Consider the following 69810-nt stretch of genomic DNA (forward strand, 5'->3'; position numbering starts at 1 on the left):
AGAGAGAGAGAGAGAGAGAGAGAGAAAAGAGAGAGAGAGAGAGAGAACCTGTACACCGGAGGCGGGGGTGGTCATGGGAAGGGAGTGGGAAGTAGATGAAGGAGAGAGAATCCTAAGCAGGCTGCACATTCAGTCATAGCCTTAAGTGGGGCTGGGGCTCAATCTCACCACCCTGAGGTCATGACCTGAGTGGAAACCAAGAGTGGGAGCCTAACCCACAGAGCCAGAAGGTGCCCCTGGAGGCCTGTGTTCTTCACAGTGTGAGGATACACCAAGGGGAGGGGAGACACACCTGTGATGCCTAAGAATGGGAACCATGGGCCTGCCAGGGCCTGGGACCTCAGTGGCTTGAACCATGTCTAAGAGTTCTGGGCCACGAGCATGAGGCCACCATAGTGAGGGAAGGTGTCCCATCGTCCCCTTACTGCCTGCTTGTCTTCCTTCCACGAATGATTGGTCTCTCTCTTTCTGCCTTTATCATCCCCCCCCCCCCGGCCCTTCTACCCCCAGCGCTCCTGCCTCCTCTCCAAGAAGGCTTGCCCTGACCCGAGTCTCTGACACTGCACCTCTCCTGCGGCCCCTCCTGTCCCGTCATCTCAGCACCGCCTCTCCCAGCTTCCACGTCCAGTCCCTGAGGGTGTGGTTGACTCAGTGCCGCACCAGCTCAGACTTCCGATAGGCTGCCTTGGGTCAGGGGCTGTCAGGAGCCCCTGAGGGACGGCTCACACTTGGCCCCAGAGTAAGTTTCCCTGGGAGGGATGTGAGGGTGAGCCAGGCCAGGCTGGCACCCCTGATTACAGGGCAGCTCGGGGTGGGGGGGCGAGCGGGTGGAGCCGGCGCCAATCTGGGCCCCTCAAGACCTGCTGGAAGCCTGGGTCTGGACCCAGGGGACCTTCCTTGACTGGAATCAGAGGCTGGAGCTCCCAGATCATTCATAAGATGTGATTTCCCAACCTATTGCTGCTCTTTGGAAAATGTAATATTTGATTCTAACTCTTTTTTTGTCATGTCTCAAATGCCCATTAGAAGGCAGCAGGAACAGCGAGGGAGAAGCAAGAGGGCTCTGTCCCTCCACCCCCACCCCTTACCTGGCCAGACCCCGAGTCTTTGGGGAGGGCCTACCCTGTGAAGAAAGGGAAGGGACCCTGGCACCTGTGAGGGGCCTGCTGTGGCCACACCACCAGTCCTGGGAGCGGTACCCTGGCTCCCACTGTGGCACATCAGCTGAGCTGTCACCTGCCTGCACAGCTCTTACGTTTCAATTAGCACCCCCTGGTGACCATGGAAATGTCTGAATGCCTTCCTGTTAGCTAGCTGCTTCCCCAGACCTCATCCTCAGCTTATAATGAAAGCAAATCTCAGACCAAATTCCATGGCACCCCTAGGCATTTATGAAACGAGTGTTCACCAAAGAGCCACAGAGCCAGTCACAGCCTGCCCTGAGAGCAGAATGGGGACTAGGACTGCTAGGACTCCCCTCTGTCCTAGCAGTTTGGGGATCAAGGTTCAGGGGCCATTCCTAAAGTGTCAGGCTCCGGGCTTCTCTCCCGCACTGTGCTCCTGCAAGGGTGGGGAGGGTCATGAGACGCAGTCCTTTCACCAATGAGAGATCATCTCTATCCTATTAGGCTCATGATCACGTCTTTAATTTTTCCAAGGATAAACCATTTCCAATACTCAGTGTGCAAGTTAGACCATACCTGGAGATCAGAAATGAAGATAGTTACGTAGCCGATGTCTTTCAGGCAGAGCGCCAGCCTACTGCCCCCGGGCTGTAGTTTTCCTATTGGAAAGTCAGTTGTCCCTGGGGGGTTCTTGGCGAGGAATCTAGCCTCTCTTGTCTTTCAGGCAACAGGAGAATGTGCATAGGGACTGAGGATGACCCTTTTCTGGAAAAGCCTCAAGGAAGGAGGTCCACTAGAGCTGCCCAGAGAGCAAAGCAAACAGAGAGGGTATAGAGAGAGCAGGCTGGAGGTGCCAACATTTGCGGTGAGGGTCTGGCCGAGGGGAAGGGCTGAGGAGATCCTCACAATCCTGGCCTCCTGCCTCCTTTCCCGACCAGCCTCTCCCCAAGGGTGGACACAGAGCCCTCTGACTCCCTTGCCTTCCTGAAGCCCCCAGAACAAGACTGACTGACATTCCTGCCATGTAGGATGCAAGGGGTTCTCAGGGGAAACTGGGGAGCTCATCTTCAAGTCCTCTGCCTCTCTCTTTAGCATCCCTCTTTCCTGACTCCCTACTGCCTCCCCACCCTGACCATGCATTTCAAAGAACACCTTCCCTCCCCCACAACAGCCCTGGTCTCAGGCTACACAACCCTCACACTTATCTTTACACAAAGACTTAGCCCGTGCTAAGTCCCATTTCTTCCAGGTCCTACCAGAGAGCTGAAAGTCCCCATAGGACTATTTTGTACTAAGATACCAACAGCTTCAAAGGAGATTGAAAGCACATGTTGTCTGAGAGACAAAGGCTAACAACTGAATTCACTGTGGCAAATTCCAGGTACCAGGATAGGAGGATAGAAACAGGTGGGGAATAAGGGGACGTTACCCCCAAACCCTACAGAGAGATGATGGGAGTGTCTGGTGATAACCTGGGCAGCTGTCTAGGTGACCGGCTATGTGAAGTGGCACAATGGCCCTTCCCCACAGCAGAGGGACTGCCTAAGGGCTGCTGGGTGCTCTCAGCACTGCCATCACCCTGCAAGGGGCTCTCCTGAGCATGTCCCCTCACCCTGGGCGGCACAGGGCCATTCCCCTGGAGGATCGCTTTGTGGTACATCCAGCTGGCTGGCAGCCCGGAGAGTTCCCTTGTCCTCCTATGTCTCAGCCATTCCAGATCCCAGCCACCTTTAGAAAATTCTCGTGGATGCACACAGAGGAAAACATCAGCCATCCACGAGGCAGGAGGGGCAGCATGGGGGACTTCCCTATGTCCTGCCAGCTGTTCCACAACTGAGAGTGAGGACAGAGATGTTGTCTTACAAAAGTGACAGAATGCTGTTAAGGGACAATCAGAGTCATGCCACGTGGACTCCAGGGTTCTCGTTTCTCCAGCACTCATCAGTCTTATTGAACTTTCCTTGAACTGAAACACAGTCTGTGGATATGCATATTCTCTGAAGCAAGTTATAGCCCTAAAAATGTGCTGAGACCAAGGGTTGTCAGGAGGTAGTGCCACAATTTTGTCAGCTTTTCACATGCAAGTAAACTATGCTTTTATTAATTATATATATCTTCACGTTTTAGTGGAATTTGATTCATGGAAGTCAGTCTAGAAGGTAGGAGCCTACAACTCGTCCAGCATATGTTAAAACTTTCCAGCAACTCAACACACTTCTAGTGGGCGTTAAACTTTATATTGAGGGCTGCAACTTTATTTCATTTCAAAGTTTTTCTCACAATCGCAGAGAATAATTGTTGCATTTTCCTATGTATTAGTGAATGTATGAAGCAAACAAGTTTTTATGGAGCACCCACAGTAAGCCAGGCATTGCGATGAATGCTGGGGTCCCAGTGTGACAAGCTCTGACAGGACTACCTCTTGGGGTCCCTGCAGTTCTAACGGAGAGAGGGGTATTAGTAAAAGAACCTCACCGATCAGTGTTCCAAGTCTCACCGTGAGAATTGCCATCAAGGGTAGATACGGGGATATCTGAGACTGCAAACAGGGGTGGGACATGGTGGTGCCGGCTACGCGTACCTTGGACTGACCATTATGCTGGGACAACTTTTTTTTTTTTGGGACAATTGATCTTGACATGAAATGAGTTCCAGGAAGGGGAGTCACAGATAACAAGAAGTAAGAAAGCCTTTGCGTCTCTTGGCCTTCCATTTGTGCCCACCTTTGTGGAGGGTAGCGTGGCCCTCTGACCACTGTGAGGCAGGCATGGACTCTTCTGGAACCCCCAAATGGAGGCTGATAGTTCAACCTGGGGATCAGAGCAGGGCCCCCTTTGGTTGTAGCAAGTGTAAGACACTCTTTTAACCTTCAACCTTCTGATAGCCTTGACTTTTCAGGAAAGTCTTATGACTGGTTGTAGCCTGTTTTCTGTCATGCTGGGGGGGGATTCAGGGACCCACCAGCTTTCACATGCCTGGGAAGGTACAGCCCAGAGGAGGGCAACATCCCTCATCCTCAAGCCAGAGAGGTAGTGACTGTAGTGACCACCGTGGAGGATGGTCACATGGAGCGGCCATTCAGTAGGGTTGCTGCTGGCAGGGGCAGGCTGAGCAGGCACAAGAACATGGGGACTTGGCACTTCTGAGACCTCCTGGAGAGCTTGTTGGAAGGTAACAGAGGGATATTCAGAGGTGGTTAATTTGTTTTAAAAACTTTATTTTTTTGAGCCATTGTAGCTTCACAGCAGAGTTGAAGGTACAGAGAGTTCCTGGACACCCTGTTCTCACTCCATGCACAGCCTCCCCCACTACCTACATCCCTCAGCGGAACATCCACTGTTGTTACAACTGATGACCCCACGTGGACGTGTCATTATCCCCCAAAGTTCACAGTTTCGTTTGGGTCCACTCTCAGCATTGTACATTCTGTGGGTCTGGACAAATGTGTTATGGGGCCTATGCATCATTATAGTCTCATACAGAGTAGTTTCACTGCCCAAAAATTGAGGTGGTTAATTTTCAGCATTCAAACTAGGGGGAACTTCAAGCCATGCAATTTAGGCATGGAAAGTCAATATATTTCTATCTGGTACTCACAGAGGATGAGGACCAGACTTGGAGTTGACAAAGAAAGCTAAAAGGAGGTCTGAGTGAGGGAGGTCCTTGGGAAGATGTTGGGAAATGTACATGTGGGGTCAGGGGTTCAAGCACCAGGTGTTGTGGCTACAGAGGGACAAAATTCAGTTGTTGAGTTTGGTTTTTAGGCACCCCAATAGTAAAAGGAATCATGTGTCCTGACAGCAATGGCTAGTCTAGGTGGACAGATGTAGACAACCCATCAGATACCAGCTAGGCACCAGACATCACGGAGTGTCCTCTCCACATGACCGTACTGAATCCTGATGACATCACTGAGAAATGGATCATTACCCCAATCCCACAGAAGGTGGGACCCAAGCTCTGAGAGTCAAGAGCTCTTCCCAAGGTCACTTAGCTAGAAATTGCTGAGAGAACCCAACAGGTGCCAAATTAATGTTCCTTTCTTCCTTTTTTGCTCATAATCTAAAAAATATAATGGAATTCCTTTCTTAAGATACACTTACTGATTCTTTGGTTTTGATACAATTAGCCCATCCTTCAGCCAGTGAGTGAGGGAAGGGGAGAAACAGAACCAAGGTTGCCTGAGGGCAAGGGTCCAGCAGACAGAAGAGCCGTGAGGTGTCTCCATTGATGTGCCCAGATGCAGGATTTGTGGCTCCTTCAGGCTGTCACTGGTTTTGGGATCGCCTCTTTAAAAGAGAGTATCCAAGAACAGCAATGAAGCCAATTCCCAGGGTTGCCCCTCCTCCAATCAGGGCATTTGTCACCTGAAAGTGAGTAACCCATGGTCAGCATTCACACACAGCAAGTACAGGCAGATTCTCCCTCTCTTCCTAGGGCCTGGAGGCCACACCCAATTCTCCTTCCCTCTGAGCTGCCAGCCCAGAGTTCTCTCCCAGGGAAGATACTTGCTGAGTCCTCGGGGCCCCATTTCCAGGGAGACCTATAGTCTCTTAGTGGTGAAGACCTCTTAGTGGTAGGCTTGTCTGGGCTGATGGGATCCTTTTGTGTGAGTTTGCTGGGTGACCACATTAGTTCCTGACTCAGATTGGGGAAGGAAGAGGGTTTGTGCTTGGTTTCCTAGGAGAATAGAGCTCTCTCCTGAACCTGGGAACTGCTCTGCAGTCTGGGCTACACCCCCAGGGAGGGGGATTGACAGAAGCTGAGGAGAGACCTCTGGACACCATGGCCAAGCGAGCATACTTTGACTTCACTATGCACTGTGAACTGCAGCATGGAAACTTCTACCTCTAGCCCCAGCTCCTCTCTCAACTCCAGACTCCTAGGTCCAACTGCTACTCACCATCGTCACCTGGAGGTCTAAAAGCCACCCATCACCAACTACCTCCAAATTCTTGGTTTCCCTCCGCAAGCCTTGTCCTCCCATCCTCACCCTCATCTCATCCAGAAGCCTCTGTCCACCCAATCACCTGGGCCTGGAGCCCTGCAAGTATTTAAAGAACACAAGTCCCTGGGGATAGTAGTGGAATGGACGAGAAGATGAAGCCCGGATGGCTGACATCCTGTCTGGCCACTGGGGAGCCCTTGAAGCAAGTGTGAGGTGGCCCAGGAACTGCTCCCAAACTAGGTCACTACTGTGACTCCGGGAAGATCAAGGACCTCACCTGTGTCACTTGTCTTGTTCTTCACTGCATCCCCCGCACCCAGCTCTGCCAGGCACAGAGGTGCTCTTTGTGAGTTCTTAAATAAATGGCCCAACTAGGAGCAGCAGTGATGCGATACTTTAAATTATTAGGCCTGCTGCTGTACAGCGGTAAGGAGCAGACTCTAGAGAAGGACAGCCCGGGTTGGAATCCTGCCTCTGCCAATAACTAGCTGTGCATTTTGGGGACAACACATGGAAGACTGAAGAGGTGGGAGTGGAGCTGAGCCCCAGATCTTCCATAAATATATCCTTGAGTCTTACACAGGCTCGTGACCTTGAGCATCCCTTGGCTGAGGGCTCTCTGGGGCCTTAGGAGACCTGTTATACGGTTGGCTTGGCCCTGACTTTTCCCAACACTCTTTGGGAGCATTAGGAGCTGCCTTTAGGGTGGGTATTCAAGCTGCAGGATCCTAGAAGGTCAGACTGGCAGGCCTCCCGAGGTCCTCCATTCAACTCCTCCTCTTACACGTGGGGAAACTGAGGCCCAGGGAGGGAGTGACCTGTCCAACGACCCCCAGTGGATCAGAAGCTGATTGAAGATTTGAGCTCAGACATCTTGATTCCAGCATGTGGGTCATAATGATTCTCCCCTTACGCTGCCCAGCTTGGACACCCCAGGAGACATTCAGGAGGGAGAGGGATCACCTCAGAGGGCCTTACCTGCCTGCTGTGGGGTTCACCATACCTCAGGTTGGTGACAAAATGCTCACAGTTTCTGCTCAGAAGACTGTATGGCATCTCCTGACCAATCTTCTGCTTTGCAGAGCAGATGATCTCATTCACAGGCCTTGGTGTATATTTGTGGTCCAAGTGATTGTTGACCCTATACCTGCAGTTCCCCACCACATCCTGCAGGCGGTCCCGTCTCACCACGGCTCTGTTGCTCAGCACACAGAAGACGCTGCTGGAGCCGGCGCCAGGGTACTCACCTGGAGTCAGAGATATGGTCATGGTCGTGGGGGGTGGGTTGCAGGGGAAGGTGAGACAGGGAGAGAAGAGGGGCAGGATGAAAAAGAGGAGCAAGGGAGGACACTACTGGAGTGTTGCTGTTTGTCTTTTCACATAGGTGATTGGAGGATTCCTAGATCTTTATTTAACAAGCTGTGAATACTTTTTCAAGTCAGTGAATGTCATGATTGCTTATGGCAATGTCATTGTAATTTCATCACATGGATATAGATCGTTTATTTGACCAAGCCCTATTATTGAACACTTAGGTCTTTAGAAATTTTGCCATTATGATCAGTGGTAGTCAAACATTTACTATTTGTTCATTTTTGTGCGCTTATACATTTCGCGAAGAGAACAAATTTATTTTACTATTGACTGTGTTTCACACACTGCTACTTTCCATGTATTACTTCATCACCTTTTAACTTTTGAGGTACGTATTATGTCCATTTGGGTAATCAAAATATGGGTGTTGGGGGTTTCATCTTGAAGATGTGACCTCCAGTGACCCATGAGCTGGCTCCCAGCAATCAAAGGCTTCTCATTCCCTTCCTGTTCATGGAATGGGCATTCTGTTTGACTTCCCTGCCCCTGGATCTATGGGATCCCACTCAATTACGCAGTGGGATATGGATATAGGATCTGCTCAAGCATTGCTCAGGGAGAAACCAACTCTGGTTTCCCTTGCTCAGCTCTTTCCTCCAATTATTCTCAATCTGGTAACAAATATTTTGAAAAATTATATTTCCAACAGCTCTTACTTGGGGAAGTCAGATGGATCACATAACCGCCTCCCACATAGATGGCCCAGTGCTCATAGCCAATGCGGAAAATCTCAATCAGGTCTCCAGGCTTGAGTTCTTCATGAAACTGCAACAGAAAAACCCAAGATGGTGTAGGAAGCCTCTAGGTAACAGTTGAGAGCCCTCCTGGGACCCTGCAGCTTGGCCTGGGGACCCCCTTGCTGATGTTCATCACCTGATGAGAGCCTGGAGTGGGAAGGAACTCCTAGCCTCTGGGAGGTCCTCAGCCTTCTGTCACTTTTAGAGCTTCCCCAAACTGGGGACTGAAGTCTGGATAAAAGGACCTTGTGGAATAGGAGAGTGGGGACTTGTTCAGTGTGCCCACATTATCATGTATGTATGTGCTTGTGTACATGTGGTATGGGCTGCAGTGCAGTAGCACACATGAATATATATGTACGTGTTGTGCATGTGTGTTCTATGTGTGTTGTGTTCTGATTACATGCATATCTGTGTGTGTTGCATATTTTGGGTTTGTGTGTGTGTGTGTGTGTGTGTGTGTGTGTGTTGTGGATACTCATAGGCACACCGAGGAGGATGTGAATGTGCATGTTCAGGTTCATTGCACGGCTGCTCCTGAGAGTGTTGACGTGACTCCCTGCATGAAAACCCCTTCACTGAGATTGGGAGCCCCGAACCCATCATCAGCAGTCGGGCAGGGGAGTCACCACCTTCTCTCCTCTTCTCAGACTGACATTCAGGTCCTCATCCCACCTCTTGGCCCTGGTTGTCCATGGCCACACAGGCACCTGTTCCTCCCTGGACTCTGTCCCCGCCAGCCTCAGGACACCCACCCTCGGAGATGGCAACCTGAGAGCCGAGCCAGGAGCTGACAGCATCCTAAGGAAACCTGAGACTCTGTGGGGCCAGCTAGCGTCTGGACCCATGGGGACTGTCACACAGCACGCACATGGAGAGCTTGTGCCCTCCCCCCCAGGCTGCCACAGCTTCTACTTTGAGAATGTTTCAATTTCTTCCCTTTCTGAGCCAGCTCTCAGCCCACAACCCTCTATCTCTGATTGCAGGCCACCTCATGGGAGACCTGGGGCCTGTGTACCCCGGCCCTCTTCTTTGTGCCAATATCCATCCACCAACGCAGAATCCGGGAGTTTCTCCTTAATTCTCCTCCTCAAACACCTCTCACACTGTGACTCGTTTCAGGGCAGCCCCCATCCCTGTCTCTGAGACCCTCACCTTCTTTTTCCTGTTTTTTTTTTTTTTTTTTTTTTTTTTACTTTATTCTAGTAATCTCCATACCCAATGTGAGGCTTGAACTCATGACCCTGAGATCAAGGGTCACATGTTTTTCTGACTTAGCCAGCAAGGTGTCCTGACCCTAAGGCCTCTTGACCACAGGCCCCACTCCTATCCTGGCCTCCTGTCCCTTCTCCCCCACATCTGGTCTCTCCAGGACACACTGTGGTTTTCTCAAAGGGCACATCTGGCCTCAGGGCATGGGGCCTGCTCTGTGGGCCACTCACAGGCCCTCCTCACCCTCCCTGCCCTCTGCTCCACAGGCTGCCAGGCTTGCCCTTCTCACCACACAGCTGGCTCCTGCCTCTGCTCCCCTGCACACCTGGCTGTCTCTGCCCCACCCGGCTCCCTTCCTCTTCTCACCCACACCCGCTCCCTTCCTCTTCTCACCCACACCAGAAAGTCCTCTCTGAGAAGCTGCCATCAGGCCCAGCCTGGCTCAGCTGTCCCTCTCTGGGTCCCCAGGTCCTGGGGCAGCCACCCCCTCTGCACAGATCATGTTGTGCTGGGACTTCCCCTGCCTGCCTGCCCCTCTTCTGGGTTTGGAGCTCCACTGGGGCGGGATCCTGTGTGGTGCCCCTTGCCTCCTTCCTCTCTGGGAACCAGTGAGGGCCTGGCCTAGAATGGGGGCCAAGGGAATCTCCATGGAAGAGAGGCTGGAGGACCAGAAGGGCTGGGACCCAGGGCCAGGGCCTCCCCTCTCTCAGCCAGGGCACGGCAGGCCCAGGGGTGGCCTCCACGCTGGAATCAAAAGGGGGTTTTGCACTCTGAATTCCACCTGTGATAAGGTCAAGCCCAGATATCATGTGCATAGTAGCTGACAGCATATACAATGTGAACTTGGGCCCTGCCTGGATAAGGAGATGGTTGCCCAGGCAACAAAGGCTGCTCCTTCCGGAATGATCTCATTGCCCTAAATTGCCTGAATTCTACTTGTTCCCCTTCAGCCACCAGTATACCAGCCACCGAGCCCTGCCTAGGCCTGCCTGGGCTGTGTGGGAATCTGGACACCATGGCGGTCAGGAAGGGAGTCCGCGCCAGAAAGCTGAAATTCAAGCCGACTTCACAGGGCAGGCCAAGTGCCATGGAGCAAGATGGAGAGGAGGATAGAGCCGAGCAGGCGCCGAAGTCCATCTGGAGCCAGGGAGCCAGGCCCAGTGGGGATCCACCCACCTCCCAAGTCCTGGGACCCCCCCCTTCACCCACGCCCCAGATGCTTCCCAGCTCAGGGGACAGAGCCCCCTGCCACCACAGCTCCTACCCCTGGAGGCCCTTGGGCCCCCGGCTGAGAGGCTCCCTGGACCCAAAGCCCTCACAGCCCAGCAGGGGCTTTTAAAGAGGAGCTTTTAAACTACAAAGAGTCTTCCAGAACCTCCTTCTGAAGCCTTTCCAAACTTTGGAGTTAACTGTGCCCAAGGCCAGGAACCCAGACTGAGGCCTTTATAGGAGGGGGCCCCCCCCACCTCCCCCACCCCCACCCCCACCCCTGGAGAGGTAGAAAGTCAGGGAGGCTTACCTCAGTCATGGTGCTGTCTGCTGTGTCCTGCTTGTGCACCAAATTTTATTGAAGTTGAAAGTTTTGCTTTCACTTTCCTTTTCGATGCTGTGTAAAGCTACTTTTCTTAGTAAAGTAAGCATTAGGCCCAGGGTGGAGCCCAGCACCAGGCTCAAACTCAGGATCCTGAGACCAAGACCTGATCTGAGGCCAACACTCAGATGCTTAACCAACTGAGCCACCCAGGCACCACAGAAACAGTTTTGTTTGTTTGTTTGTTTTTTAAGATTTTTTATTTATTTACTCATGAGAGACAGAGAGAGAGGCAGACACACAGGCAGAGGGAGAAGCAGGCTCCATGCAGGGAGCCCGACGTCGGACCCGATCCCAGGACTCCAGGATCACGCCCTGGGCCAAAAGCAGGCACTAAACCGATGAGCCACCCAGGGATCCCCAGAAACAGTTTTTAAAGGGAGACTGAACGGTCACTCTAAATGGAAGGTCTGTGATTACCTACCTCAAAACATAGAATTGCTGTGGCTTGTGGTTGAACCTGGGTCCCACCCGCTCATTGCACGACAGGCCAATATGATGAGGGAGACAAAGAGTTGGGACAAGGAAAGCGATTTTATTCGAGAAAGCCCGCTCACTGAGAAGACGGTGGACTCATGTCCTAAAACACCACTGTCCCATCTCCCTGCAGGCAGGGCTTTTAAAGGGGAACAGGAATGAAAAAAGAAACCAGCTACAGTGCCACCAGGGCTAGAGTAATCCATCGGATGTCTTCAGTGATCAAGCGTCAGGTTCTTCAAGTTTCCTGAGAAATTTTTTTTTAGAGATTTTATTTATTTATTAATGAGAGACACACAGAGAGAGAGACAGCCAGAGATGCAAGGAGAGGGAGGAGCAGGCTCCATGCAGGGAGCCCGACGTGGGACTCGATCCCGGATCTTTAGGATTACGCTCTGGACTGAAGGTGGCGCTAAACCGCTGAGCCACTGGGGCTGCCCTCCTGAGAAATTTTAAGCAGAATTGATTACTAGCTTATCATGTGCTTATGGGGTGATGTGCAAGAACATGCTCATTAGTTTATTTGTGCAATGTGTTCTGCCTTAATTGAGGGTTCCTATGAAACCTAAGGACAAGGCCACCTGGGTGGGTCAGTGGTTGAATGTCTGCCTTTGGCTCAGTCGTGATCCTTGGGTCCTGGGATCGAGTCCTGCACAGGGCACCACACAGGGAGACTGCTTCTCCCTCTGTCTATGTTTCTCTGTGTCTCTTCTCATGAATAAATAAATAAAATCTTTTTTAAAAATGAAATTTAAAAATTTAAGAAAAGCAAAAAAACAAAACCTATAAGGTCAGCTAGTTCCCCAACAGGCTTACAGCGTTCAAACAGGTCTACTGTGGAATGACAAGGGAGGGAGAAGTATTCAGGGCAAAAGTAAATCAAGATGGAGCTAGTCCTACTAGAGCTTTACAGCCCCTGGAGGCCGTCTCCCTTGGTCTGCTGTGATTGCAATGGGCTTGAGAGGCACATTTTGACCTGGTCATGTCCAAAAGCAGTGAAGGGAGATATTTCTCATCACTTCTCTCTCTCTCTCTTTTTAAAGATTTATTTACTTATGTGATTGAGAGTGAGCACATGGGTGTGAGTGAGTATGGGAGGTGGAGAGGGGCAGAGGAAGAGGCAGACAGAGTCTCAAGCTGACTCTGTGTTGAGCTTAGAGCCCTACACAGGGCTCGATCTCATGACCCTGAGATCAGTACCTGAACCAAAACCAAAAGTTGGATGCCCAAACAACTGAGCCACCTATCATTTGTCTCTTGGTTTCTGGAAGCAAAAGCTTTCCCATCATCCCCTGACTGTCTCACACCCACACTCCACTGCCCAGAACTGGGTCACATTTTGTCTCCTATACCAATTGAGGGCCTCCTTGGCAGACTCAGACCACTCCTGGTACATCACCTGGATCTGTGGAGGGAATCCTGCTACCCAGTAAACCACAGGGCTCTGTGAGCCTGGGAGAAGGTCAGTGACAGTGTGCATGGTGGGGGTGGGGATAGGGAGACGACCATTGGCTAGGCCACCAACACATGTAAGATGCATTCACCTACTTCCCATCCACTGTCACAACAGCTTTATTATAAGGCTACAAAGAGGCTGGAGCAGGATAAGCAGGGCGATTGACTGGTAGAGAAAGCAGCAGGCTTGGTGCTGTAAGCAGAGCCCCCATCAGAATGAGCTTATGATTGGGGCACAGGAAGGGCATCACCTCTGCCAACATCATCCCTTGGCTCCAGGTTCTTTTGATCAGAGCTCCTGATGGTCCAAGGTCTATTGGCTCTTTCAGCTTTGGCCCCAGGCAGCACTACCCATTGGGCTTCCAAGTGATCTTTATTTGTAAAAGGAGCCTGAGACTCTGGAGGGGCCAAAGGCAGGCTGTCCCAAGATGGTCCACCTTGGCATGAAGATTATTTTTCAGTTGAAAGTGATCAGATGCAGCAGCAGATTCAGGAAAAGTTCTTTACTTCTCTCACAAATGCCTAAAAGAATTGATTAGGAGTTCTGCTCTAGGAAGATAACTACCACCGTACATAACCACACTGTACTACGAACTAGTTATGGTAAATAGGGAGGAACCTAGTTAAGGCCTGTGGGATCAAAGTCCTTTATGTACCACTGTCACTAGGTAGTCCAGGAAATTTGTTTACCAGATATTTACTTTTTCTTTTTTTTTTTTTTAAGATTTTATATATTAATTTATGAGACACACACACACACACACACACACAAAGGCAGAGGCATAGGCAGAGGGAGAGGCAGGCTCCCTCCCAAGGGGGCACTCAATCCTAGGATCCCAGGATCACGCCCTGAGCTAAAAGCAGATGCTCAACCACTGAGTCACCCAGGTGCCCCAACATTTACTTTTTTATCTTCCTGTGACATGTATGTCTTCTTTCAATCCCAGGCCCTTTCTCCTTAGTTGAGAAGGACATATATACCTCATTTTGCCATGGATACTGCTAGGGCCTTTCCCATTCGAGGTGGTGAGACATCAGAACATAACCTCCCATGACAACTGGAGAGTAGGTGAGGGAAGGCATCTGGGGGAAAAGGGAGGTGGTGCTGGTCATTGAGGTTGGGGCTGCTCTCTCAGGGAGCAAGGGCAAGCGGTCATCTTGAAGTCTAACACTGAGATAACTTACTCGTGCGATGCTCAGCACATGGTGCAACCTCATCTTATACCTGTAGCCACCAGGTACCCACTGAGGTCCTACCACGTGCCAAGCACTGCAGTAGGAAGTCAGACATCCATCAGTGAACAACGCTGATAAAAATCTATGCCACTGTGGATCATACTTTCTTGTTGGAGAGATGGACAGAAGTATCACAAGGTAGATATTATGTTAGATGGTCAAATGCTGAGAAAAATGGAGAATAGAAAGGGGATAGAGATGATGGGAGGTGCGATTTTAATTTTAGGTCTCATATGTAGGAAGGAACAGCTTCACTGGACAAGTGACCTTTGAGCAACGCACTCAAGGAGGCAGGAAGTGAACGGAACAGCCATTGCAAAGGCCCTGTGGCTGCACATGTCTGCCAGGGTTTCTGGATCTGGGAATTGAGTCACAGGAGAAAACAGCCAAGAGTAACCCGAGCCCTATCTACATGGGGTAGGGTGTTGATTTTTGTTCTGAATTAAGTGGAATCCACTGGGGGATGGCAGCATGACAGTGACATGACTTGACTTGTGCTGATTCCTAGACTACCTCTAATTCCTGTATTGAGAATGGCTTTGGAGTACAAGTGGGAGCAACCAAGAGCAGCTGGCTGTATTTCGGACAACCAAGGAGCAAGAAGTGATTTGATTCTTGATATATACATTTTTAAAATTTTGATTTATTTATTTATGATAGTCACACACAGAGAGAGAGGCAGAGACACAGGCAGAGGGAGAAGCAGGCTCCATGCACCGGGACCCCGACGTGGGATTCGATCCCCGGTCTCCAGGATTGCACCCTGGGCCAAAGGCAGGCGCCAAACCGCTGCACCACCCAGGGATCCCGATTCTTGATATATTTTGAACATAGAGTTTGCTAGGCCTGCCATGGCAAATAACACAGACTAGCTGGCTTAAGTAAGAACATTTTATTTTCTCATGGGGATTCTGGGGGTGAGAGGTTCAAGTCCAGGTGCCAGCAGGGTCTGTTTCTTCTGAGGCTTCTGCCCTTGGCTTGTAGATGGCTGCTTTCTTCCCGATTCTTCATATGATCTCCCCTCTGTGTGTGTCTATGTCCTAATCTCTTCTATAAGAAGGACACCAGTTGGGTTAGGACTCACACGATCTCATTTTAATTTAATTACCCCTTAAATACCCTATCTCCAAATATATTGTGCGGTGCTAGAGGTTGGGCTACAACACATGAATTTTGTGGGGACAGATTCAACCTATAACATTTACATTCTGGCAGAGCAAAATAATCCACATTCAGTTTCTACTTTCCTGTCCCTTATGCTGGAAATCAGTTATTTTTCTAAGGAGCCTGGTTCCTTTAATAGATAATGGTATGTAGAAAGCAAAATTGGGTCCTTTAAGGAACTTTTCATTTAATCTTGTATCTTGGAGCCAAAAATATCCTGAGAACATTGATCACTCCTCTCTGAAACAGTGTAATATACCCCATCGTCAGGATTTTCCTCTGGGAATTCAGGGTTCCCTCCAACCTGTACCCGTTTCCCCACTGCCAATTATATTCTGGGATTTGCAGTTACCTAATGGATGAGGAAGAGAGGCTTTTTCTGGTACCATTAATCTTTCAGAGTGTCAGCTCCTAGTGATGAGTGTCCTGAGACTGGAGAGGAATCTGAGGAAGGAAATCCTTGTCATGTGGCCAGGGACACAGTGGGCAGGGGGACACAGTGGGCAGGGCCCTGAGGGTCAGTCTGAAAAAAAGGAAGGGGAAATAGCTAATTTCTAATTCTGCTGGGTTATGCCTAATGCTCTGACTCATTGAACGTGCTTGCCCATGCCTATGCATAGAAAGAGAGCAGACCTCCCCCGCACGCATAGTCAACTGAGTACACACACAGTACACACACGTATACCTGAACAAACCCTTCTACTTTGCATCTTTCAGAGGGCATTTCCCTGGGCTCCAGTCTCCGCTTAAACTACGCCATTGGCCCTGCCTGTGTTCACCCCAGGAATACCAGAGCCCGTTTGGGGAAGTTGCGGCTTAGTCTATATATCTTCCTTGTTCTTCATCCCCTGGTCTGTTTATCCAAGACAGCCCCAAAGCCTGGAGACTTGATTGCGATTTTTTATCCTGGCTATGATCACTAAAGGACTGTCATTGGTGTAGCTTCTCCAGGCAGGGACACATTTTTCTATTTAAACACCAGCCATGAATTTAGAATGGAAACAAACATCTGTATTATGTTCTAATGAGAGCAATTAGCTTGTCCTTGTGGAAATAAAATGCTAGAGACCTTTATTCATTCCAGATTGAATTTATTCTATATCAGCTGATTTGCATTGTGTGTGTGTGTGTGTGTGTGTGTGTGTGTAAAGCACACACATCTGTACAGGGAGACATGTACTCCACTCAGAAACACATTTACAGAAAACACAAGGGTAAGCCAAACACACCCTCTAGACACATGCTCACCCCGGGGACACAATGCATCACACATCCTGGATAAACCCTTGCCTGTGTCCCCATTGGGATCTTTTCCAGTCTCGGTATTGTCAGTCCTCAGCAGCCACTGACAGACAGGGACAGTGGGGAAGGGGCCTCATCTGTGAGGAGGGCTTTTTCTGTCCTGTCCAATGAGGTAGAGAACTGCCCCAGGCTGCTCAGATTTATCTCTGTTTTTCCTATAACTGATATCCAAGCGGAGCCGAATTCCAGAGTTCTGATAGAACTGTTATCTTCTGACATAGCCCTGGGTTCTCCATGTGGGAAATGAAAATGTGTCCTGTGTTCCTTGCTCATAATGCAGAATCTGCTCTGCCTGTCACTGGCCACTCACAAAAGATTTTGGTATTTGAAACAGTAGGATTTAGTACACAGATCAGTTACACAGGAATTGGGAACCTAGGTAAAAAGGGGATACCAAAGTAGACTTTTATGATCATAAAACATCCTGAGGTATTGTTTTTAATGCTTTTGGCCTTGGTTAGTGTTTATCTGATATTTAAGAAATTCGATGTGGTAACAACCAAACCCAAACTAGATTGTATCTGAGAGACTGGATAAAGCCATTGTACCTTTTATACAGGAAAATCAAGGTTTACAGATACCCAAGGTAAAAGTGATGACTAGGAAGAGGAAAGCTATAAGATATACCACGAAATAATAGAGGTGATATTAGCTCAAAACTAAAATAATGGATCAACATAGAGAATTCAGAGATAAACCTATGGACACATTGGAACGTTCCATACAAAGGTAGATTTTAAAAAGATTGAAATTTGAAAAACAAGATTGAAATTTGAATAACAAAATTTGATGCCACCATGGGCCCTCTGATAAGTCCTGGGACGGCCATCACTTGATTTCTTGATAAGCAAATGATGGTGAGATATATTTCCTCACTGCCGAATCCACTGTAGTTTAGTTTTGTTACTTTTACCTAAAGATGTTCCAGTGAATGCAATACATACTTTGGGCTCCAAAGAACCTAACCTAGATCCTACTGGTGCTTTTGCTGTGGACACAGTGCCTTTCACCTGTCACTCTCCAGTCCTTTGTAGCCAAATACTTCTTGAAAGTTCAGTTTCTGAATGGCCATGGAAAGAATATCCTTGAGGTAGGTTGGATTCTTTTTTCCCCCATTTTGCTCTCTCACAGTAATAGATGATACCTCCCTGCCATTGCTGTGTGACTTGTCCATGCTCCTCACTGACTTCAGGCCTGGTCATGTGATCTGCTTTGGCCGAAGGGGCCAAAGGAGCACCCAAGTCAGTTTCCTCACCTGAACAGAAGTTTTAAACCAGAGTGCGTAGTTAGGCTCAGTTTCTTTAGCTTTTGTGCCTTTTGCCACGAGGAAGACGTGTCCCAGCTAGAGGCTGCTCCTTCAGCAGGCTCACCAGAATAAAACCCAGGTGGTGGCGGCCTGACCTTGACAAGCCAAACTCAGTGGAGCCCAGAAGAATCTCAGCTGACCCCCACAGACCTCAGGTTATGGGAAGAACCAAGTGTTTGTTATGCTAAGGCCCTGAGTTCTCTGGGTTGTCTGTTAGCACTGCAAAGCTGAGGAAATCCTCAGGTGGGAGTCAGGGATGTTGTGCTGGCTTCAAAAGTAGCCCTCCTTCAGGTCAGGCATGGCTGCCCAGGGGCTTATTTCTCTTCTGCTTCTGTGTGTGAGGGGTCCCTATGTGACTGTACATCACGGCCACTGCTTGGGCTTCAAGGTTGTGTTCAACGCTTGGTTAGTGAGTAATCGACTCTGAGCATGGCAGAATGAAATCCAAAGTGAGATTCTTGGAGTTCATCTAGAGGGTCAGGCAGGAAACCAGCAGGTGCCAGACTCTCTCAGCCTCCGCTTCATGAAGTCTACCCAAGTCCTCTTGCTTAGAAGGGAAAATCTACCGTGGGTTGGTGCCCTCAGTCTGCTTTGCTGGTCTTGGGAAGAGTGGGCACCAGCTGCTATTTTGAAAACCTGTGTGAAAATCCTATTATTATATGAAAGCCTTCTTTCCCGGGGAGGGTGGGTGGGAGATGAGGTCTTTGTCAGGTGGCTATCCCTGTCTGTGTCCACAGGGATTGACTGCATGCCTGTCGTGTTGGGAGGGGGAGGCATGGGGAGTGACATGCAAAGGGAACTGAGTCCTTGTTGTAGAAGCTGTGTCTGTCTGGGCCTTGCTCACACTCAGTTCACAGAGGAGTCTCACTGCTGGGTCTACGGGGGGAAGTCTTCGGGTTCCGGGAGGCGACCTAATCCCCACCCTGTCTGCCTCTGCTCCTGGCCCCGGGCTTGGAGCTTCTCACTCCCCCAACAGCACCTCTGGCCCTCCCCGTCCTCCTATAGTCTTTCCATTCCAGTTCCAGACTATTCGCCCAGGAAGGGAAATACCCAGTCCCAGCAGCCCCACCTATTTGGTCATTGAAGTTCCCGGCAGCTTCGGTTTCAGGTCAGTGGTGTGCCTCTCAAAGGAGCAAGCTGGCTTTGTACATTATTCCAGGAAATGGACTAATTCCTAGAAGGCTTGTCTTATAATCTGTAAAATGAAAGGCCATCTGGCCTAGCTCTGCAAGGGAGCTGGCCGCTTTCTCATCCAGATAGGAAACATGCTCAGATTTTGGCTCCTATCGAAGTGCCCTGGCTGTGGCCTTCTGTGTTGAGGGATAAAGTGAATAGACCCCTTGTGTTTGCCATCTCTGGGCCTGCCGTACCCTGGCTGAGAGAGGGGAGGCCCTGGCCCTGGGTCCCAGCCCTGCTGGTCCTCCAGCCTCTCTTCCATGGAGATTCCCTTGGCCCCCATTCTAGGCCAGGCCCTCACTGGTTTCCAGAGAGGAAGGAGGCAAGGGGCACCACACAGGATCCCGCCCCAGTGGAGCTCCAAACCCAGAAGAGGGGCAGGCAGGCAGGGGAAGTCCCAGCACAACATGATCTGTGCAGAGGGGGTGGCTGCCCCAGGACCTGGGGACCCAGAGAGGGACAGCTGAGCCAGGCTGGGCCTGATGGCAGCTTCTCAGAGAGGACTTTCTGGTGTGGGTGAGAAGAGGAAGGGAGCGGGTGTGGGTGAGAAGAGGAAGGGAGCCGGGTGGGGCAGAGACAGCCAGGTGTGCAGGGGAGCAGAGGCAGGAGCCAGCTGTGTGGTGAGAAGGGCAAGCCTGGCAGCCTGTGGAGCAGAGGGCAGGGAGGGTGAGGAGGGCCTGTGAGTGGCCCACAGAGCAGGCCCCATGCCCTGAGGCCAGATGTGCTCTGTGGGAAAGCCACGGTGGGTCTTGGGGAGACCAGATGTGGGGGAGAAGGGACAGGAGGCAGGGGTGCTGGTGAAGAGGCCATGGGCATCATGAAGGCAGGAATGGGGCTGCCTTGAACCAAGTCAGAGGATGGGAGATGGACGAGAAGGCAAGTTCAGGAGAAACTTCTAGAGTTATCATTTACTGGACTTGGTGAACGGACACAGGTTGCGGGGGTGTAGGTGGAAGTGAGTGTGTGAGAGAGATAGTGGACTTAGGATGGCTCTCATTGGGGTTGGGTACCAGGAATGAGGGGTTGGGATGCGGAATGCTCTTCTCAGCTCAGGAACATAGAAGGAGGAGGAACAGAAAAGGTATTCATTCTTGCAGCTGGGGTGTCCTGGGTGGAATAGTGACAAGAAACGGGGTGTGGAAGGCAGGGCCCTGGGGCAACTAGTGGGAGACCCAGCTCAGCCTTTTAACAGACGCAGGGGAAGTCCCAGCACGACATGATTCGTGCAGAGGGAGGTGGACACCCCAGGGACCTGGGGACTCAGAGAGGGGCAAATTACAGTCTGGGAGCCCGGGTTCCTGCCTCTGAACAAGGGGTGATGATGCTTCTTCCTCAGGATGTGTGGTTGGGAGGACTGGCTGGCAGATGTCCACTTTACCCCCTACGGCTGTGTGACCCACCAGATCCTGCTCCCTGGCTCAGGACATCAGTCAAGAGAGAAAGGCATTCGGACGCCGGAGGAGATTGAAGGAGGGGCCTCGACATGGTCAGCGACCCCATGAGCAGAGGGGTGCTGATCCGTCTGCAAGGAGGGAAGAGACTTGACATGGACTTCCCAATATTGCCTTGGCCGGGGGTGCTAGGACACATCAGAAAGGTGCTGGGACATGTGGTGTCATGACCACATATGTACAGAAACACGGCCATACAGGCATGGGCACGTGAACACACATCTGAATGAATGTGTTCTCGTAGGACCCTCTCTCCTTTTCCACGACTCAGGGATGGGAGTGCAGGTCATTTTTCCCAGACTCCAGTGTCTGGCATCTGCACAAAGGGAATCCTGTGACAGGGATGGCGGGGCTGGGCATTCTTCTTGCGACAAGTGTTTGCATCTCCCTGGTCTCCCAAACGGCAGACCTGGAAAGCTGGTTGAGATTTTTCAGAGTGGCTACGACCACAGGGCCATCTATGTGGGAGACGGGAATATGGCCCCTGCAGGCTGGGAAAGATTTTCTGTTTAAAGAGCATCCGTTGGATTTATTTTTTTAAAAAGGATTTTATTTATTCATAAGGGACAGAGAAAGAAAGGCAGAGACACAGACAGAGGGAGAAGCAGGCTCCCTGCAGGGAGCCCTACGTGGGACTGGATCCCAGGACTCGGGACCACACCCTGAGCTGAAGGCAGATGCTCATCCACTGAGCCTTCCAGGTGTTCCCATCCCTTGGGTTTAGAAGCATGAATGTGTTCGTGCATACTGACTTGTAATACTTTGTTCCTTCCTACTGAGCACCTTGAATTCTTTGGAAATAAAAGACTCTGGACCCTTTATTCTCTACAGGATGTGATTTGTTGTACATCAATTGAACTGCATTTTTTGGGTGTCCCAAACAGAACTTATTTACGAAATGCCCTGTACAGTGTCAGCCTGGCTGCGCAGAGAAAGCGGGCCCTTCATAATCTGTGAGCCCTGCTTCTTCCTCCTGGCTCTGCAGCCTCGGAGCAGAGACCTTGGGGGTGCTGCTCCATCTTCCTGAGGCTTGAGAGACAGTTTCCTCAAGGGGGAGGAGAATACTTACCCCTTTGGGATAGGGGAGAAGCGCAATGAGAAGACACACAGAAGAACCACGCGGGGCCTGGCCTGGAGAAGCTCCTTAGGAAAAGCTGCCTCTTTCTGAATCATCGAAGGAACAGAGCAGGACACTCCACGATGTTGGATCCTACCTGCGGCGACAGTGTAACATCGCAGGTGGCAGTGCAGAATGCTGATCAAGCAGCGTGGAGCAACCTGCCCTCCTTTCCAGCCCTTTCCTGTGCTGCACCCCGAACCTCCCCCACCCAGAGTGGAGAGTGTGCCTGTCTATGATTCCCAGTAAGTTCTTCACATCCTAAAGCAACCAGCTTAACAGCCCCTGCGTGTGGACGAGGTCATCAGTTCTGTGGAGCAGATTGTTGAATGCAGGGAGTCCACCTGGCTGGAAAGCATTGGTGAGCACTTCGTTATGCATCTGAGATACGGTCCCCACAGGTGAGATGCCTTGTGCTCATGCTTGGGGCGGGGGTGGGGTGGAGGTGGGGGGTGCACTGGCAACGTGGCAGAGGGGGCAGCCTATTATTTCTCACATTTCCTGCAAGAGCCACCATTTATTGAGTTCCAACTCAGTTCAAGGCATTTTAAGTAATTTTGACTCATAAATTCCCCACCATCCCGCTGGGTTGATATAATTGCCCATATCTCTCCATGGGAACACACTGGATTTGCCCAAAGCCATGACATCCAAGCTCGTGGAGGTAGTAGGATTTGAACTCAGGTTTTTTTTTGCCTTGGGAGCTGTGTTCAGGAGGATCATTGTTGGAGAGCCCTGAGAACGGGTACCGACCAGGAGACAGGAAGAGCTGGTTCCGACTCTGGCACTCCCAGCCCAGCTCTGTGACTTCTGACAAGCTACTTTGCTGGTTTGCCTGGCTTTCCTCCTTATCCCGTCTACCTCGCGGGGTTTTTACTGGAATGAACTGCATGGAAAAGTGCTGGAAAACAGAGAGGACTGCTCACATTTGAGCCTCACAGCCCGGTGGGGTGATCAGAGCAATGGCTTACCATCCCCATTCTACACGGGGAGCTGAGGCTCAGAGAGGTCACGGGGTCTACCTTAGGTTCATCAGCATAGATCCCGTCACCTTGAGTCTGGCACATTGCCCAGTCTCCCTCTTGCTCACGCCATGTTTTAGGATCTTGGCCCCCTAATTTGGGGTGTCCCCACGTTCTCTGGCATTGCTACTTTATCTTCCCCTCTACCCTATCCTCCCATAGCCTGGATCCCATTTCTCAAGCCTGGCTCTCAGCCGTCTGGTGGCTAGTCCCTACCAAGGGCTGTGCTGGCATCACATGAAGCATCTTCTTTCCTGCAGCAATTTCATATGTAAAAGGGTCTGGAAATTTCCAGAGTCTTCAAGGCCTGAAATAGTCTCAATTCTGGCTGCAGTCAGAATCTCCTAGGAGCTCTTAAAATATTCTGAGGCACAGGCCCCACCCCCAGATACTCTGATTTCATCGCTCTGGGGTGGTGACCAGGAAAGAGCATGTTTTAAGAACTCCCCAGATGTCTGGAATGTGTGGTCAGGAAGTGGCTGCGGGTGGAAGTAGCTGATCTTACTTTGAAAGTGTTTGTTTCTTGGTCCAGGAGATTGCTTTGCTATTTCAGTTTAAACTCTACTTTTAACAGAGTGTTGCTAATATTTAAGTAATGAAAGCAAGATTCTTTCTCTCATCATTTCATAAATTAATTGAACTAGCTCTGAGTGGTTATCATGTTCTTACTTTCTACATTTTTATTTTTAGTTTCTATTTATTTAAGTAATCTCTACATCCAATATGGGGTTTGAACTCATGACCCCAACATCAAGAGTTATATGCTCTTCTGAGCCAGCCAGGCCCCTCTCCAGACTAGTCTTTTTAAGTTGGGTTTGCTAAAAAAAGACCACAGGCCCAAAATGGTGTCACTTAGACTGAGTTCCCAAGCTGGGGCTGTTGTGCCCAAGACTGCGAATCCGAGAAACCGCCAAGGAGCCGACACCGACGCAATCACACGAGGGTCTATTTACAAGCTCCAGCTTGGGTCCAAGTATACCCCACGCAGCGGGGCAGGGACTTGGACCCCGAGACTAAGAGGCGTAGCAGCTTTATAGGGGCCAGTGGCCAACGGGATACGCAGAAAGTTGCACAGTCAAGCTGGTCCGCTGAGCCGGATTTCCTGTTAGGGTGTGCCCTGGTCATTGACGAGGGCAGGGCAGTGCCCTAAGTAATAAGCAGGTCAGCGCGAGGCACAGGGCGGGTGCAGCCCAAAATAGAGTCAGTCCTGCTCTGCTTGTCCAGGGGTGGGGGGTTTTGTTCAATTTCCTGGGTCCCACAGGGCTTAATACCTGCTCATGAATGGTTTAATAAAGCCAGTTTGATCTCCAGATTTCCTTAGTTCAGTTTTATTATTTAACAAAAGTATAAAACTTTTAGAAGAAAACAAAGGATAAATCTTCATGTGGCAAAGAATTCTTAGACATGACGTTAAAAGGACAATCCGTACAAGAAAAAATTGATGAGGGACCCCTGGGTGGCGCAGCGGTTTGGCGCCTGCCTTTGGCCCAGGGTGCGATCCTGGAGACCCAGGATCGAGTCCCACATCGGGCTCCAGGTGCATGGGGCCTGCTTCTCCCTCTGCCTGTGTCTCTCCCTCTCTCTCTCTCTCTGTGTGACTATCATAAATAAATAAAGAAAAAAATATTTTAAAAAAAGAAAAAAAGAAAAAATTGATGAATCAGAACCAAAGCTAGACTCCTGCTCTGTGAAAGGAGCTGCTTAGAGAATGAAAAGACGAGGTGGGGAGACATTTAAAAAATACATGTTTTTGTTAATAAAGATTTTATTCATTTATTCATGAGAGACACACGGAAAGAGAGAGAGGCAGAGGGAGGAGCAGGCCCCATGCAGGGAGCCCGCCGCAGTTCTCAATCCCGGGCCTCCAGGGTCACGCCCTGGGCTGAAGGCGGGCGACACACCGCTGAGCCACCGGGGATCCCCTAAAGATTGCTTTTTAAAAAAAAACTGAAGAAAATAAAAGAGAAAACAGGCGCTGCACCAGAGAGCAGATGCGCCGCTCACCACCTTCAGACCTTAGGGAAAAGTAAATCGACACCACAACTGGAGCGTGCGCCGGCGGCGTCGGTGGCGGCGCGGCCCTCGCGGTCTCCTCGGCGGCCCGGCGCCCCCGCCCCGTCCCCGCCCCCGCCCCGTCCCCGCCCCCGCCCGGCGCCCCCGCCCCCGTCCCCGCCCCCGTCCCCGCCCCCGCCACCTGTGCCCGCGCGCCGAGGCCCGCCAGGGGTCGCCGCCGAGGTGGGGGCCGGGCGGGCGGGCGGGGCGGGGCGGGGCGGCCCGGCGGCTTCCCGGAGCCCCGGGCCCGCGGGACGCGCCCAGGGCGGCTTCGTTGGCGCCGCCGGGGGCCGGGGCCGGGGCCGGGGCCGGGGCCGGGGCCGGGGCCGGGAGCTCACGGCGGCCACCCCGCCCGGCGGCTCGCTCGTGGCCACGCACGGCTATACCGGCGCCGGGCTCCTGGGCGGCCGGGCGGGCCGCGGCCCCGACACCCCGCGGCGCCCCCGGGGCTCCCCGAGGCCGACCCGGGCCACCGGCGGGCAGGGGCTTCGGGAAGTCCGCGCTCGCGTCCACGGCCACCGTGCTGGAGTCGCCGGGGCGCCCGCAGCCTTCCCAGGCCTCCGGCGGCGCCGGCACCGGGGACGTGGCCCTGGAAGCCGTGAGGAAGCAGCCCGGGCGCCAGCCTGGCCGAGCCAACCCCGGGCCGCCGTCCTGAGCGCCCGCACCGGCTCCCGAGGCGCCCGGCTCGCCGGAGGGCCCGGCTCATCCCCCTCCCTCGCCTCCCCCCCTTTCCTGTGGACTAGGCCGGCTGCAGCGAGCAGAAGCTGTTGGGTTCTTTTGTATCAAAATAGCAAAGCACCAAAAAAGGAAGTGGAGAGAATCCCACTCTTTCCTGTCCAAGCCACACGCAAGCCCTCCCGACACCCTGGGACTGTGTGCCTTGCACCAAGTGGACAATAAACTCCAAGCAGCCAGTGGCAAAAAAACCCAAAAAACCCACAACAAGATACCCCTACACACCAGTGAGGATGGCTAAAATAAAGAATACTGACAGCAACAAGTACAGAGATGCAGAACACCTGGAAATCTCCCACATTGCTGGTGGGAATGCAGAATGGTACAGTCACTCTTTGAAAAATAGTTTGGCAGTTTCTTATAAAATCAAACATGCATTTATCATATGGTCCAGAAATTCTACTACCAGGTTTTTACCCTAGAGAAATTAAAGGTTATATTCATCAAAGACTTGCATGCAAATATTTTTAGTAGCTCTATTCATGACTGCCAAAATCTGAAAACCACCCCACATGTTCTTCGATGGATCAATAGATAAGCAAATTGTGGTACAATGGAATACTGCTGAGTAATAAACAGAAATGGGTCCCTAATACATACAGCAAGATTAATCTCGATTTAGATTAACCTCAAAAGGGTTAATGCAGGGGCACCTGGGTGGTTCAATCCTTGGTTTTGGCTTAGGTCATGATCTTGATCATGGGGTCATGAGATCTAGCCCCACATCCCACATTGGGCTCCCCACTCAGCAGGGGGTCTGCTCCCCCCCCCCCCCGCCTCCCCTCCCCTCACCCTTGCTCATGCACTCTCTCTCTCAAATAAATAAATTAATCTTTTCTTTTTAATTTATTTGAGAAAGAGCGACAGCACTAGTGGTGGGGAGGGAGAGGGAGAAGCAGACTCCCCGCTGAGCAGAGAGCTCGATGCAGGACCCCATCTCAGGACCCTGAAATCATGTCTGGAGCCAAAGGTCCAGATGCTTAACTGAACCATTCAGGCACCTCTAATCTTTTTTTTTTTTTTTTTAAATAAGGATAATGCAGAATGAAAGAAACTGGATTAAATAGGTCAGATACTATGATTCCATTTATGACATTTTGAAAATCAAAATGTCAGAGTGGAAAACAGATCCTCTGGTTGCTGGGGTTAGGGGTGGGGTGGAGAAGGTATAGTTACAAAGCAGTGATACAAGAGAGTTTTTTGGAGAGATGGGGCTGTTATACATCCTGATTGTGATGGTGATGGTTACACAAATCCACGCATATATTAAAACTCAGAATTTTACCCATCTCCAAAAGTCAATTTTATTGGTTTTTTTTTTTAATTATTTATTTATTTATGATAGTCACACAGAGAGAGAGAGAGAGGCAGAGACACAGGCAGAGGGAGAAGCAGGCTCCATGCACCAGGAGCCCGACGTGGGATTTGATCCTGGGTCTCCAGGATCGCGCCCTGGGCCAAAGGCAGGCGCCAAACCGCTGCGCCACCCAGGGATCCCCCAATTTTATTGTTAATAATAAAAAATGAGGAAAACCACTAGCAGTATAAAATGCAGCTTATAACTTCCAAGCCACTATAAGAAAAAAAAAGGTGGGGAGGGTGATTAAAGATTTCAGCAATCCAGTAGCAAGCAAGAAAGCTGAAAATATAGGGAAAAAATAGCACAGGACATGGAAAACACAAAATCTACCTGCACATACCAGGAATCACAGTGGTGGAACCATGGCCTGGCACTTGGCCATCCCACTGGAGCACATTTCCAGCCTTCCTTGCGCCCAGAGTGGCCTGTGACCCACTGCTTATGGAGGAGATGTGAGTGTACACAGGCCATGCCAATCCCAGGCTGGGGCTTCTGAAAGCAGGTGGGCCTTGTATACATTTTCTAGTTACTTTCTCAGTGACTGAAACCTAGGGTGGTGGTATCCGAGACCCAGCCACCCAGACGATGATGATGCCCCAGAAATGGGGCGCCATGGCTGGGACCCTCCCAAAGGTCCATGGGGCTGCTCCACAGACCAGGACCATTTTCTCCAGAACTGTTAGATGAGAAGGAAATGCATGTCTCAATTCTTTAAGCCACTGTACTTTTTTAAAAAAGATTTTATTTTGAGAGAGAGAAGGGTGTGCTCAAAAGCAGGGTAGGGGCAGAGGGAGAGGGAGAGAGGGAATCTCAGACTCCCTGCTGAGCACGGAGCCCAACATGGGGCTCCATCTCATGACCCTGCGATCACCACCTGAGCTGAAACCAAGAGTTGGACGCTTAACTGACTGAGCCACCCAGGCGCCCCGAAGCCACTGTACCTTTGAGTGTCCTTGCTAGGCTGTTACACCTGCCCCCTGTGTAGGCCCTAAAGGAGGATGGAGCCAGGTCCCAGGCTCCTGGTGGGTGGAGCCTTTTCACACAGTTTCCTTCCCTCTGCTGTGGGGCCCAAAGCCCCTGCTGACTCAGGTGGTGGTGACAGGCATACCTCTAATCTTTTTGAAGGGAGGAGAGCTGAGCCACCTATGGGGCGCTAGGCACGGACTAGCCCTTCTCTTCCCTGGCGGAGTCCCTGGCTCACTTGTCAGTAGTGGACACAGTAGAGCTGGACGCTGCCGCTGATCCGGAGCTCCCGCAGCTGCTCTAGGGCCTGCCGGTGCAGACTGATGGCTCCCAGGCCCTGCCCATTGAGCGCCAGCTTCAGGCCTCCCTCCTGGCATAGGAGCAGCACCTGGAAAGGGCAGCAGGGGCCTGCAGGCTTCCAGACAGACTCTCCACCAGCTGCCTGACACCCCACCCAGTAAGCCCTCCCCTCGGAGGTCACAAAGACCCAAACCACAGGGCACCCAGGGTGGGAAAGAACAGGATGCGGTTGGGGAGGGGGGCGCCCAGCTTGTCATCAGACCACCGCGATCCCAGCCCTGGGCCTCGGTTTCACCATCTGTGCCTGTTGCATTCTCTCCAGCACTGGTTCTCAACTCTGGCTGCACAATGGAGTCATGGGGGTGGGGCACTGTTTTTTTTTTTTTTTATCTTAAATAACACTAATGCCAGGGGCTGCTCTGATTAATTAAATCCATGTTTTGGAAGTGGGATTGCTGGCACCCACATGGAAGGTTGAGAGCCACGGGGTGGATGTTTCTTCCTCCTGGCAGGCTCTGGCTTCCCAGCCCCACAGTCCTCCTCCCCCTGCCCCAGGATGTTCCCCTGTCTCCCCAGGGGAATGCTGCTCTGTGCCCACTGGGGAAGGATGAGGCTACTTGGCTCTGACTGACCTCGAAGAATCGCTGTGGGTAGAAGATGAAGGGGGCTGAGATAAGCTTCTTGCATCCCCAGGGCGAGATCCAGGCCAGAGTTCTGTCTGCGAAGGAAGCCCTAAGCGTCACAGGCACGTGCGCAGCCTCATCACTCAGGCTCAGTGTGAAACTACGAGAAGGGGCCAGAGAAGGGGCTCCCTGACTTCTCCAAGCTGTGGCTGCTGGATCTTGAGCACCGAGACAGATGTGGGAGTGCAGCTGGAAGATTCAGCAGCTCAGAGGGGTGGGAACACCTGAGCGAGTCCCAGGCACACCTGACAGAGTCCCCACATTGCCACCCACCAGTTAGAGGACCCTGGGAGAGCAAATTACCTTGCCTCGTTTCCCCCTCCTTGGGATGGGGAGAATTATATAAGTAGTAGCTAACATTTATTGGGTGCTATAGGCCAGGTATACTGTGGGGGTTAGAGCTAGTCTATCTGGCTTCAACCCTGCTCTACTGCTTTCTAGTCCTGTGAGCTTGGGGACGTCACTTCATGGCTCCGTGCCTCAGTTTCCTGATCTGTAGTATGGGGAGAGGAGTACCATACCTGTCTCATGAGTTGTGTTGGCTGAGTTAACATGTGTAAAGTGCTAGAACAGCACCTGGTGTAATAAGCGCTCAAATCACACCTATTGTTTAACAAATCTTACTGTATAATACAATACCTCTCATTGATAGGAACAAAAGAGGTCATGTACATGAAATCTACCAAGTGCGCGGCACATAGTGGGTGTTTTTCGGAGTCCTCCCGGAAATCCAGTGGCTTGAGGTTCAGCAGCCCATATAACTGACAAGGACAAGAAGTCACCTAGCTGACCCTGTCACTAGTATTAGCTGTGGGGCTTTGGGTTGGGCTGGGAACAATATAGGACCCAGATTTGGGGGACTTTCTGCTGCCTGGCCCCTGCCCCTCATATGGCAGCCACATCCTGTTTCCTGTTCTGGGACTTCCAAAGGCACCTTAGAAATCACACTCCTGAAGCTACTGGTGAGTGACGCCTGGGCAGGAAGTGGTCGATAGTGGGCAGACCAGGTGGCACAAGGGACACAGGGCGGGGTGAAGCCAGGAAAAGGTGAACCTTGGGCCAGCCTTCCAGGGACTCCTGTTGGATCTATTCTAGGAGGACACCCCAGACAGTGGTGAATTCCATGCCCTCCAATTCCTACTCCCTTTGTCCATTTCAAGCCGCAGTTGCTTCCGGAAAACAATGGTGACAGCATTTATTGTGGGCTTGCTGAATGCCAGGCACTGTGCTAAGTCTTGATGTTGGTGGCTCCTGGTGGAAGTGATCTGTAGAAATGTCCTGGGTGGTCCATAGTGTTCTTCAACATCCAGGTAAGACCATGTTTCAAAACTGAGGAAGTTTATATGAGAGATGGCTTTGTGCTCCTCTTTTTAAAATAATCAGAAGATCTGGCTCTATGGAAATACTCTTTCCACTTTACCTTCCCAACCCAGGGCTTCACTATTTATGTGATCTGTCTGGCCTCAGAGGGCTTGTGAATTCATGGCTCTTGAGACAGAGCAGTTAAATTACTTGCTGTGTGACCAATCATAACCATTTGACTTTGAGCTAGGATATGAATGTGGTATCATGTCTCCAAGTTTCTGTGGGGGAGGGTGTATCTCTATCACTGGGAACTTGTCCATTTTCCCTCTAGGATTGAGATGATCTTTCTCCTTTTATTCAGATGGGGAAGCTCAGAAGAGGGGTAGTGACTTCCCCAAGACCGCATGGTTTATAAGAGGCAAAAGCAGGAATCCAGCCCTGTCGTGCCTGGCTTTGGAGGTTCATGCTGTCCGGGGCTGTGCTGCATGCCTGCCCCAGAATTCACAGGCTTGTGCAAGAGCATGCAGGGCAAGAGTTTAGTAAGGTCATGATTCTAGGAAAACAAAACTGAAACAGAAAGGAAGGATACAGGGCCTTTCCTTTTCTCTCCTGCCCCTCCACGGAAGTAATTTTGATCGCTAGCACATTTGTAGAGCACTTATTATGCATCTGCCATAATTCTAAGTATGTAAACCACCCTGAAGCTGGCAGTATTATTACCTCTTTCTACAGACAAGGAAACTGAGGCACAGAAAGGCAAAGGAACTGCCTTGAAGGGACACAAGGGTAGCAAGTGTCCTCAGCAGAAGTCAAATCCAGGTAATCCGGCCCAGAAAAGTCATGAAATCCAACACAATTCCAGCAAGAAGGAAAGGAAAGGGGAAAGAAGGAAGGAGGAGTAGGGAGGGAGAAAAGAAGGAAAAAGAAAAAGTGGCTTGAAGCCCGCAGGTTTGAGGAGTGGAGCAGGAGCGCCCCCTGTAGGAGAGATTAGTGTAGTCACTGAGTGGCTCCAAGTTCCTGACTCCGAGACACCCGAATGGGGACCTCCTCTCTGGGGCTGCCTGGCCGTGTCTCCTAAACCACTGCACTGTGTCACCCCAGGAGGCCAAATTCTCTCTCTGGGCCCTTGAAGGACCTTTCCCAGAGCCCCAGCTGGTACCTGCGACGAGAGGCTGGTTGGCCTGATGTACATACAGACAGGGCAGATACTCCCAGAATTGGGGCTGTTGGGGCCCTGGGGGCACTGGCCACTGGATGGTGCTCAGTGGTTAGGACTAAGCACTGAGCACCTTCCCAACCACAAGCTCCACAAAGGAGCAGTGGCGTTGGAGATGAAAAAGGTAATGCTTGTAGTGCTCATGCTCAGCTCCGAGTTGCTTCCCCCTCCCTTCCATCTGGATACTTACTCCTTTGGCTCTGACAAGACCAATGCCCGCAGTACGATGACCTGTCCAGGCCAGAGACCCCGAGGAAGAGCACACGAGCAGGGCACCTTCTGTAGGAGGATAGGAGATGACTGAGTAGGGAGGCACACAGGAGTTTGGGGAGGGCTGCTGCCTCTAGGCCTGCAGCCAGGAGATTCAGCTCTGCTCATTTCTTAAACATCTACTGCAGGCCTCAGCTCTCCCTGGCCTTTTGGGGCTCTGAGCCCCTGACATGTCCCCCATTGCTGCATCCTGAACCACCTGCTCATTGGTCTGCCTCCCCACCAGCCTGCAAGCACCTGGAGGGCTGGGACTAGCTGGTCCCTCTCTCCCAGGGCCTGGCACCAGGCCTGGTACAGAGGAGTAGCAAATAATTGTGTGCAGAATAAGTGGGAAAAAGGGAAGATGAAGCTAGAGCTTCAGCCTGAAGCTGCTGGCCCACCCAGGCAGCCTGCAGGTTTCTATAAAGGAAGGGGGCAGCTTGACGCTGAGGGCATTTCCCACCAGGTAGGGGTGGGACAACACCGGGGAGGACACCACCACCAGACCCAGAAGGGAGGTCACTTACCAGGCTGGGGCTCTTCAGCAGGAAGGGCTAACAAGGAGAGAAACAGGACATGGAAGCCATGCAGTGCTTGCTCAGTGAAAGAGTTCTCAACATTATTATTAAGAACTGGGGGTACCTGGGTGTTGTCAATCTCAGACAATATAGGCGACTGATTAGAGCCCCAGGGGGTCCCTCTTGGATCCAGATGGACCCCAGGTCTGGAATAATGGGGAGGAACTAGACAGATGGTCTGTCATTCACTCATTGTGAATGTGGCCTTGGGCCTCATTACCCCTCCCTCCTGACAAGCCCACCCCAGCTGCTTCCCCGGGTTGTGAGAAGAGAAGTTTTCCCAGCCGAGTGGGATCTCCTGAGAGGACTCCTGGAGCTCTGGCCATCCTGGGCAGCCAGTGCACCCCGTCCATCTTCCCAAGCTGGCCCTGCTGGCTCGGGCTGGGAGAGGCGAATCAAGGCCTGCTGGGGACCAAGAAGGGCTGGCAGTATCCATGGCAACTGTGCAGTGAGGGAAGATGGAGCAGCTGGCTTTCGTTAACTTGGGCAGCGGCCCAGTGAGTGGCAGGTCAGGCTGGGGGAGCAGGGAGCCCTGGTGGAACCACAGAGGCCAACCTGGCTCCCAAGAGACTCACGTATCCAATGGGATACTCGATGCCGCCCTCCGCAAACGGCTGTTGGGAAGGAGAGAAAGCCACACGCGGGATTCAGGACCACTGCAAGCTCTGAGAGTCATTATTTGGCTCCCGCCTACCCTGTCTGTCCAGGGGGTGGGCAGAGGCTGGCTTTGGCAGCTCCTCATTCTCCCTGTAGGCCTTGTCAGTGGTTCTCAAACTTGGCATTTGGCAGTGCTGATTCTTGGGCCCCAACTTAGACTTACTGATTCAGAATGTCTGGTGGCAGGTCCTAGAAATCTGCATTTTTCATAAGCTCCTCGGGGGCGAATGGCAGAGCTAGCTGCTGTTTGGGCCTTGTGGCTCCAAGTGTCCAAGTGATCCACCTCCTTGCCGTGGCCTTCGGGTCCCCTTCTGTGGTCAGCTCCTCACCCCCCTCATATCCTGCAACTTGATGGATCCCCTCCCCCTTGGTTATAGCTGGTGTGACAGGGCCTGCCTGGGGCAGAGGGGGTGGTCCTGGGCCCATCCAGACATCAGGGGAAGTCGGGGGCAGTTGCCATTCAGGGAACTCACACTGGCCCCAAGGGAACTCACATTTATGTTCAGGAATCCGATGGCCTCCACCAAGATGTTGCCAAATATGCCCAGAGTGTCCACACGAGACAGCGGGAGCCGATAGTGGTAGTGGAGAAAATGTTGTCCGTTCACACTCACCTGGATAGACAGACAGACAGGCAGACAGACAGACAGCTCAGCTGCACCTGAGCTGATGTACACTGAATCCATACGAACGTGCCTGGCATCGCTGGGCGCTCTTACCTGGAGTGTCCCACATTTACCTGCACACCAACTCTGAGAGACACATTTGACAGACAAGGTACCCAAGGCTTGGTGAGCTTAGGTGACCTTCCCAAGGTTGCAGGGCTGGCCTTAGAACCAAGGTACCTTTCTCTGTCCCTCTGCCCCTGACACCCCACACCATCCCTCTTTTCACCTCTCAGCAGACCTATCAGCAGCGGCAACCACCCTATCCCAGGTGAGGAAATGGAGGTTCAGGTGGCTGTGTGAACCCCTATGCCACAGAACCCTCCCTCCACTGCTGGCTCTCACCAGCCCCCCTTTTCCCTGGAGAGGTCAAGGTCCTGGCATCTCTCTGGCAGGAGTTCACATCTGGAAAGCCTGGAAGTGGAGTTCTTTCTCCTGGCCTGGGCCCTCCACCACCATGAGACGGGGAAGACATGAGTACCCACCTTGTGTGCTGTCATGAGGCCCTAACGAGCTGATATTTAGGGGCTAGAACAGAGCCCAGCGTATTGCAGGCACTCTTGAAGAGCTTGGTATGACTATGGCAGTGGTGCCCTCTCCAGGGCTTAGTGTACCAGGCCATGTGGGCCCCGGGCAGCTTGGAATGGGGCCTGCTGGCTGCTTGGGTTCTTGAGCCCTCCTGGCAATGCCCCTCAACACAATGATGTGGGCAGCTCAGCGGAAGGACGGACACAGGTTCTAGGCAATGATGTCCATCCCTTCTACTCACCTTCATTTCCTCGTTTCCAAAGAGAAAGAGAATGAGGAAGCTGGCTCCTCTCTGCAGGGTCAGGTGGGGCCACCGGGCCTCGGCTTGCCAGCGCCCGTGCTGCAGGGTGTTGCAGATAACGTGGGGCTTGGTGGTGTGGAAGCGAGGGTTGAAGTGGATGGCGATATCGGGCCGGGGATGCAGGCTGCAGCCGCACTGGAAGTCCACCTGGAACCTGGTGAGAGGTGCTCTCAAAAGGCACCCCTGGTCAGAAGCCCCGAGACCCTGAAGGCAGGGAGCAGCCTCCAGCTCAATGCCCCTGGGGCTGAGCTCCAGCAGTGCCATGGTGCACTCCTTACCTGTGGGCATCTTCAGGGACCATTCCCTGGAGCATGACCATCTTGCCTGCACGCAGGCCGCCGAAAATGGTTGTGACATAAGGAACCACCTGAAAAAGGGGAGAAGGCTATCCATAGAGGGTTGGAGAAAGGGTCTTACTAGGGACCCCCATGTCAGGCAGGTGGGTGGGCAGAGAAGAAGAAAATTTGATTCTCCTTCCCCAACAGAAAAATGTCCTTATGGAGAAAAATTTGTTTTCTCTGAAATGTGCTCTTGCACTTTCTCCCCTTTCCTGGACCTTCACATGTCAAAGCCACGTTGCCAAATTCAGCTCCATTGGCCCCTTGGAGCACCAGCCTTGCCCCTCTCCCCCGCTCCTTGAGCATAGTCGTGTCCTCAGTGAGACCTGATGTCCACTGGATGCCACCCTGGCTTCCAGAGGCCTGGTGTCGAGGTCCTGAGGACTTTTTACTGGCTAGAGCTCAGGATCTGGAAGGGTGGTGGGGGGCAGGAGGCTGGACAAGTTGGGACCCTGATATGAATACTTGGAGAGATACCCAACAGTGGCCTAGCCTACCAGCCTGGGCTCACCTTTCCCCACACAGAAGCTATGCAGAACTCCTAAAACGCAATACACGTTTACAACTCCCTGCCTTTTCAGGGCTGCTTCCTGTGCCCTCCCTCTGCCCTGTGAGATCCAACTTGAGTTTCAAGGTTCTCTGACACCTTCTCCAAGCACTGTCCATCACGTGACTGAGTTTTTCCTTCCCTCCCCTGTGTTCCCAGAATGCTTCACTTGCAGGTCTAGTTTGGCCATTGGCCAGCTCACAGGGAGACCAGGGGGCTGGCTGTTTCTGCTGGAGGCACTGGCCACTCAGAGCTGAAGCCCTGTCTTTCCCTTCTGTGCTCCGCACTAGCCCTGGCACAGGTGTTCCACTAGGTGTTTGCAGAACGAATGTGAACGTGTCGCAAGCACATGCTGACATAACACAAGACTCGCTTTCACGTGCCCTCCAGCTGTCAGCAGCCTTTAGAAGCCCGAACCATCTAGAAGGAACTGAGCCCCAACAATGCTGCCCTTCCAGGACCTCGCAGCTTGCAAAGCAAGGAGTGGCTGTAACCTGGGCAGCTGCTTCACCCGTTGCTCAGGCACCTGGGGAGGTGGGCTGTCAGAGGGCCCACAGCATAGCCAGGCTTAGTACCTCAGTCTCCTCCACTTCCCAGGCTCCAGGCCTGGCCTGTGATTACTGAGCTGAGGCAGCTCACCACCCTCCCCCCAAACCCCCAGGGAGAGGGCCAAGTAAAGAGAAAGTGATAATTAGCATTCATTAACGGGAGCACACAGTGTGCTGGGCATTCAGCCTTCTGTAAAGCAAGGGCAGACTTCAGAAAATTTGCATGGAAAAAAAAAAGACAATTTGCATGGGCCCTGAGCAGGAGGAAGAAGGGAGGGGACCCCCCACTCAACCTCGAGTTGGAGGTTCCAGCCTGATTTTCTTCCAGGCTGGAGATGAGGCTACCCTGGGTACTCAGGGTGCCCCCGCAACAATTCTCCCTAGTAGCCCCAGATCCTCCGAGCCACCCATCATGCAGTAGAGGCACAGCACTGACCCCAGGCGCTACTACTTTTAAAATATAAGGACCCTGTGAGCCCAGTCATTCCTAGGCAAGTGCACCCTCAGGGAGTCTGGGTCCAGCTGGAGTAGGGGGAGCCTTGGGACCTGGAGATTCCAGACCAGAATGGCTGCTCACCGGATGGAAGACAGGTGGCTGCAAGATGAAGATGTCAGGAAGTGGGTCCAGTTTTTCTCCAGGTGACATGGGAGTGGAGTGCCTCCAACTCAGCCTGCAGATCCAGATTCCTGGAGCCCTGCCCTCACTGGCGTTTCCCAGCCAGGATCTTAGGTGCCAGGACAGCTCTCTCCCAGCTGTTAGCCTCACTTGTGCCCAGGTGAGAGGGCAGGTCTGGGCCGCGGTCCACCTCTGGTCCACACCCCAGCTCCAATCCCACCAGCCAGACTGGGGCTGTCAGCAGAAACCCGAGTCCAGAGCAAGAAGCTTGAACTAAGCAACTGACTGACCAGCCCCCTGTCCCCGTGTGCGTGGGGACCTGAAACACAGAGCTGTTGCAGAGGGAGGGCAGAGGGAGGCTCTTTTAGGGCCTTGTGGGGGTTTGTGATTTCCCTGGGCTCCCTGCGGAGTCCTCCCCAGTCAGAGGCAGGGGTGGGGACACAAGTAGTCAGGTCTCAGGAGAAGCCCCACCCCCAGCTTCTTGGACATCAGCGAAGGGCTTCTCAGTCCCTACTCCCCTCCCACCAAGAGGTTCTCATCTCTTCCCCTTGTTCCGCAAACCCTTCCTCCACTTTTCTCTCTTTTGCATGATTTATAGTCCCACGAGGCTCCCTTTCAGCTTCAGCCACAAATGCCAGGGCCCAGCTGCAATCACCAGAAGGGGGGGGGGTGGTGAGAAAGGGGCAGGAGGAGAGACACCCCCCCCACCTCCCTGAGGCGTGCCCGCAGTCTACTCCGCGGTGAAGAAGGCCCGGGTTCCAGCTCAGCCTCTGCTCTAACGTGCTGTGTGCCCTGGAACAAGTCACTTGCCTTCTCTGTGACTCCCTTTGCTCATCTCTGTATAGAGAGGGTGACTCCAAAAGAGTCTGGGGGTGGGCCCAGGTATCTGCCTTTTTACTGAGATCCCCCATGATTCTTTGGACTAGAGTGGCTCCAGTTCTGGCTCAGATTCTAGTAAACCCTTCGCTTTAACAGGCAGCACAACCGTTCAACTTTATCCCGATTTGGGAGATGCGTGGGCGGCCCTGGGGGAAGACGTCTCAGTGAGCTCCTCAAGTGCGGCGTGGCCTGGAAGCCGGCTAGGAATGCCTACTCTCGGCCCAGTCGGACCAGCTGAGGAGGTCGGCTCTGGGGGCACCTGGGGGCAGGGTCCGGGAAGCTGCAGTTTCACACACTCTCCAGGTGATTCTGATGCATGCTGGTGTTTGAGAGGCACTCACTGACTTAGGTCTTAACCAGCAGAGCAAGGAAGTTTGCTCAGATCTTGGTGGGTGGGAAGAGCTGGGCTGCTGAAGGTGCTTTGTGCGGTGGAAGCGGGGGGGGGGGGGGGGGGGGGGGGGGGGGGGATGATTCCATCTGAGGTGTGTTCAGATAGATAGTCTCATTCTAGTTACCAGGTGTTAGAATGTGCGTTGTGCTCAGGTCCTGATCCCAGAACCCTGGGATCTTCAGCTCCATGCTCAGCAGGGAGTCTGCTTCTCCCTCTGCGCCTCCCCCTTGCTCATGTGCTCTCTGTCTCACTAATTAATTAATTAATTAATTAATTAATTTTTTAAAAAATGAATGACTGTAAGGAGTCATTTGGTTTCTGGCTCCTGTGCGGCCGCTGCCAGCAACTTCTGTCTCTTCCCCAGCAGGTATAGAGCCCTGGCCCAAGCACACACTAGACACATGCTCTTCTAACTGGCCCCAGATCCTCATTGAGGCAAATTTACCTATTTATTTACCAGTAACCAATTGAGTAACCAAATGTTAGGTTAGCTTTTCAGGAACTTCCAGTCTAATTGGAAAGAGATGACACACTGGAGGGGAAAAACCAATAGGACAAAGCCAGCTGCTTTTTATTTATTCTTTTCCCCCCAAAGAGATCAAACCATGTGGATGGAGGTACTGTGAAATGCAGGAAAGAGCAAGCATCCCTCATAACTTCAGTAGGCTTACATAACACTTCTTGTTACTTTTGTGTTTATCCTATGAACCTTCTTCCCTACCCAATGGAACATGAGTTTATTGAAGAATCTCAACCAAAAACTTGACATAGCTTGATTTTCCCCCCCCACCTACACCATGTGGGTTGGCTCTTTCCTGCTGGGTTCCTGTCACTTTCCAGTCACTTCGGGTTACTGAAACTCAATACAGTATAGCACCGATCATCAATGTTGGTGACACCACAGAAACAGAAGCAGACCTGTTTACTTCCTGATAGAACACATCACTACTAATGGAATCCTCCTGAAGAAAAAGTCACCTAATCTGAATTTGATTGAGTCTATATTTAGGTACCAGTGTATAGGAATATAGGGCATGAATGATCATGTTAAACAACAGCAGCAAAATTCAGACTGTGGGAGATTTTACAAGACAAATAACACTGGTTCTTTTTTTTTCCCCTCTAAATATGGACTTCACAAATTTGCATATCATTCTTGCAGAGAGGCCATGCTAATCATTTCTTCTCATTCCACTTTTAGTATATGTGCTGCCTAAGCCAGTGAACCCGTTTCTTCAATTAAAAAGTTACGAGGAACGGGATGCCTGAGTGGCTCAGCGGCTCAGTGGTTAAACGTCTGCCTTTGGCCCGGGGTGATCCTGGAGTCCTGGGATCAAGTCCCACTTTGGGCATTGGGCTCCCTGCATGGAGCCTGCTTCTCCTTCTGCCTATGTCTCTGCTTCTCTGTGTGTCCCTCACGAATAAATAAATAAAATCTTAAAAAAAATAAGTTATGAGGAAGAAAAGAGGTGGAGGAGAAACATATGGGATTAGAGGTTGGGAAGCATTTTCTGTAAAGAGCCAGAGAATAAATATTTTAAGCTTTGATGCCTATAAAGTCTTAGATGCCACAGTAACTATGCAGCTCTGCCCTTGTAGTGGGAAAGTTGCCATAGATAACCTGAAAATAAAGTATATGAATCTTTATTTATTTTTATTCTTTTAGAGAGAGTGAGCGAGCGGGGGGGGGGGCAGAGGGAGAGGGAGAGAAAGAATCTTAAGGAAGCTCTACACCCAGTGTGGAGCCAACACGGGACTTGATCTTACAACCCTGAGATCATGACCTGAGCCAAAATCAAGAGTCGAAGGCTTAACTGACTGAGCTAGCCAGGCACCCTGGGAATGGTTATGTTTAAATCAAACATGAATGCTGAAAGTTGAATATCATATAATTTTCACATGACACAAATACTCTTATTTTGAAAACCATTTAACAATGTACAAAACCAATCTTAGCTCTCAGGCCAAACGAAAACAGGCAATGGGTGGTAGGTAGTGGGAGGTGCTGACTCTACTTTAATTGATCTTTCAAGTAGGAGGCACACCAACTGGTTGTAATGTATGCATTTCCTTTGGATTTCAGTTCAAATGAAAACCACTTAGAAAACATAAGCTAAATCAGGGAGATGTGTACATTGATTGGCAATTTGATGACATTATGGAACTGCTACAGTGTTTTTAAATGTGCTAATGGTAGCCTGGTCATCTTCATTTTGAAAAGACTCCTCATCTTTTAGAGATATATACTGAAATATTTACAGATGAAATGATATGCCATCTGGCATGTGCTCCAAAATTCTCCGGGTGTAGAGGAAGTGGGTGGGGTCATAGATGAAGCAAGACTGGGCCATGTACTGAAGACTGGAGAGGCTGGGTGAAAGGTAAATGAGGGTCCTTTTTTTCTGTTTCCTCTACTTTTATTTTTGTGTGAAAATTCCCATAATAAAAAGTAACAAAATCAAACAAAACCCAAAAATAAATTTTAAAAACACACCAAGAAAATAAACCTAACTGAAACCACAAGTTAGTGTACAGCTTTGATCTCATCTCCTATTTACCTGGGGTGAGATGCATGGCCTAAAGGCCTGGGAGTAGAGTAACACGCTCTAGGCACTACTGCATGTGGGGGCAAGGAGGAAGATCAGAGTTGCCAGACCCTGGGTAAGCCATAGGCAGTTCATGGACTCTGTCCAGCTCTGTGCCATTCTAGTCTTAGTGCTGGGGCCTCTGGTCATGTGGTCTTAGTAGAGAGGATGTGCATGCAAAGTTCTTTTACTCCAGTACTTTCTGTCACTCTCTGAGGATCCCTTCAGAAAAACTCCTTGGCCTCCCTTTGGGTCCTTCCAGAAGTACAGAATCATTCCTCTCTCAGCCCTCCAGCCCAGCCTGGTTGTCTGAACAGCCCCTCAGCTCTTGCTCCTCCATCTTAGCTCCTTCACATGATGCCACAAGGGTGTCTGGGCTCTTTATTTGGACACCATGAGAGCCAGGAGTTAATCACCAAAGATCCTCATGATAGGAGTTCCAATGGGCTATGTTTCTGGAAGAAGAAAGATGGCCTCAGAGGCAAGATCTGCAATGCAAGAAAGAGTAATAAGCAAAGGTAGTGGCAAGAAGCAAATCTAAACAAATGTCTATGTAATATATGAGAGGTAATAACGTGAATTTGGTCTTTAAAAAGGGCAAAATTAGAATAACATGGGAGAGGAAGGCAGGCGTGGTGAGTGTCTGACGTCCTGGCATTGTTTCAGAGAGAGGTGTTTAAGACATTACTTTTAGACTTTGAACATCCATGTTAAAATTTCAAGGGCAATAAATTAGAGTGTAAACTTCCAAGTGAGTAGAGGGGAGAATGTAATATACCCAAGATCAGATCTTTATGAAGAATAATATAAAACTTCATTAAAAGATGCTAAAGAAGGGATCCCTGGGTGGTGCAGCGGTTTAGCGCCTGCCTTTGGCCCAGGGCGCGATCCTGGAGACCCGGGATCGAATCCCACGTCGGGCTCCCGGGGCATGGAGCCTGCTTCTTCCTCTGCCTGTGTCTCTGCCTCTCTCTCTCTCTGTGACTATCATAAATAAAAAAAAAAAAAAAAAAAAAAAGATGCTAAAGAAGACCTAACAGACAAAACATGTAATCGATTGGATGACTCCATTTTGTAAAAATGTCAAAATTGCCAAATTGATATATTGACTCAATGTAATTTCAATCAAGATGTCAACAGAGTATTTTGAGCAATTTAGCAAGTTAATGTTTATAGAAAGGCAAAAGCCCAAGAAAAGTTGAGAAGATCCCATGGAAGAATAAAGAAGTGGGGGGGAGGAGTCTCAAGATAGCCATATATCAAGATTTATCATAAAGATATAGTCATTAAGATCATATGACAGAAAAAAAAAAAAAAGATCATATGACAGTAGCACAAAGACAGACACTTTGCCGGTGGAGTAGAATACAGCCAACGATGTTCCTGCTAATTCACAAAAGCCTGACACATGACAGAGATGGTCTTGCTCATTACTTGGGGGGAAAAAAACTATTAATAAGCCAGGCGGAGATAAATCATATGGGGATTATTCCTATGGGGAATATCAATTCCAGAAAAATTAAACAAAAAAGACATTTTTAACCTTTATAAGAAAATATAGGAGGATATTTTTCTGACTTTACAGCAAGAAAGAACTTCATGGAAAGACAGAGTGCTAACCACAAAAGAGAAGACTGATAAACTCTACTTCATTAAAGTCAACTTCTCTTTATTAGGAGACAAGCCATTAACTGGAAGAAAATATGTGTAAACAAGTACAACTGACAAAGATGAGCAGCAAGAATACAGACAAGGCTTCTACATATTAATAAGAAGACAATTACAAAGAAAATTAGGCAAAAGACACAAACAGGCACTTTTTAAAAGAGGAAATCTAAATGGCTAATACATATATGCAAAGGTTTCAATCTTAGTGATCAGTGAAATGCAAATTAAAATTTCTAGTAAGACTTTTTTTATTATTAAAAATTTTATTTATTTGACAGAATAAGAGAGAGAGAGGGAGCATAAGGAGGGGGAGCAGCAGAGGGAGAGGGAGAGAAACAGCAGGGAGGTCATTGGCGTTGGCTCCATCCCAGGACCCTGGAATCATGACCTGAGCCCAGAAGGCAGGCACTTAACCAACCAAGCTACCCAGGCACCCTTTAGTAAAACTTTTTAGGAAAATACTATTTTACATCCATTCATCTGGAAAAGTAAGTATGACAGTACTGTTAGTGAAGATGTAAACTCACAAGAATTCTTACATATGGCTGGTAGAAGTGAAACTGGAGCCCTCAACTAGGATAATGTTTCAGTATTCTGTTGTAAAGTTGAACATTTGTATACCTTCCCAAGCACTAAATTCTGTATAATCTCTTGCATGCATCCACCAGGACACAATTTGGGTTCTTTTCAATAGTTTTGAATTCCACATCAGGAAAAAAAAAAAAAAAACACTTGGCTTTATCACTAGATCCTTAAATTGTGGTATATTCACAAAATGGAATATTTTCCAACAGGGAAAATGAATCACAGACCTATACAGTAATATGTATTTATTAGAAAAACAGCTTTGAAAGATGTTGCAGAAGAGAACATACAGAATATTATTTTTTTAAAGCTTCAAATATGCAATGAAATGATGTATGAGGAGTACAAAGAGGGGATTTTAAAAAGGTATCTTAAAAAGTAAGGGCATGAGGACTCCTGGGTGGCTCAGTTGATTAAGTGGCTGCCCGTGGCTCAAGTCATGATCCCAGGGTCCTGGGATCCAGCCGGTGTTAGGCTCCATTCTCGGCGGGGAGTCAGCTTCTCCCTGCGCCTTTACCCCTGCCCCTGCGCTCGCTTGCTCTCTCTCAAATACATATACATACAGGCAAGGACATAGTAGACATAAGAGTCGGAAGAGGTTCCCTCTGGCAGAGGGTGGCGGGGCCATGGGCTAAGGGAGGAGCACACAGGTACGGGCGTCTGGGCTAGTTACCTTCCATTCTTAAGTAGACTGGTGTGTTCATGGGGAGTAGTTTTATTATCGCGTATTCCATGTGTTCTTTTGCTGGTTGTTGTTGTTGCTGTTGAAGTAGGCTCAACGCCCAGCGGGGAGTCAGCCCTGGGCTAGGATTTACCACCCTATAATCAAGACCTGAGCCGTTATCAAGGGTTCCAGGCCTGGGACCCCCGGGTGGCTCAGTGGTTGAGCGCCTGCCTCCGCGCCCAGGGCGAGATCCCGGTTTGGGGATCGAGCCCCACGTCGGGCTCCCTGCATGGAGCCTGCTTCTCCCTCTGCCTGTGTCTCTGTCTCTCATGAATGAATCAATAAATAAAATCTTAAAAAAAAAAAAAAAAGAGTTCCAGGCCTAACGGACTGAGCCACCCGGCCACCCCCGCCTGTGTTCTTTTGTATAAGTCACATATATATATAATTAGCTCTGAAATGTATAATTTAAGGCGCAGAAATAATTCACATAAAAACCTCGAGTCCCTCAAGCCTCTACTCCTGAGCGTGCCCCCGCAGACGCTCCTCATCTGGCATCAGTGCGCTCGTCCTCGTCCCTCGGCTGCTCGACAACCGGCTTCTGCAGCCGCGCGGGGCCGCGCCTCCCGCCTCCGCACCTGCGGCTCAGCGGCGCCTCCCGCCCCGCAGGGCCCGCCGCCGCCGCCGCCCCGCCGCCCCGCCGCCGCCGCCGTTCCCCGCCTTCCCCGGGCCTCAGGCGGCGCCCCGAGCGCCCTCTCGTCCCTCCGCCCAGCGCAGGGCGCCCGCGCGCCGCCGCCGTTGGCTGCGCGCCCCGCGTTCCCGGCCAGGCGCCCGCCCGCCCGCCCCCCGCAGGGCCTCGCCGCGCTGCGCCCGCGGCCTCCACCCTCCCGGGAGGCCCACGGCGTCCGGCCTGGCGCGGAGCCGCAGCGGCGGGATGGGCCTGAGCCCCGCCGCCGGCGGAGACAGCAGGCCGCGCCTCTCTCGCTTCCGCCGGCCACGCCCCAAGCTCGCCCCGCGAGCCGCAGGTACCGCCGGACCCGCCGCAGCAAGCGGCCCCTCCCCACGGAGCCGCCCCGCCCCGCCCCGCCCCGCCCGGCCCGGAGGCCCCGCCCCGGCCTCTCGGGTCCCCGCGGGCCGTCGGAGCCCCCAGAAAAGGCCCCAGAGTTTCCTTGAGGGCTCCTTCGCGTGGCCGCCCGTTGATCCTGCGAAAAGCCGGTTAAGCGGAATGAGTGCCTACTGGGGAATGATCTTTTTTTTAAGGATTTATTTTATTTTACTGGAGTCCAGTTTGCCAACATATCACCCAGTGCTCATCCCGCCAGGTGCCCCCCTCAGTGCCCGCCACCCAGTCACCCCCACGCCCCGCCCTCCTCCCCTTCCACCACCCCTAGTTCGTTTCCCAGAGTTAGGAGTCTCTCATGTTCTGTCTCCCTTTCTGATATTTTCACTCATTTTCTCTCCTTTCCCCTTTATTCCCTTTCACTATTTTTTATATTCCCCAAATGAATGAGACCATAGAATGTTTGTCCTTCTCTGGTTGACTTACTTCACTCAGCAGAATACCCTCCAGGTCCCTCCATGTCGAAGCAAATGGTGGGTATTTGTCGTTTCTAATGGCTGAGGAATATTCCATTGTATGCATAGACCACATCTTCTTGATCCATTCATCTTTCCATGGACACCGAGGCTCCTTCCACAGTTTGGCTATTATGGACGTTGCTGCTAGAAACATCGGGGTGCAGGTGTCCTGCCATTTCCCTGCATCTGAATCTTTGGGGTAAATCCCCAGCAGGGCAATTGCTGGGTCGTAGGGCAGGTCTATTTTTAACTCTTTGAGGAACCTCCACACAGTTTTCCAGAGTGGCTGCACCAGTTCACATTCCCACCAACAGTGCAGGAGGGTTCCCCTTTCTCCACATCCTCTCCAACATTTGTGGTTTCCTGCCTTGTTAGTTTTCCCCATTCTCACTGGTGTGAGGTGGGATCTCACTGTGGTTTTGATTTGTATCTCCCTGATGGCAGGTGATGCGGAGCATTTTCTCATGTGCATGTTGGCCATGTCTGTGTCTTCCTCTGTGAGATTTCTGTTCATGTCTTTTGCCCGTTTCATGATAGGATGGTTTGTTTCTTTGCTGTTGAGTTTAATAAGTTCTTTTTTTTTAAATTTTTATTTATTTATGATAGTCACACACACACAGAGAGAGAGAGAGAGGGAGAGGCAGAGACATAGGCAGAGGGAGAAGCAGGCTCCATGCACTGGGAGCCCGACGTGGGATTCGATTCCTGGTCTCCAGGATTGCGCCCTGGGCCAAAGGCAGGCGCTAAACCACTGCGCCACCCAGGGATCCCTAATAAGTTCTTTATAGACCTTGGATACTAGCCCTTTACTGATAGGTCATTTGCAAATAGCTTCTTCCATTCTGTAGGTTGTCTTTTAGTTTGGTTGACTGTTTTCTTTTGCTGTGCAGAAGCTTTTTATTTTGATTAAGTCCCAATAATTCATTTTTACTTTTGTTTCTCTTGCCTTCATAGATGTATCTTGCAAGAAGTTGCTGTGGCCAAGTTCAAAAAGGGTGTTGCCTGTGTTCTCCACTAGGATTTTGATGGAATCTTGTCTCACATTTAGATCTTTCATCCATTTTGAGTTTATCTTTCTGTATGGTGTAAGAGAATGGTCTAGTGTCATTCTTCTGCATGTGGCTATCCAGTTTTCCCAGCATCATTTATTGAAGAGATTGTCTTTTTTTCCAGTGGATAGTCTTTCCTGCTTTGTCGAATATTACAAGAACCATATGATCCTCTCAATAGATGCAGAGAAGGCATTTGAGAAAATACAGCATCCATTTCTGATCAAAACTCTCCAGAGAGTAGGGATAGAGGGAACATTCCTCAGCGTCTTAAAAGCCATCTACGAAAAGCCCACAGCAGATATCATTCTCAATGGGGAAGCACTGGGAGCCTTTCCCCTAAGATCAGGAACAAGACAGGGATGTCCACTCTCACCACTGCTATTCAACATAGTACTGGAAGTCCTAGCCTCAGCAATCAGACAACAAAAAGAAATAAAAGGCATTCAAATTGGCAAAGAAGTCAAACTCTCCCTGTTTGCAGATGACATGATACTGTACATAGAAAACCCAAAAGACTCCACCCCAAGATTGCTAGAATTCATACAGCAATTCGGCAGTGTGGCAGGATACAAAATCAATGCCCAGAAGTCAGTGGCATTTCTATACACTAACAAGGAGACTGAAGAAAGAGAAATTAAGGAGTCAATCCCATTTACAATTGCACCGAAAAGCATAAGATACCTAGGAATAAACCTAACCAAAGAGGTAAAGGATCTATACCCTAAAAACTACAGGTATAGACAAGCTCCAAGAGTTCACCCAGAAAATGGCAAAGATCAGCCATTTGGAAACAGAGCTCAAACAAGTGTGCCACACCGTGGAGACAGTGTACAAAGATCTGTGCATCCAGCCAGAGGCTACTACTTTGGAAGATCAGACCCACAAAGATGGCAACTGCTGACAGCTACTGGGAGAGGACCCTCTTAGTGACAGCAACCAAGAGAAGGCTCAGAGGCCACCGTTCAAGCCACACTGAGAAAATTGTTTTTCACAGTTCTATAATGCATCTCGGGGGAAAAAAAGTCCTTGTGCTAGACCCAAAACTTCAGCAAGTCCAGCCCTGGCCATGGGCCCAGCTTTGGTGTTCCCCATACTTGGCAAATTCACTCCACCCCACCCTGCACAGTTGGTTAAATGTTTAATTTTCAACCTGTTCATGCTTCTTTCACACAGAGGCTGAGAAAGCTGATGAGCTCTGTGGAGATATGTCAGGCCCTTTCTTACCTACAAGAGGGATGGGAACACAGACATCAGATAAATTGCTTGTCCCAGCTGATCTCCCCATCCTAAAGCCACCACCCCACATACCACATCCCGTGCTGTCAAGTCTGGGTAACATTTTAGAGCCATCAGTGTTCTCATTTGCTCTTCCTCAGCTTAACAGGGTGGAAGGCAAAGGTTACTGCTTCCCTTTTATGGAGCAAAACAATTACGTTTACTTCCTAAAGTGCAAATCTGACCCCATCCCTCCCCTGCATAAAACTCCCTGAAGGCTCTGCTTGTCCTCAGGGTCATCCCCACACCTGTAGGATCACCCCAACCCCAACCTTCCCTCTTGCTGTTTCTGGAATGTCCATCTAGAATAGCACACAGAAGCTATTTCACTGTCTTTGCCCAGGGAGCTACACTTCCCTTCAGGCCTAACCTGGTCCCACTTTCTTCTCAAGATGAGCACTTGTACCTTTTTACATCTCTGCCTGGCTCATACTAGATTGTACTTTTTTTCAAATAATCTTTTTCCATGTCTCTTCCCACAAGGAAAGGTGTTCTAGGTCCAATGCGATTATATCCAGTTGCCAGATGTAGGCACTACAGCCTGACAATGATTTGTCTTTTTTCTCTTAACAAAAAATGGAGTGGTGATTCCTGTGGGGGGGGAAAAAACCTAGAGTTTCTTCTGAAGGAAATTGAGGAAGACACAAAGAGATGGAAAAATACTCCATGCTCATGGCTTGGAAGAATTAATATTGTGAAAATGTCAGTGCTACCCAGGGCAATTTACATATTCAATGCAATCCCTATCAAAATACCATGGACTTTCTTCAGAGAGTTGGAACAAATCATCTTAAGATTTGTGTGGAATCAGAAAAGACCCCAAATAGCCAGGGGAATATTAAAAAAGAAAACCAGAGCTGGGGGCATCACAATGCCAGATTTCAGGTTGTACTACAAAGCTGTGGTCATCAAGACAGTGTGGTACTGGCACAAAAACAGACACATAGATCAATGGAACAGAATAGAGAACTCAGGAATGGGCCCTCAACTCTATGGTCAACTAATATTCGACAAAGCGGGAATGATCTTTTGCTGGTAATTTAATCAAAGTGAGCCAGGCCTCCAGCGCCTCCCTGTTTTGGGTGGAAGTGGAAGCAGAGGTAGCGGCTTCCTGACAGGCAGAGTTGACAATGGCTCTGTTGTCAGCTTAGCCCGCAGATTTCTGGGATCTCACTTCATCCTCTCCCTGATTCTATCCCTGGGAGTTCCAAAGTCTCTCCTTCCCAGGGACACAGACCTTTCTAGCACCCAGTCCCACAGTCCCCTTCATTTACCCAAAAACTGATTGACCAGGCCTCGCACGGTTCTCGACTGGAACCCTGATCCCACCTCTACATGGATGTCAGGGTGCTTGCTCCAACTCTCCCTTCACAGATTTTGCTCCCTGTAGGAGGCAGTTGTGACTTAAATAGCATCCTCCCCTTTCCCCCTCAGAAGAATCATCTCAAGCGTTGGTCCAGCTCCCTCCCAAGGAGCTGCAAGAGGGAACCTCAGAACTGAGCAGAAGCAACCAGGATGGGTAAGAGTCTCTGTATGGAAGGACTGGGTCTTAGGGTGGGGAAGTCTTTGAAGAACCCACTTTGATGGTAGGTAGTTCTATAAAGCAAATCCTGAGGTGGTTTCCACAGGAACCATCCTATCCCTAACCAGTGAAGGGAAGGCTGGTGTGCCTCTGATAATATATTACCATCAGAAAAAAAAATTAAAAAAATATATATATTACCACCAGGCCTGAGGCCCACTGACAGGACCTGCCTTGCAGCAATTTCTAGCCACAAGACCTCCAGGACCCTGAAAACTGGCGCTTAGCACGTGGTCACTTGATCTCACTAAAGAATGATGTAATCTTCTTGCAAATTTCCTCAATTCACTTTCATTAACAACAGTTTGCTTCTTTTTTAAAATTTTGAGGATCTGAAAGTTCCCCAAAGGGCTATACCCCACCCCCATTCACTATAATTGGGAGAAGAGGTAACGTGTGGGAAAAGGCAAAGAAAGTGCCATTTTTTTTGTTGGTAATGTACCAGACGGGTAGGTATGCTCTCTCTCCTTTAACCTTCTTGACAACTCTGTGAGTGAGACAAATACTCTCATCTCCATTTTATAATCAAACTGATGTTCAGACACATTCATTTACTAGCTCAAGGTTAGACAGCAAGGATCAGAGCCAGGATTCAAACCCAGGTCTCTTATTTATTTACTTATTTTTAAAGATTTTTATTTTTTAAAGTAATCTCCACATCCAATGTAGGGCTTGAACTCACAAACCCGGGACAGAGAGTCACACACTCTACCACTCTACCAACTGGACCAGCCGGGCACCCCAAACCCAGGCTGTTTTGACCTCAATATACGATCTCAAAGCATATCCCAAGGTTTCAGTCCTCTCTTACAACATTTTGTTTGTTTGTTTGTTTCTTTTTTTTTTTTTTTTGACATTTTGTTTCAAGGGACAAAATATACTGATTTCTTTCAGGATACTTGCAGTTATAGTGTTGAGGCTTAATGAGATTTCTCAGAAAGGTGGAGCTAGTTATTGGAAGAAACAGCTCAAGAGTTCAAGGGGGCTTGCCTCTCCCAGTAGGACAGGAAGAGAGAAAGGAGGGAGCAGAGGCCTGTTGCATTTCATTAGAAGCCATTATGTATCGCTACCATTTTTTTTTAAAGCTATGTACAAGTGTCACTTTGATAAACATGTAAGAAAGATGATCACACACACACACAAATCCTGAAAGCTACTCATTTGCTATCATTAGCATTTTAAACAATCATCTGCAGTTATTTTGTATGACAACTAATGGCATGATCACAGAAATGAGCTTCAGGGAAAATGTTTCCTAGACTCTCAAAATTGAAAGATATCTTAAAATCGCAAATATGACGTAGAATTGCCACTGATTGTGAAATGGTGATATTTGTTGACTCTGTGATCACAAAATTCATTTAGGGAGAAGCCCACAGTTAACTTGGAGGCCACAGCCAATCAGAAAAAAACAGAGTCAAATTCAACCCCAAAGCCTGAGAGTGGAGGGAAATTAACCAAGCAAGCTGCTGAGGTGGGTATCACAAGAGCTCTTAGATCTTTTTTTTTTTTAAGGTTTCATTTATTTATTCATGAGAGACAGAGACAGAGAGAGAGAGAGAGGCAGAGACACAGGCAGAGGGAGAAGCAGGCTCCATGCAGGGAGCCTGACGTGGGACTCGATCCCAGGACTCCAGGATCACGCCCCAGGCCAAAGGCAGGCGTTAAACCGCTGCGCCACCCAGGGATCCCGAGCTCTTAGATCTTTACCGTGCCTCTGACTCCTCTACAGACTGTGTTTTTACTTTATTTAGATTGTGTGGCAGGTTGAAGTGCATATTGATTTGGGATGTTGGTTAAGCCTTTAAAATTTTTTGAAAACCGCTTTGTTGAACTCTATTGAGCTTTACTAAGGTATGACTGACATACTTATAACTGACATATGATAAAGTGCACATGTTTAGAATATGCAGTTGGATATGTTGGGTATGGTATTTGTGCACCCATGAAACCATCACCATAATCAAGATAATGAACATCTCCGTAACTCCCCAAATGTTTCTTTTTGTAAATCCCGCCTGTTCTCACTCCCATCCCCAGGCAGCACCGTATTGCTTTTTTGTCACTACACCCTAATTTGCATTTTCTAGAGATTTATGTAAATGGAATCTACTGTTTGTGCTTTTTTTTAAATCTATCTCCTTTCACATAATTTCATGTAATTATTTAAAGTTTTATCCACGTTGTTGCATGTTATTAATAATTCATTCCTTTTTATTACTGGATAGTATTCCATTGTATGGATACATCATTGTTTATCCATTCACCCCTTGGTGAGCATTTGGGCTATTCTTGGTTTTTGGCTATTACAAATAAATCTGCTGTGAACGTTTGTGTACAGGTCTTTGTATGGACATATGTTGTCTTTTCTCTTGGGTGAATACCTAGGAATGAAATGGCTAGATCATATGGTAGGTGTATTTTTTTTAAGGATTTTATTTATTTGAGAGAAAGAGAGTCGGGGTGGGGAGAGGCAGAAGCAGACTCTTTGAGCGGGAAGCCCAATGGAGGGCTGGCTCCCAGGACCCTGAGATCATGACCTGAGCTGAAGGCAGACTCTTAATGGACTGAGCCACTCAGGCACCCCTCTTTGCAGTATTCTTTCTTAGTCAGTGGCTTGAGTTTTCATTCTCTTAACAGTATCAAAAGACAAAATTTTTAAATTCTGATGAAGTACAATGGATGGTGGTGATGGTTAAACAAATTTTGTAAATTGTACCTCAGAAAAGGAACAGGTGAAAAACCCCCTTTACTTCTGTGAATTTTGGCCCAGGCAAATGGCTGTCCTCTGCCAGGGAAATAGAGAGGGGAACTGGGAGGTGAGATATAGCCTTGAGGAGATTAGACTAAGCTGGCAAAGTGTTGCGTAAGTGACAAAGCCATTGTAAACTCATGGGTGCCTGGGTGGTTTGATGGGCTCCCTTGGTCTGCCTCTCCACTGGCTCTGACTTTCCAGCATGCCTTCTCAGGGAGGAATCAGTGAGCAGAACTTCTAACCGGGACCCCTTTGGTCAAACTTAGGGACAATGCATATTACAGAAGGAGGGATAGGAGAGTTTTCTTCCTTCCTTCCTCTCTTTTATTTCTTCCTCTCTCTCTCTCTTTCTTTCTAGTTTGGGTTTCCAATGGCAAAAGCTCTAGGTTTTCTTTTCTTTCTCTTTTTGTTTTTATTGTGGTAAGAGGCCTTAACATGAGATCCACTCTCTTAATAAATTTTAAAGTGCACAGTACTGTATTGTGCACACAAAGATGCACGTGCACACACACACGCGCGTGCGCGCGCGCGCGCGCACACACACACACACACACACACTGTCTCTTCCCCAGGTCTTGTTGAAGAAATAGAGCATCAGCATTCTTGGTCCAATCAAAAGATAGAAACTACACAGTGGATTAAACAGGGGGAAGTTTCCTATGAAGAATTATTAAACTACGCAAGAGTAACTATAAGATATGAAGAAACCCCATATGATCTCCCAGGGTGAGGGAGACCAGGAGGTCTCAGGAGGGACAGACTCAGAAGGGGTTCAGATCTCATTAGAGAGGAGAGCAGAGAAGTTTGGTTTCACCAGGCTGGGGGCGCACTGCAACTGCTGAGCAAGTGCAACCCTTTGGAGTGCAGGCTGGGGGCTGGCTGTGGTTTGGGCATGCAGAGTGGGGGTGGGGACGGGGCGCACCCTCTGGACACCACTGATCGTCCACATGGAAGATGGGCAGAGGGAATCAAGACTCCAGCAGGTGCAGGAGGTGTTTGAGCACTGATTTCTCTGTCCAAAGGGCCCAAAAGGTTACTGCCAGGCCAAGGCTGAAAGATAGATGGGGTTGAAGGGTTCTGGCTCAGTCAGAGCTCCATCAGAAGTTCTTAGACCCAAACTACGCAACCATCATCCTCCCCTGACTCCTGCCTGCCCCAAGCCAGAATCTGCAGGAGAACCCCTTCCTTTTTTTTTTTTTTTTTTAAGATTTTATTTATTTATTCATGAGAGACCGAGAGAGAGAGAGAGAGAGAGAGAGAGAGAGAGAGAGGCAGAGACACAGGCAGAGGGAGACGCAGGCTCCATGCGGGGAGCCTGACGTGGGACTTGATTCGGGATCACACCTGGGCTGAAGGCAGGCACTAAACCGCTGAGCCACCAGGGCTGCCCAGAACCCCTTCTTCTTATAATGCTTAACACAGTGCTCCTTTTCAAGGAGAAAAGCTTAAGAGAGTTCCATCAGATATCACAGAGTTTATCTGGAGGGTACATTTGGGGCCAAGTGGCAGTACATCAATAGCTGACACAGTTAGCCTCTGTGGCCTTAATAATGAGAGTGATAGCGGGGGTTGGAGGGTCCTTTGGTCCTGCCTGTGAAGGGAGCTTCTTGCAGCCTGGATTTCTACAAAGTAATGAAACCCAGTGTCTTCAGGCTGAGTTGTAGCTAATCCCCAACCAAACAGGGTCCTGGAATTCCTTGGTAATATGCAGTGTCATTATATTACCTTATTCTTCTATCACAGGGCAAACCAAGACCCAGACCTGGAGACCTGATTGAGATTTTTCGAATTGGCTATGAGCACTGGGCCATCTATGTGGAAGATGACTGCGTGGTCCATCTGGCTCCCCCGAGTAAGGGTGGATACTCTATTGAAATATCGATACTGATAATGAAGTTAGTAGACTAAGAAGAAGTGCATTTAGTTATCTTGTTCCTCAGCTGCTGTCCTTCATTAGCAATGAAACACTCTGGTGCCTTCCTGGATCTTAACTGGCTGGGTGATAGAGCTTGATCTCTGTCTACCAAACACCACCAAGTATCCAGCCCTGAGGGAGATGCAAGTGCACAAAGTGGCCCCATGTTTGCTGAGCCCTGGTGCCCCTCCTCATATTTCTGAGGCTTGCCCAGGAGGGGTGCAGATGCCTGCATGTTCCAACTGCCCCCAAATGCTGCTTCCAGCTTCCTGATTGCTTGGGCACCTTCACTCTGGTTTGTCTCCTGGCTCTTTCTGCTTGTCCCTGGTTGCTCCTGCCTCCGTGTGGACACAGCCATCCTTTCATTTCTGAAGGTTGCCTAACACAAGGCTGAGATTCAATGGGCAACTAATTAAAATTTAGTGGAGATTTGATGGGAGTGCTTGGTGATAGTGGAAGATAGTAGAAGATAGTGGAGATCTGATGGGAGGGTGTGGTGATACAGAAGATAAAAACTCAGTCACAGTGGTCCTTGGGCAAAGGGATCTGGAGGCACTGGGAGAAGGGGAGGTTGGGGCACACCACTGCTTATGCTCTGATGCCTTTGGAATTTATATCCTGTTCAAGTACTGCCCATTCAGAATGAAATTGCAGAAGGGCCTGGGACCAATGGCCTGAGGCCACACCATACTCATGGCTCTCACCGTAGGCTCCATCCTCCTCTTTTCTTGGCCTAGCCTCTTAACTGCAGAGACTGTCTCACAGGGCAGAGCCCCTCTCCTGTACCCTGCCTACATGCAGAGAAGGTAAAGAATGCTCCACATCACATTCACCCCCACATCTCCTTTCCAGACCAAGTCCAGGAGCCTCTCTCTTACATAACCAAAGAGGTGGCTAATAGTTATGTCTGTACCTTTCCCATCAGATCTTCCTGTAAAAATGAATTCTGTTCCTGAAAGCTGAATTGCTCGTGCCAGCTTTTGTAAAATCAGCAGATATTCTTCAAATACGTAAGAAAAGAACAAGGGACATTTCTTGTTCTCAGTCAACTTTCGGAGGGGGAGGGTACACACATTTGCTTATCTGTATGGTCAGAGTAGAAAAACAGTCTTGGTTTTGAATTATGACCATCCTGAGTTTGGGCAGGCTCTTGACCCTCTCTAAGCACCTGTCTCCTCTGGGGACTGAACATGTTAATACAACGCCTTTCACATGGTCCTTTTTTCAAATCTGATTTTGAATCCCAGTAATTGAGTGAGAGAAAGGCATTGTGGCTCTGGGTGGAAGCTGAGCGGGTCACACCCAGAGCCCTGTCTGCTTGACCTCCCCTGTGCCCAGCTGTGACTGCACAGGGCATCATGGCACGGAGCCCCAGGCTAGCCCCACAACCAGGAGCTGATGCTCACATGTAAGGGTGTTTAGCACACGTTTCTGAAGACTACTGAAGTCTGGTTAGGGAAGCAAGACTCAAATCCTAGGACTTGGTCACCTCGGTACAACATAGAATGGAATCTTGGGACTGCACCATAAGGTACTTCTAGAGTTTGATAAGAAAGAGATTGCTGATGGTGGGAGTTGACAGTGGGGAGTGCAGTGCAGGGCAGGAGTCTTCCTGAGAAAATTGGTCCTGAGCAGCCACATCTCCTGGAAATGCTGCAGTCCTACCCGGCAGGCTGATAGCCAAGTGACAGGTGTCTCACTGCTGGGCAGCTCAGTTTCCTCCAACTCTCTGTCCTTGGCCATGCCTTTCATAGATGGTGAGGCCGAGGCCTCGGAGGGAAGTAGCTCAACCAGCATCTTAGAGGGAGCCAGGGCTCTGCCCCCAGCTGTCCCTAGCAGCGCTCAAACTTCTGTTCATCTTGGCCTCTAGGTGAGGAGTTTGAGGCCGGCAGCATCACTTCTGTCTTCAGCAACCGGGCTGTTGTGAAATACAGTCGGCTGGAGGATGTGCTGCATGGCTGCTCCTGGAAGATCAACAACAAGCTGGATGGGACGTACCTGCCCCTGCCTGTGGACAAGATTATCCAGCGGACCAAAAAGATGATCAACAAGATAGTACAGTACAGCCTGATTGAAGGGAACTGTGAACACTTTGTCAATGACCTCAGATACGGTGTGGCCAGGAGCCAGCAGGTATGGTACCTTTGCTCTGATGATGGCTTCTTGCTGAGCTTTCTTGGGGCTTGTGATTCCATCAGTGGTTGGAACAGTGGTTAGTGGTTTCATGCTGTCTGTTGGACTGGTGGGCTTCTACTTCTACAGGACTTGACGGTTCTGGAGGTATTTTTACCTCTGTCTTTTTAAAAAATATTTATTTATTTATTTATTTATTTATTTATTTATTTATTTATTTATTTATTTATGATAGACAGAGAGAGAGAGAGAGAGAGAGAGGCAGAGACACAGGAGGAGGGAGAAGCAGGCTCTATCTGGGAGCCTGACATGGGACTCGATCCCGGGTCTCCAGGATCACGCCCTGAGCCAAAGGCAGACGCCAAACTGCTGAGCCACCCAGGGATCCCCTATTTTTATCTCTGTTAACGGCTGGAAGAGTGCAAATGCACTGGGCTGTAGAGCAAAGACACAGGGTGGAGTGCCAGCTTGGCCATGCTGTCTCCTTGGTCAGACTGCTTTATTTCTGAGACTGTTTGTTCTTGTACAATATGGGGATAAACTGAGGTAGATACTTTATTGCTAAAGTTGCAAACTAGTAGTTGCATGGGGCCCACAGACATGTTTTGCTTGGATGAGTAGTGTTTTGTCTCATTTTTAATTTGAATTACTTGCCAACATTTAAAAATATAGACATTTTATATAAAAAGATCTGAATTCACAGCCTTTCTAGAACAACTAATTGATGACACCATCAGAGTGGTGTTCCTGCTTGCTGACATCCTGTGGGGCTGAGTAGTGGCTGCCTCTTTAGATGGGGCATGGTGGGGGGAGATCAGTGTGCCACCTGCCAGCTTCACCCACTTTACCTCCTTGGCCTGTGCTGCATTTGGGTTTGTGACCCCTCACCACACAGGGTGGTAATGAATCCAATGAGGCACAGCCCATGTGCTTTGAAAAATAGCTCTACATATCTGTGATAACTAGAGTGGCCGTTATTCATATTTAATCCTTACTAAAACCCCATGACATGAGCATGGGGTTTATCCTTTTTAATAGATTAAGAAATCAAGATTTTAAAATAATTAATTAATTAATTAATTAATTAATTCATGAAAGATACACAGAGAGAGGCAGAGACACAGGTAGAAGGGAGAAGCAGGCTCTCTGTGGGGAACCCAATGTGGACTTGATCCCAAGATCCTGGGATCATGACCTTAGCCACAGGCAGATGCTCAACTGCTGAGCCACCCAGGTGTCCCAAGAAGTCAAGAATTAAAAGAGGGACATAATTCTTCTGCCTTTTTTCTATGATTCTGATGTTCCCTCAGGGTATTGGGCTCAGATCCCAATACTGGTCTCTCTACTATTGCTGAGTGAGCATGAGCAGGTCACCATCCCCTGTACCCCTCCAATTTCTGCACCTTTATCCTTTGTACTTCATTCTCTCCTTTCCTGGCTTGTACTTCATTCTCTGGAGGCCTTGCTCCAGTGCAGGCCAGGGCTCGGGGGCTCTGGTGTAAAGGATCTCCAGTCCCATGAGCATTTGTACATGAAAAGAAGACCCCAAGGATCAAATGGACTATGAAGGGGCTTCTAGGGTGTGGGCCAAGCTCAGACACTAATTAACATTGTGACTTCATCCAAGCGAGCTCCCTCCCTGGCTTTCAGATTTCCTGTGTGTGGAATGAGGGCCCCAGTGGCTGTGCCACTCTGAGAACATTTGCCTCTGAACCCTATGCTAGAGGCAGACCCTGGGCTGGATGGCTCTGAGGGAGGCCAGGGGCCAGAAGCTGTGGATTCCCCTGGGGGACAGAGAGGGAGTGCATCTGCCTCAGATGTCCATCTCAGGCCATCCTGATTTCTCTAGGTCTCTTGGAGCTCTAGGATCTTTGGAAATAGAGGATAGCAATAGATCACTTCCCCCTCCAGGCAGGCCAGTTGCAGAAGGGGAGTGGTGCAGTAGGAGTAGGGCAGGGTACACACCTGGGATGGCCCTGAATGTCCTGTGTACTGGTCTGCTTTGCAGGTAGAGCACGCCCTGATGGAAGGAGCTAAGGCTGCAGGAGCAGTCATCTCAGCCGTAGTGGAGAGCATAAGGCCCAAGCCTGTAACTGCCTGAAGGTGCTGGGAACTCCAAGCAGAGGAAGGACTCCTGCCATTAGCATGGACAACATGCCTCCTTGCCTCCCCCTGCCTTCTCTCTCCATAACCCTACTCAAGAGAATTGTGAGCTCCTCGGAGAATCTAGAATGTATCCCATTGCCCCCCCAGAAATACATCCAATATGTGTGATCATAGATCCATGGACTCTTGGGGTGAGAAGAACCTAATATTTATTACGCATCCGTTAGGCACTAGGCATGGTGCTAGGCATTTCATCTGCTTGTTTGGTGGGAAGAACCCTGCTTGTTTCTTAGGCTGGCTCTGGTCTGCGATGTTAGAATCCCACCTAAAACATCCTGGAAACCTCTGCTTGAACATTCCCAGTAAGAAGAGCTCTCTTTCAAAAGTTGTTTTTCTTGCACTAGAATGTCTCCAGCTTTTTGCATTCACATGAATCCTGCTCTTTCTGCCCCACAGTGCTGGTGGTGGCGGGGAGGATGCTTAGGAAACTTGGTAGCTTGCTATTCAGGGCCATTTGTCCCCAATCCAAAATCATACACCAACTTTTTTTTTTGTTGCTTAACCCCACTGCTTTAAAGTATAATCAACATTTACTTTGCTTTCACCTTAGAATTACCAGAAAATTTGACACTGTCATTTTAACTGATTTCAGATGAATATTTAAAACAATTTCTTCAGGGGACTTCTGTGCAAATGAGGGAGAGGAGGGAGTGATTTTTGTGTGTCGACTGCCATTGTCATGATAGAAGAGCTAAAATTATGACCAGGGACTGTGGGTGCTGAAGAGAGTTGAAGCCACCTGGGAAGGCTAGAGAGGGACTCTCAGAATGACCAGGAGCTGTGAACCATGTGAAGGAGAGTGGGGTGGAACTCCCAAAGCATTTCACATGAGCTCTGTTAGGTCTCCCAGACCTCTGTTATGGTCTCCCATGAGCCTTTCTCCTATTTGGACAAATTAGACACTTAGTGAATCTCTTCCATGTTTCTTCCCCCCTTCCATCCTTTTCTTAGCAATCCAAACTTGACCATATCCTCCTATTCCCTAGACTCTGGAGTCTGTCTTCTACCAGCCCTTCCCAATGGCCTCTCTGGTTTGTGTGGCTGTTCTGGGTGTTAGTAGGTAGAACATATGCCCTAATTTCTGTGAATCATGATGAGGATAAAGCCCAAATCCCTCCAATCATCTCACCCTCCCTCTTCCCCCATCCCCAGAATCTGCTGAGTTCCTAATACCACTCCCTTCAGCTCCTTCTTCATTGTGGTCTAGGTTGAGATTTTATTTGAAGTAGAATCCAATCACCAGCAATTTATATTTTATAAAATATATTCCTTTTTGTTGTGCCCAAGATTGCGAATCCGAGAAACCACCAAGGAGCCGACACCGATGCAAACACGAGGGTTTATTTACAAGCTCGAGCTTGGGTCCGAGTGCACCCGACACAGCAGAGCGGGGATTTGGACCCCGAGGTGGGTTTCAGCTTAGTTTTAAGGGCTGGTCTAGGGGACCTCCAGAAGGGCTGGAGCAATTCCTCAAGTTCTGTTTACATTTTGATATGGGGCCTTCGAGGGCATTGAGCTCTGTTCTCAAAAAACAACTTACAGCTTAACGCCCTAGAAAGCCCCCTATTAGAAAGGGGGCTTTCTAGGGCGTTAAGCTGTAAGTTGTTTTTTTTCTGTAACTGAAGTAATGGAAATTTCAGCTCTCGGACACAGCGGAGCAGGGACTTGGACCTCGAGGTGGGTTACAGCTGGGTTTTTTATGGGCTGGTCTAGGGGATTTTCATAAGGGGTGGAAGAATTTTTTCCATTCCAATATGGGGAAAAGGGTGGGGGAGTTTCTTAAGATCTGATATGGGATTCTCTGCTGAGGGCATTTTGAGCTTTATTGTCTTTCCGATTTGGGATTCCCTGCCTAGGACATTCTGCAGTTTTTCCCGTAAAGTTCAGCTCTTATTCCCAGGGGCCTAAGATGGCTGTACTTGTGCTAATGCTAAACTTGAGGTGGGATGGCCTTAATTTTCATCTTCTCAGATGTGCTCTGCCAACTGTTGATAGGAATAAAATACCAACACTGTTCTATGCACTATTTTAAATGCTTTAGGACCTTCCTTGGCCCCACGGTCCACGTGTTTACTCCCTTCACGGTAGACTCTGTGACCCCCGAAACAGCTTCCCCATTCGATTCGCTTGATCCAGTGCTTTGAGTGGGTAAATGTTTATAGCAGTAATGTCTCCACTGGGCGACATAATGAAATTGAGATGAGAAGCTGCTTTATTTTATTTTTTTGAAGAGCTGCTTTATAATGAATTCAGAGATAACTAGGGGAAGAGCATACTTGAGTACATTATGCAAAGATGCATAATGAGGACAATGTGGGGAGGGCCAAAGACTGCATCATCCATAGGGCCCACTGAGCAGAGACAGAGTCCACACATAGTCCTAACAGCGCGCCTTGGCTAGTAGGAAAGTAGTAGTAAGATATTAGTGGGTAGGATGAACTCTTGAAGCTGACCTGTACCACTTTGGGGATGGAAGTGCTCTGCAGGATATAGACACTGAGTTTTGTTTACCCACATGCAGTAACTACTCACAGAGCTGAAGCAACAAAATGTATCCTCTTTACAAGAGGTGGAGAAAAACTCAGTCTGAGGAGGGACTGGAAAGTCGCAGGACATCAGAATCTCTTTGGTATGAATCAGCCTTTCAGGATTGGTGTAGCAGAGAGCATCAACTGGACTACTCCTCTCAATGCTGGGCTCAGGAAGTGTGGGGCAGGGGAGGCTCACCCAGCTTTATGAAGGACATATACCCACACTCCAAGCATGAGGACCCTACCCTGGCAGATACATAATGTTAGGAAAAGTGTGAAAAGATCTATCTATCTATCTATCTATCTATCTATCTATCTATATTTAAAATGATTATATATATATATATATATAATGATTAAATCTGTTATCCTCCAGATATGGGGAAATAATTTCTTAGAGGCTTCTTGAAATCTCTTCCTCTAGATATTCCCAGAGCTGCAAGTAGACTGGCTTAGGAATCTCTTATTTGCAAAGGATGGAAAATTCAACAAAATAACATAAGCAAAGTGAGGAGTTTACTGATTTGAGTAACTGTCAAATCCTGGAGTAGATGAGCTGGATTTTAAGGCTTCATGACATCAGCTTTAAAATAACATGATGGGCCAGTTGTCCAGAACCATGTGATTATTGTGGATTAAGAAGTGAGGGACTCAGGTCCACCCAAAGAACAAATGACTACAGTACACCTTATCATCTTAGATCCTTGCTTGTTTACTTCCAGTAGGACTCAGAACGTGCTCTGATGCACAGAAGCTGATCCTGCTGTCTAGACTCAGGGCTGATATTCCTTAGAGAAACTTCAAATGTGTGAGTCATGGGTAATGCTTGTTAACAGATTTCCCTCTTAGCTTATGCCATAGAAAATGTGTTTTGGGGTTTACAGTGTTTGTGGCTCCAATTGTGCATTGCAGCAATTCTGCCATTGCAGATCAGGCTCCCTGGACACAAACTCTGAGACAGAGGTTTGCCAGCAGGAAGTTCACTGGGGGAAGATGAGGCAGTAGGATCAGGCAGAGCAAGTCCAGCTGTGGTGCAGTCACAGCAAAGACCTGAGCCAGCCTACTGGGAGCTCGGGAGCTGCGATGGCCCTGTAGGGTGGTCCTGCAGTGAGGCTACAGGGCCCATCCTTTAATAGAGGGCCTCTCTATGTATGGGCTGGTGGCTGCAGGCTGTCAAGGATAAGGGGTGAGACTCCCAGAAAGCGTCTCAGTTGAGAGCTGCCAGCAGTCAACACTCCTAGCAGGTGGAAAATTCATCCTGAAGTCTGTGGGGAGCGAGCAGCACACCTACAAGGCAACCCACAGAAGTTTCTGCTACACTTAACATTTTCTGGGCCCCCTGATGATTTCTGTGGTTTTTATTCAACAATAAAAAGTTCATCGTGGGGAGGAGATACCCACACCATAGGATACCACATCATTGCCTCCCCTCCACATGTCCTGTCCACGCGATTCTGTCAGCAAATACGAAAATGATTTCTGTTTCAGGGGTGTTTGGATTTTACTGAACACTGGTGTAAGAGCTGCAGGTGAGATTTCCTTAAAGCGAAGTAACGAGGCTGTGCGAAAATATGACTTAGAAAAAATTGTAACTTTCTATCTGTTTAGATTCCTAGTTCCGCCTGGTGGCAGACAGTATTCAGTCATTTCAGGTTTAAACCGAGCCGTTTCCAAGCATCTTCTTCTCTTTCTTTTGCCCACGGATGATACTTAAATGACACGGAAGAGGGTGGCGTCTGGTCTGTTTCCTCTCCCCCACTGCTTGCATCTACCCTGGGGAACTCTTCTGTTGCGGTTGGGCCATCGCTTGCAGAGGAACCTGTGGTTTGTTCGGTTCCCACGGGTGCAGTTCATACTGCTGTCCACTGGGAGGCACCCTCCTCGAGGCTCTGAAACTCCTTCCTGCCAGAGCTTCTTAGGCCCAGCCGTTCTCTTGGCCTGTTGGCTGCCCAGGGAGGCTTGGGTCCCGCATCATCGCTCCCTTCCCGGGGCGCTGCATCCATACCCTGCTGCTTCCTTAAGTTTGTGGCAGAGGAACATCTAGAGTGCTGTCAAGTGACAAACGCTCTGTTGGGAGTGGTGCACAAGTTCCTTCTACTCCCAGGTCCCCTCTCCTAGGGGGGCAGAACCTAGCGTATTTGTCACCGGGAATAGGTCATATTTTAAGCCCTTCATCCTCTATATGGCAAAATGATTTTCATTCATAATCATGAAATAAGTAAATAATGTCATAGCCAGACTAGACAGTGAAAAACTTTTTAATTGATTTTTGAATATACAACCAAGCAAGCAAACACAATCGACTAAAATAAAACAACTAATACAAAGTACCACTATTTACTCAATAGTTTTTATTCTACCTTGGAATTTGAACCTTATCCTTTGGTTCCAAGCTGATATTATATTTTATGTAAATAATTGTCCACTAAGTCAATTCCAACAAAAGCTACACGCGGCAAAATGGAAACATCAGCAAAAGGTACAATAGAAGCAACTACTATTATACTGCTTATACAACATTTTGTTTTCTTAATTTGTTCTTTAGTTTTAAAAGAGTTAAGCACCTAAAAAATTATAAGTTCCAGATGGAAAATGTTATTCAAACGCAGTCAAATATTTCATTATATAAAGTGAATAATTATGCCAAGATAACAGGTGTGAGCTGGACAAAACAGGATGTACGATCACTGTAGTGCACAAGTGAAGATGTTAAATGAAAGGTGGTGTGTGTGTGTGTGTGTGTGTGTAGAAAAAATTAGACATCAGTTGTTACTTAAAAATATTATCTTGTTTTGCAGAAAATTGAACACTGCTAAATGCCCCAGGCCTTTTAAATACATTTTTGATGACATAGTTCTAGCATTCCATGTATTGTTTTATTTTATTTTTTAAAAGATTTATTTAGAGAAAGAGAGTACAAGGTGGGGGGCAGAGGGAGAGGGACAAGCAGACTCCCTGCTGAGCACAGAGCTTGATGGGGGGGCGGGGGCCCATCCCATGACCCTGAGATCATGATCTGAGCTGAAATCAAGAGTCCATCGCTCAACTGACTTGTGCCCCTTAAAGTCTTTACCTAGTAAGTTCATCCTCTGAGCTTCCTTAGGGATGGTTTTTGTTGAATTATATTATTCCTTTGAATGAGTCATGCTTTTCTGTTTCTTTGTGTCTCTTGTGATTTTTTTGCTGCAAACCTAACATTTGAATCTTAATATGGTAACATTGGAAGTCAAAATTTCTGCCTTTTCCGGGGTCAATGTTTGAAAAAGCAAAAAACCAAGAACTGTTACAGAGTGTTTCTGTGATAGATCAGCCCGAGATGGAATCTTAGGCCTAAACAGAAAGAATGGTATATTTCTTATACCATTTGGTTCTCTTCTGAGCCTAACTTTTTGGTTGTCTTCCGAGCCTAACTTCACCTGAGCATAGGAGTGATATCTAAATTTCTCTGTATATATGATTGCTTTTTTAAAAAATAAGACTTAAAACAATTTTTTAAGTAATCTCTATAGCCAATGTGGGACTCAAACTTACAACCCCGAGATCGAGTCACATGCTCTACTGATTATGCCAGCTAAGTGCCCCTGTGTGGTTGCTTTTGATTGTCCTAGTTCTTAAGTGTAGCTCCCAAAAGGGGGAAAAATGAAAAAAAAAAAAAAAAAAAGACAAGTGCTCTCTCTTTAAATCTCTTGGAAGCTGCTTCAGTCTATGGGGTCTGCAGTGATGGCAACCTTCCTATCTGTGTGTACCTCTGTGATCAGACATAGCAGGTGAATCCAGATCCTGGATGTCTGAAGGACAAGGTCCTTTTTGTACACCCTGGCTCCCACAGCTGTTCCAGGAATGTGGGCACGGCTATGTACTACAGGGACAGGTGTTTGTAGATGTGTGCCGTGCTGTGCTAGTGACTGAAATGGACAGAAATTAACAAGTTATCAGCTAAGAATTCATCCTGAAGCTATAAGCTTTGAATAGATAGACTCTCTATTTTTAAAATAGTTACCCAGAAAGGTTTTTCCAGTTCTTTTGTTGTCCAGATGAAAAGATGATGGACTCCTGGGGCTTCCTACTCTCCCATCTCCCATGGTGTCACTTCCTACCTAATTCTTCTTCAATCCCAGTGGTACACACTGACAATCTCACGAAGCACAGTACTGGACTACTGGCTTGCAACATCAAATGCCCATGAAGAACCGTGGGATGCTGCCCTCCAGAAACCTCGGCATCTGTAGACTGGCCACCACTTGTCGAGGTGAATAACAATAGGTTCTGCCTGTTGTTTCCCATGATAGGACCTCAAACATTTCGTTAGGAGGAGGGATATGGCTGGATAAGCCAATAATTTGGGGGATGATTTCTTTGGAACTTCCTTTGTGTCTTTCCCACATTCCTACAGTTTATAGTAGCTATGCTTTTGTTTTGTCTCTCAGAACGCATTTCGCAGATGAAAAACAGAACATGCTTGTTAAGACCGACTGACTTTGCCTTCAAAACCTGAAGTCCATATGGAAAACTAGAGGTTCTCCAGAAGAGATAATGAGACAGAGGAAAGAAGTTGAGTGTTTGGGAAGGGTAGAAAATGGGGCAGGGTCTGTGGGTTGTGGGGGTCAAGAACACCGTCCCGAGGTCTGGTAGCACCCCAGGGAAGCAGCAGGCCCGTAGCAGAGTGGGAGAGGAGCAGTCACATGGAAGCCTCCAATTCCAATGCCTTGCAGTGGTGAATGGCAGAGTGGTAGCAACCAAGTGAGTCCAGGGCCAGTATTGACCTGGTGGTCTTTTTGAACAGATTATTGATAATCCCTGGCTTTTCCCCACCCCATCACAGTTCTGCACATGTCCATGGGATATAGACAATTCTAGCAGGAAAGGATTGTAAAAACAATCCACGGAACTAACCCATTGCGATTTACTGTCAGCGTGGAGGAAATGAGGACTTAAAATTATGTTGCCCTATAGAAAATAAAACTATACCTGTACTTGTGCATTAAGAAATATACCATTCCTTCTGTTTAGGCCTATATTTTCATTCCATCTTTGTCTGTGGAGTGCTTACCCCACTGCTTGGAAGTTACTACATGCTCCACGAATGGCTGTTAAATTAATGAAGACTCATGTTAAACTACTACTACTACTTATTATTATTGTTAAAGATTTTATTTATTTGTTTGTCAGAGAGAGAGCACAAGCAGGAAGAGCGGCAGGCAGAGGGAGAGGGAAAAGCAGACTCCCCGCTGAGCAGGAGCCTGATGTGGGGCTCAATCCCAGGACCCTGGGCTCGTGACCTGAGCTGAAGGCACGTGCTTAACCGACTGAGCTGCCCAGGTGCTCCTCATTTCAAAGTTCTTGATAATGATGCCAAGTTGCATTTTTAGCCGCTTTCTAGCAGGAACTGTTTCATAATTCCGCTATTGATTAATGAATTTCTATTTAACTGCACTCTTGACAATAAGCACATTTAATTTTTGGTCTTTTGAAAACAAAAGTTGATATTCCATTTTAGTTTGTATGTCTTTAATTTCCAGTGGGTTTATATGGCTTTCCATAAATATAATAGCCATGTCACTTTTTTCTTTTGAAAGTTTAATGTCTGGGACACCTGGGTGGCTCAGTGGTTGAGCGTCCGCCTTTGGCTCAGGGAGTGATCCCGAAGTCATGGGATCGAGTCCCACATCGGGCTCCCTGCATGAAGCCTGCTTCTCCCTCTCCCTGTGTCTCTGCCTCTCTCTCTCTCTGTGTGTGTGTCTCTCATGAATAAATAAGTAAAATCTTAAAAAAAAAAAAAAAAAAGAAAATTTAGGGATCCCTGGGTGGCACAGCGGTTTAGCGCCTGCCTTTGGCCCAGGGCGCGATCCTGGAGACCCGGGATCGCCTCCCACATCAGGCTCCCGGTGCATGGAGCCTGCTTCTCCCTCTGCCTGTGTCTCTGCCTCTCTCTCTGTGTGTGTGTGTGACTATCATAAAAAAATAAAAATAACAAATAAAAATATAAAAAAAAGAAAATTTAATCTTCTGCCTTTTACTCATTGTCTATTGATTTATTTATAGTCTTTTTTGAGGTAGATATTAAAAGTGTATTTTGAAAATTTTTTTGTCATTTGCTCTTTTATTTTTGACATGATATTTTGAAATTTTACATATTGCTTGTTTAAACTTTGACTACAGAAAATTTCAAAGAAGAAAGTAAAATATTATCTTGTTTTGCAAAAAAATTAAATACATAACACTGCTAAATGCCCCAGGCCTTTTAAATACATTTTTTTGATGATATAGTTCTAGCATTCCAGGTGCTCCTCATTTTTCTCTGAGTCAGCTCCTAGAATTCTTTAAAACGATGCCACTTTAATGGAAATATCTTCCTCCTTTGCTTTTCTTGGGCCTATCTCCTGATGAAAATACAGTGTGACTCGATCCCGGGTCCCAGGATGACACCTTGGGCTGAAGGCAGTGCTAAACCGCTGAGCCACCCAGGCTGCCCACCAAGTTTTTTTTTTTTTTAATTAAAAAGATTTATTTAAGAGAGCAAGAAAGGGGGGGAGGGGCAGAGGGAATGGGAGAGAGTCCCAAGCCGACACCATGATAAGCAGGGAGCATGACCTGGGTTGATCTCATGATCCTGAGATCATGACTGAGTTGAAACTAAGTTGCTTAACCAACTGAGCTACCTAGATGTCTCAGTAGTCAAGTGTTGTATCGAAAATTATCGTTTATTATTCCATTTAACTTTTTATTAATTAGACTATTTTCTGGTTTAGGCTATGATATCACATTAGTCATTTATTTAAAAATAGTTAGATATGCTATTTTTTGCATAATCCTTTGTTTTGCCCAAAACATATGACAGTATAACTTATACTGTCATAATTACATATTAAGTATTACATCTACTATGGTCTGTTTCTAGACTTCCTTTGATGTAAATGCATCTGTTAGTATTGTCTCCACTGTTGCCGCTATGATAAAGGCCAGCATGTGCTACCCCAGATACTAGCCAGCCCCTCCCCCATTCCATGATCCTCTTTTATATTTTTTTTAAATTTTAATTCCAGTATAATTAACATACAAAGTTATATTAGTTTCACATGTACATTACAGTGATTCAGCCATTCTATATATTTATTAAGTGCTCATCCATGATCCTCTTTTTTTTTTTTTTTAAGATTTTCCGTATTATTCATGAGAGACACAGAGAGAGGCAGAGACACAGGTAGAGGGAGAAGCAGGCTCCCTGCAGGGGTGATCCTGGGACTCCGGGATCACAACCTGAGCCAAAGTCAGATGCTCAACTACTGAGGCACCCAGGTGCCCCTGGTCCTCTTTTTTAAAATCACTTTGCTTATGATTAAATTCTAGATTAATTTGTAGCTATTTTTCAAATTCTTCTTCTTTTTAAGATTTTATTTATTTATTTGAGAGAGGGCATGAGCAAAAAGAGGGGTAGAGGGAGAGGGAGAAGTGGACTCTGTGCTGAGTGGGGAGCCCCACACGGAGCTCAATTCCAGGACCTCAGGATCATAAACTGAGCCAAGGTCAGATGCTTAACTGACTGAGCCACCCTCAAATATTTCTAAAAGTTTGTGGTTTTTCATTGTAATTACTATTCATTGGGAGAAAAATAATTATTTTTAGTCTTATTCAACATTTCTGTATAGAAGCACACTATCTGCAAATATTCTAAGTCCTTCTAAAATATTATGGTTTTCTTCACCTTTCTTGTTGTGATTAATTTTAGGTATTTTATTTTATTTTGTTTTATTTTATTTTTTTAATATTTTATTTATTCATGAGCGACAGAGAGAGAGAAGCAGAGACACAGGCAGAGGGAGAAGTAGGCTCCATGCAGGGAACTGCATGTGGGACTCGATCCCGGGACTCTGGGATCATGCCCTGGGCCGAAGGCAGCTGCCCAACCGCTGAGCCCCCCGGGTGTCCCAATTATAGGTATTTTATACTTAGTAATTTAGTACCACAAATGTTAAAAAAATTTTTTTCCATTTTTATTTATTTTACAATTTTTTCCCAGTATTTGGGAGTTATCTGTTTTCTCCATTTTTCTCTTGAGTCAGCTCCTAGAATTCTTTAAAATTCTTTTAAAATTCTTTAAAAGCTGCCTGGGAAGGCAGCTTGCCGAGTTTTAAACTCTCACCTTTGGATGCCAAGGATCTGGATGACAAAGGGATTTGGAAGTGGCAAAGGTAGTATACAGAAGTTTAAAGATTCTTCCCTATTCTTGATCATTTAAAAAGCCTGTATTTACTACTCTTTTTCCTCTTTGCTCAACAGTTGCATTCCGGTGGAAACCTGCTAGTCTGGATCTCACCAGCAGCACAAGGGGACTCCTTCCCCGAGATGCCTATCATCTGTGGGAGGAGCTCAGGCCCTCTCCTTGATCCCCCTCAGACTCTTGAGGGGCCAGGGCAGTCCTCAGACCTTGTGGTAGTTAATTGTATATGTTAATTTGGTTAGGCTGTGTTGTTCAGATGTTAGGTCAAACACCAATCTAGATGTTTCTGTGAAGGTAGTTTTTAGATATTATTAATATATAAATCAGTAGACTTTGGGTAAAGCACATCCTCCATAATGTGTGTGTGGGGAGGGATGCAGGGGGTAGTGGAGAGCTCATCTAATCATTTGAAGGCCTCAGAGGAAAAAGGGGAAGAAGGAACTCTGCCTCCAGATGGCCTTCAGACTGAGGAACTCGTCTCTTCTTTCAACTCCTCCCTGAGTCTCCAGGCTGTGGCCTGCTCACAGATTTCAAATGTACCAGCCTCTACAATCTCATGAGCCAATTCCTTCAAATAACTCTCTGTATAGGTACACATCCTACTGGTTCTGTTTCTCTGGAAAATCAGAATCAGATTAATACAGGCCCACAGGAATCAGCGGTCCCAGAGAGTTTCCTGCACTCCCTGGGCTGGAGACTGCCAGGATCTGAGGGATGAGAGCCTGAGAGCCTGGTGTTTAGGTCTGTGCCTGTTTATGAAACACCTTCAGGGTGTGGATCTTGCACAAGGGCACTTAATTTTGGCCTCTTCACCACTCAACCTACAGTGCAGCCTGGGAAGAGAGAGTCTGTGTAGGGAGCCATGGGGAAATGTGAGGCCAGTTTGAGGAGAGATGGGGCTGTAGCTAAACCAAAGGCACTGACCACATAGAAAAGTCTAGGTCTGAGACTGGGGGACGATGGGCTCAACTCATGTTTTGCCTTCTTCATCACAGACCTAGAGCACACAGCTCCCCCCAGGGCAGCCAGAGGGCTTACTCACTCCTTTTCCACCCCGGATGGAGTCAGGCAGAGGCTGATTTCCTGGTTTCAGAAAGGAGAACAAGACCAGTGAGGATGGGGAAGACTCCATACATGATCCAGGCAGGTGGGGAGAATAGACGGCTAGGATCATCAAGAGAGAAGCCAGGGCTGTTCCAATATTAGCGGCAATTTTCAAGATTCCTATGGCTATTGCTCTTGGGGTACAAACAATAATACAAAAAAATATAGTGAATATCCACACATATAATTTGTGATTCATTATTTTGCTTTGATTGTGGGAAATGGCACATCAGCATGTTTAGACACACGGAAGGTTGATGACATCTTCTTGCCTTGGAAATCTCTCTTATTTGCTAACAATTTTTTTTCAAGTTTAATTGTGCATTAAGACACGATTTGATCATTAACAAAATACTATTAGCCATAGCGTCTACCCTTTGTGTGATTCAGAAGATC

The 69810-nt window shown here is 48.7% G+C and overlaps 3 protein-coding genes and 1 non-coding gene across 8 annotated transcripts; 1 reads left to right on the forward strand and 3 right to left on the reverse strand.

The window, feature by feature from the left end:
- Positions 1–4320: 4320 nt before the first annotated feature.
- PLAAT4 (phospholipase A and acyltransferase 4) lies at positions 4321–11005 on the reverse strand. Its single transcript, XM_055313318.1, has 4 exons — positions 10915–11005; positions 8103–8211; positions 7051–7319; positions 4321–5491 (listed from the first exon to the last, which is right to left on the reverse strand). Exons 1-4 carry the CDS (start codon positions 10921–10923, stop codon positions 5393–5395), a joined length of 486 nt encoding a protein of 161 aa, XP_055169293.1. The 5' UTR covers positions 10924–11005; the 3' UTR covers positions 4321–5392.
- A 16556-nt stretch (positions 11006–27561) lies between these two features.
- On the reverse strand, positions 27562–36758 carry LGALS12 (galectin 12). 4 transcript variants are annotated; one of them, XM_055315059.1, is made up of 9 exons: positions 36295–36755; positions 34563–34651; positions 34225–34438; positions 33285–33404; positions 32709–32747; positions 32083–32109; positions 31497–31585; positions 28735–28820; positions 27562–28190 (listed from the first exon to the last, which is right to left on the reverse strand). In XM_055315059.1, exons 1-9 carry the CDS (start codon positions 36361–36363, stop codon positions 27925–27927), a joined length of 999 nt encoding a protein of 332 aa, XP_055171034.1. In that variant the 5' UTR covers positions 36364–36755; the 3' UTR covers positions 27562–27924. The 4 variants fall into 4 exon arrangements, with proteins under 4 accessions (XP_055171034.1, XP_055171036.1, XP_055171035.1 ...); XM_055315061.1 differs by having other exon boundaries at positions 28735–28885; positions 36295–36754; XM_055315060.1 differs by lacking the exon at positions 32709–32747.
- Positions 36759–37389: 631 nt separating this feature from the next.
- PLAAT5 (phospholipase A and acyltransferase 5) lies at positions 37390–57674 on the forward strand. 2 transcript variants are annotated; one of them, XM_055315192.1, is made up of 6 exons: positions 37390–37515; positions 48445–48529; positions 49958–50066; positions 53091–53205; positions 55133–55395; positions 57404–57674. In XM_055315192.1, the coding sequence occupies exons 1-6, from the start codon at positions 37419–37421 to the stop codon at positions 57494–57496; spliced, it is 762 nt and encodes a 253-aa protein (XP_055171167.1). In that variant the 5' UTR covers positions 37390–37418; the 3' UTR covers positions 57497–57674. The 2 variants fall into 2 exon arrangements, with proteins under 2 accessions (XP_055171167.1, XP_055171168.1); XM_055315193.1 differs by having other exon boundaries at positions 53091–53199.
- LOC129503246 (U6 spliceosomal RNA) lies at positions 38728–38830 on the reverse strand. The gene has a single exon (XR_008663131.1). It is a non-coding gene; the product is annotated as a U6 spliceosomal RNA (small nuclear RNA).
- Positions 57675–69810: the final 12136 nt, after the last annotated feature.

This window comes from Nyctereutes procyonoides, unplaced genomic scaffold (assembly GCF_905146905.1).
Source record: "Nyctereutes procyonoides isolate TBG_1078 unplaced genomic scaffold, NYPRO_anot_genome, whole genome shotgun sequence".
NCBI lineage: Eukaryota > Metazoa > Chordata > Mammalia > Carnivora > Canidae > Nyctereutes > Nyctereutes procyonoides.

Bases quoted from the DNA above. Each gene is read 5' to 3' on its own strand.
- PLAAT5 (XM_055315192.1), top strand. From the start codon at position 37,419: ATGCCTACTCTCGGCCCAGTCGGACCAGCTGAGGAGGTCGGCTCTGGG. The intron at 50,067-53,090 runs GTGGGTATCACA...CTTCTATCACAG, and splicing joins TAACCAAGCAAGCTGCTGAG to GGCAAACCAAGACCCAGACC. The intron at 55,396-57,403 runs GTATGGTACCTT...TCTGCTTTGCAG, and splicing joins GTGTGGCCAGGAGCCAGCAG to GTAGAGCACGCCCTGATGGA.
- LGALS12 (XM_055315059.1), bottom strand. From the start codon at position 36,363: ATGTCACCTGGAGAAAAACTGGACCCACTTCCTGACATCTTCATCTTG. The intron at 32,748-33,284 runs GTGAGTTCCCTT...CCTTCCCAACAG, and splicing joins TCGGATTCCTGAACATAAAT to CCGTTTGCGGAGGGCGGCAT. The intron at 31,586-32,082 runs GTAAGTGACCTC...ATCCTCCTACAG, and splicing joins TGCTGAAGAGCCCCAGCCTG to AAGGTGCCCTGCTCGTGTGC.
- PLAAT4 (XM_055313318.1), bottom strand. The intron at 7,320-8,102 runs GTAAGAGCTGTT...CTCTGACTCCAG, and splicing joins GATCCATCTGACTTCCCCAA to GTGAGTACCCTGGCGCCGGC. The intron at 5,492-7,050 runs GTAAGGCCCTCT...ACTCACTTTCAG, and splicing joins GTGAACCCCACAGCAGGCAG to GTGACAAATGCCCTGATTGG.